Source organism: Labeo rohita, chromosome 20 (assembly GCF_022985175.1).
Source record: "Labeo rohita strain BAU-BD-2019 chromosome 20, IGBB_LRoh.1.0, whole genome shotgun sequence".
NCBI lineage: Eukaryota > Metazoa > Chordata > Actinopteri > Cypriniformes > Cyprinidae > Labeo > Labeo rohita.
Window position 1 is genome coordinate 9,319,565 of NC_066888.1, and position 72,089 is coordinate 9,391,653.

The window sequence follows — 72,089 nt, forward strand, 5'->3', positions numbered from 1 at the left end:
CCACTAGTGTTCATTTCAGCTGGAAACTGCAGTGCTGTACCAGGTGAGCTTCGGAGTAAGTTTACTATGTCAGAAAAGCCATACATATTGTGACGAGTCGACTGCCTCCCCCCCTTATTGTCAGCTGCACCCCGTCGGTAATCGCCGCCCTTCACCAGGCTCCCGACGGGAGTGGGCGTGTGGGAGGAGGAGGGGCGCTGAAACATCCAGGTCTGGCGGCGTGTGATGGGGCACACCTGATGTGAATGAAGCCTCATCACCGCCGCTGTTAAAATGCCGAGCGCGCCTCTCCTCAGGAGACCGGTCTCTTCCCCGTGCATGCACGCTGGTGTCCTCGTGGGTCCAGGAAGGGGTGAAGAGGGAACCAGCGCCGCAGGACGAGTTGCCGGACCCCGCGGGTCCGGATGAGGACCGCACCCGTAACGGCTGACGGGCCAGGATGCCGGGCCGTGTTATCCCCCAGAAGCGCCGCGTAGGTGGAGGAGGACGATGCCGCTAGAGAAGCCGCCGCCCCTCGCACCCCGGACCTGAGCGGGGAGCGCGTGCGGCCGCCGGACTCCGCCCCTTACCTGGACCCTTCCCTTTTGGAACACTACCCCTCCTTCACGGAACCCCGTCACTTCGAGGACACCAGATCCCCCTTTTGTTTTGGACACTTTTTCCCCCTTTTTTGGACACTTTGTTTTATTGTTTAATAAAAGCCTCTCCGAGGCCTGACGTCACGCCCACTGTGTCTGTCGCTTTGCTCCGCCCCCGTGACAATATGGAGCTGGTTATGTGATGCTGTCACAGAGCTGCTCTCTGTTCCCAGTGTTCCCCTGGCTTAGCCCTTGTATAAAGACATGAACACATACTTGGGTTTTTAATCTGTTTATTTACCTTGATGTGACAGCGAAGTGGAGAGATGGAAACGTCAAAATGCATTATTTTAGAAATAATGCACTAATTTTAAACTTTATAGAGTGACGAGGAATACATTGTTGCTGTTTTACTGCCAGTAGTGTTCATTTCAGCTAGAAAATGCAGTGTTGTACCAGATGAGCTTCACAGCAAGTTTACTGTGTCAGAAAAGCCATACATATGGAGCTGGTTATGTGATGCAAATGTCAAAATGTGTTAGTTTACAAATAATGCACTAATTTTAAACTTTATAGTGTGACAAGGAATAAATTGTTGGTGTTTTGCTGCCACTAGTGTTCATTTCAGCTGGAAATTGCAGTGCTGTACCAGGTGAGCTTGCGAGCAAGTTTACTATGTCAGAAAAGCCATATATGTGGAGCTGGTTATGTGATGCAAATGACAAAATGCATTCGTTTAGAAACAATGCACTAATTTGAAACTTTATAGTGTGATGAGGAATAAATTGTTGCTGTTTTACTGCCAGTGGTGTTCATTTCAGCTAGGAAATGCAGTGCTGTACCAGGTGAGCTTCAGAGCAAATTTACTATGTCAAAAAAAGCCATACATATAGAGCTGGCTGTGATGCGAACATCAAAATGTATTGCTTTACAAATAATGCACCAATTTGAAACTTTATAGTGTGACAAGAAATAAATTGTTGGTGTTTTACTGCCTCAAGTTTACTATGTCAGAAAAGCCATACATATGGAGCTGGTTATGTGATGCAAATGTCAAAATAAATTGCTTTACAATTAGTGCACTACTTTTAAACTTTATAGTGTGACAAGGAATAAATTGTTAGTTTTACTGCCACTAGTGTTAATTTCAGCTGGAAACTGCAGTGCTGTACCAGGTGAGCTTCCAAGCCAGTTTACTATATCAGAAAAGCCATACATATGGTGCTAGTTATGTGATGCAAATTTCAAAATGAGCAAGTTTAGTGTGACAAGAAATAAATTGTTGGTGTTTTGCTGCTACTAGTGTTCATTTCAGCTATAAACTGCATTGAATTACATGTATGTTTAAACAGCAGTTTTATGTAGCTAGACCTTCATACTTATGGCAGAAGGTCAGGGATCCTTGGCTGCTTTTAATGCCCAAGGACTGCCCAAAAGGCCATATGACTGACAAGTAAAGTAACCAATCACGTTTCATTTTGTGCCGCACCATATTTAGGGGCTTGGAAATGTCCCCACAATTATAGACTGTATAGACTATAAACTCTTGTACACATTTTGCTGCAAACTTTAAACACTTCACATACTTTTGAAAACCCAGCGTTTAGTTGATCCCTATAAGCGCTCATCGTCATAGTTCTGAAACATGATGGCTTTCTTTTTCCATGAGGGGGTTTGACGTCACGACATCTTTGTTTCCAGGTGGAACGTTAAAGAACGTGACACAAACATCTTGCGGAAATCCTGTAGAATTCAACCAATCAAATGACAAAACTCCTGAAGTGTTACTAATTTTGTGTGCCGCATGCATCAGACGTTCAGCCAACGTTCTGTGGACATGAGGCTGAGACTAGCGTAACAAAGGCCAACTAGTGAGGCCTGTGCAGGTAAACCTCACTCCCCTGAACCAGGTGAGCTCCCGAGCAAGTTTACTATGTCAAAAAAAAAACATACCTATGGAACTAGTTACGTGAGACAAGGAATAAATTGAATAAATTGTTGGTGTTCTACTGATCTCAAGAGGTTGGGTATATGACGCCTTTTTTTGGGGCCAAAACAGCGCATAACAATTTTGCTGGCAACTGTTTGAAATGGGCTTCAGACTAGACAGCTAACTACGATTTGGAACAGAGCTTAAGAGTGTTACTGAATGTAAGGCATGCATTCAAAATCAAAGAAAAGTTAACACTGTCGCCGACCTTGCTGTTGCGGTAACGCCCCCGCTGGTTCATGTCTATCTGTCATGTGTACACGCATCTGCTGTGTATGCTTACTACTGTTTACATCCGCTCATTCTGTGTTTGTTTACCTTTTTTTGCATCAGAAACAATCATTGCGGAGATGGGGCAAGGCATTAATTGTATGCAAATATATGAAAATTACTGTGACTCACAACTCGGTTCGTATTAGTCCTATGCAAATGATGTTTGCTAAACAGGAATCTTGGCATGGCTTGCGCTCAAACCTCATTCCCACCCCCACAAACCCTCTTTTCCGCTAACCACACAAACCATTGTCATATCCCCCATCCTCATTAAATAGAGTCTCTAAACCAAAAATGCTCCCCCATCCATTCCATTGTCTCGGTTAGGATTCGGCCATTGCGGTCGAGGGATTGAGGTTTGAGGAATGTCTAGAAAGCAGAATTCTTCACTTGCGGAGGTTCTTCTTTATTTAATTGAATGAGAAAAGAATAAGTGGGATAAAAAAAAGACTTTGATAACAGAATAAGGCACGGTCAGACGGTGGCAGGAAGAGTGTTTCCTCCACTCATTATCATTTAGAAAGATGAGGATGGCTTTGTCTCAACTCGGCCTAAATTCCCTTTCTTGGGTTTTCTCCTCTAGAAGAGATTGTAACGTCATGGGGGTAGGCATGACTTCAAAGAGGAAAGGATGTGTGGAGAGGAAGCGTGTTTGGGTGTGTGGGAGATTTTGGGGGGTTTAGGGATTGCTGCTAGGCTATATGCACTGTGCCATGCCATGGATGACAGAGATCCACATTATAAGAGGGAAGTTAGGTCAGCAGATATCTGGAGATGCATATGAGGCCATTCTTTGCTGAAAGACAAGAATATGATAGACAAGGTTACATCACTGAACAGTATTTTCATGAGGTGAATCATTCAATATTATTGAAGCTAAAAGGTCCTACTAATTATCTCAGCTTCAGACATGCCCAGTGGTCAGAAATTGTATGTTATGATTTTGAATAGTTCAATAATATAGTTAAAAAAGGGGTTGTATGTATTTATTTACATCATCTGTCTATTTATTTATTTGTTCTTTTGAATCTTCTTCTTCTTCTTCTTCTTCTTCTTCTTCTTCTTCTACACAGCTCCAGCAGTGATAAATGTTTATTAAACATTATTTTTACTTAACATATTTTTTGAAACTACACACAGTCCCTGCAAAATGTTAAGTGTTAATAATAATAATTATATATTAATATATAATATAATATTAACAATAATAATTATTATTATTATTTTCTTTTCTTTTTCTTTTCTTTTCTAACTACATGCAGTTCTGGCAAAATGTTTTTATTTATTTTTTAGGGGGGATTTTGATTTTTTGATTATTATTATTATTATTATTATTATTATTATTATTACTATTAGTAGTAGTAGTAGTAGTCATTCATTTTCATTTAATATATTTTAACTAAGTTCCTGTTAAATGTGAAGTGTTAATAATTAATAATAATGCTATTACTATTATTATTATTATTATTATTATTATTATTATTATTATTATACACAGTTCCTTCAAAATGGTGTGTTAATAATAATAATTAATAATAATGATAATGATGATGATGATGATGATGATATTAATAATAATAATAATAATATTAATTATTATTTTTATTATTTTTAGTAGTAGTAGTAGTCATTACAGTCCTTGTGGTAGATGTGTTAGTAAGTGTTAATAATAATAATAATAATAATAATAATAATAATAATATTATTATTATTATTATTATTATTATTATACACAGTTCCTGCTAAATGGTAAGTGTTAATAATAATTAATAATAATGTTATTATAATATTATTATTATCATAATTATTATTATTATTATTATTATTATTAGTGGTGGTAGTAGTAGTAGTAGCAGTAGTATTTATTAATAAGATTAGTACTTATTAATAATATTAATCATAATCATAATTATTATTATTATTAGTAGTAGTAGTAGTATTAATTATTATGATTTTCTTTCTTTTTCTCTTTCTTTCTTTCTTTCTTTCTTTCTTTCTTTCCTTTTCTTTAACTATACACAGTCCCTGCACTTTTAACCCACATTCCTGCACTGTTTGTTTGTTTGTTTGTTTATTTATTTACTGGCATTTATATGGTATTTTATTCATTTGAGAGGCACCTTTTTCCCACTTATTGAAGTTGGTTATATTTGGTAAGTTTAGTAAATATATTTTGATTGATTGATTGGTTGGTTGATTGGATGATTGATTGACTGATTGTTTTTTTAGCTAGCTAGTTTAAAAGAGTCTTTTTCAAATTAAGAAAAACACAAGATTTTCCAACAAAGCCCATGCATGGACATTTACTCTATATCCCTAAGTCTTTAAATTATAAATGTATGTTTATGCATGTGTTGAGCAGGATCTTGGGTATTTTAGAAAAACTAAATGTAGAACCCAATAAACTGTTTACCTTTGCCCTTTGGATACCCTGCTCCCTCTCCCTGGGTTTGCCGCAGGGCTTTGTGCTCGCATAACACCGGAGTATTGTTCTCAGAGACAGCGAACTGAGCTAAAAGAGCATTCCTGACTTGAGACAAAACCGTGATTTGTTAGCTCGTCTCAGACAGGTCATTTCTGCGGGGTGTATGAGACACCGGGACACTGTGTGTGCGTATAATGTGTGTATGTGTGTGACAGGCAGCTCGGAGTTTAATAGTGACACTTGCACTAAAACACAGAACTCGCCTGAAGCACAGCCTGCAGCTACATGCCACGCTAGCACCGCACACACACACACGCACGCACGCAGTCTATTCTTATCCAGCCTCACGTAGCCACTGTAAATGCGTTGAGACAGTACAGTGCATTGTCATACTCCACCTGCCCACAGCAAAAAGTGTTCAGCTATTGTTTTGTAACTGATCAGGACTGGCAAGATACAAGCCCAGGTTAGATACAGAGAGTGTGAGAGAGCAATGCTGCGCCAGAGAGTGTGTGTCTGTGCGAGTGGGTAGACGGGTAGGTGGGTGTCTGTGTGAATAATTGATGTTATGAGAATTGTGTTGTGTTGCTGTGGAGTCTCTGTCACTCATTGCTGTCAACAGCTCCGAATCAAAACAGACGCCAACCTGACAACTTCCTCTAGGGTCTCCCCTTCTGCCACACTATACACACACGAGAGAGACAGAGATACAGCAGCAATGGTAACGGAAAGAGACTGAACTCTTTCAGACATTAAGATCACTGCCTTATCTCTTCTGTCTGTTTGATTATGTACATTGGTGAGTTTATTTGCCCCGGGACCTGATATACACACTCTTTCAGCTGACGACTGCCGCTTGTGTGTGCGCAGTACAGAGAGAGTGAATGTATGTATGAGGAGTGTGCGTGTGCGGTGTGAGCAGAGCCTGAGTTGTGAAAGGGCCTCCTCACAACTTATTTGGAGAGTTTTTAGAGAAGTCGATTCTAAAGGCTTTGCCTTGGAATTGAAATTACTGTCAAATGTTTTATGATTCACAAAGATTGATTGATTGATTGATTGATTGATTGATTGACTGATACTTTTTCCCATTGTTTGGTAGTAAGCAACCAACACCTTTATAAAAAAAAGTGGAATATTGTTTCCACTATAATTCATATTTTTGTCAATGTTTAAGCTATTTCCTTCCTTCCTTCCTTCCTTCATTCATTCATTCATTCATTCATTCATTCATTCATTCATTCATTCATTCATTCATTCATCATTTATTTATTTATTTATTTATTTAGTGACAGTTAAAATAATAATAATAATAATAATAATAATAATAATAATAATAATAATAATAATTTATTGTTATTATTATTATTGTTGTTGTTGTTGCTGTTGTTCTCACAAAATTTGAAATGGCATTTTATTCAGTTATTATTATTATTATTATTGTTAGAAAATACACTTAATTTACACAAAATGTGCAATGCTGGAATTTTACCTTTTTTATTTATTATTTGTATAGGAAGCAATTTATTTATTTAGTGGTAGTTTCAATTATTGTTAATGCTGTTGTTATGAACTATACAAAATTCTTACAAAATGTGAAATGGCTTTTTATTTATTTATGTATTTATTTATTTTAGTTATTTATTATAAAATGCTCTTAATTCCCACAAAATGTTAAATGTAGGAATTTTGACTTTTTTTTATTTTATTAGAAGGCACTTTATTTATCTAGTTGTTTGTTTGGTAATTTGGAATTTGTATAATAATAATAATAATAATAATAATAATAATAATAATAATAATAATAATATTATTATTATTATTATTATCATCATCATCAGCATCAGCATCATCATCATCATTAATATTTTATTGTTATAAAATACACTCAATTCCCACAACATGTGAAATGTGAGAATTTTGACATTTTTTAAATTTGTTTACAAAGCACTTTATTTATTTATTTGGTGGTAGTTTTAATTATTATTGTTGTTGTTATTTATTTATTGTTATTATTTTATTGTTGTTGTTGTTATTATTATAAAATACACTTAATTCCCACAAATGAAATGTGAGAATTTTGACAATGTTTTATTTGTTTATAAAGTACTTTATTTATTTATTTATTTATTTAGTGGCCGTTTGAATTATTATTATTATTATTATTATTATTATTATTATTATTATTATTTTATTATTATTATTATTATTATTGCTGTTGTTGTTGTTGTTATAAAATACACTGTGAAAATGTGAAATGTGTGAATTTTGACATTTTCATTTGTTTAGAAAGCATTTATTTATATGCTTATTTATTTATTTATTTTTTTGTAGTTTGAATTACACAAAGTTCCTGCAAAATATGAAATATAGAATTTATTTATTTATTTATTTATTTATTTATTAGCACTTTTATCTGTGTGTCTCTTTTATCACTTTATCTAATAATCTATCTACCTAGCAAGCTTTTGTTGTGGCTGGTATAAGACTTCTTGGTGAGAGCCAAACTTGTGTTGTCTGGATGATCTTATTTAGATCTGTAGCTCTGAGGTGACTCTGTGAACAGGAGCCTTTGAGTATGTAGCATCACATAGCCTGACCACACACACATCAAACTCATGTTTCATTCATGAGGCGTTTCCACTGACAGTGCAGTTGTTTGATGCACAAGACCCGACAAGTCCGACACTGATATAGCAAAGACTTTATGTGGATGTGTGATTGATTGATATATGAAGGTTTGAGTGGCACTGAAAGATCACCTGCTTCACAGAGATCATCAGTTTCTTTTTTTCTTTCTCTTTCGCTTTCACACACACATGCAAAAAAACAGGTCAAATCATGTTCTAATAAAGGACTAAGACTTCAAAACACAAATGTGAGTGACTGAGATTATAGAACTAGTTTGAAATAAAAAGGGAACGTGTGTAAGAGACAGAGATCAGACAGACCGATGAATTGATCCGTCTGTCCTATGGTGTCTCTGACGCTCACCCGAGTCCAATACAATTGATCACAGAGAAGAGAGGAGAAAAAGACAAATCATTTTTGCAGGCATGCTTACACCAACTGCCTCTGCTGGGCTGATTTCTATTCCGCCGGCACAAACTCTCCAAGAATGTTATTGTGTTTCTGTCAGAGGTGCTTCAAGCTGATGGGCCGCCATGCCCGCTTGAAAAGAAAGGCAATTTCACATCTGGAGTGGGAATCTTCTCTCTTTGACAAAGACACAGCGACTCGCCCCCTCGTGCATCATGCTTCTCATCAGAATAAAATACTGGAGTCAAACCAGCGGGATCACAAAGTCTAATCAGCTATCAAGTGCCTCTGCTATCTGGCCTTATTAATCAACACAAACCATACTGACCTTTTCAAACAATGTGATGGGACTGTTGAGCTCACACACAATTACAAGCTCATCAAGAGATGAGAAAAGCCCAGCATGGCTATGACCAGTTACAGTTAAACACTAATAATATCAATGATTGAAAACAGGAAGTGGAGTGCTCTTGGCACTAAGAACGATAAAAAAAGAAAAAGACAGCAGATTCAGAGAAAAGAAAGCGAGAAAGAGAGGTTTGTGTAGAACAAGGCCTGAGAAATTATATGGTAGATCTACTGTATATTATGATTTGTGTATTAGCACAAAACTATAAAGAAGAAAAAACTGAATCTGTATCTCTCACCTTCTTCGGTTGCCATGTTTTAGCTGAGGAGCGTAAAGTCACCTCTGAGGATTCTGAATGAAATGGCAGTTAATCTGTCTGAAGTCTGTAGCTCATTCCACAGTGGACCTCAATAAGCCTGATGGATCACCGCTGAGTTTCTCTCACTACAACAGCATCCTAGAAATAGAGAGAGAGGGGCAGCTCCTGACTGCTAATTTGTTTGTTTCTAGGCTTAATCAAAAGTGGGTATCAATAACATTGACAGGCTTGTATGTTGTGAATGGCACACAGAGAAACTATGCTTCACAATCGCTTTCGATCTGTGATTATTGATACTTACTCTCAATTGAAGAGACACTTCGCGTTAAAAGTAAAATGTGTCATTTTTGTGATGCTAAGCAGACAACTCTTAGTCAGTCACATGCAGGTTGAATTTCCTGAAAGGTGTAAACGCTGTGTCTCCGTGGTTCTGTTAAAACATTGATCTGTTTGTTTGAGCGTCACAACCATCCTGACACAGCAACACTGACTCATCCAATGTTGTGAGTTTGGGACAGGACCACGTGTTTGTTCAACCAATGGCAGATCATGCTATGATGCTGGAATTGCTGATTGTGGGAGGTGGCTAGGCACTGCAATGTTAAGGTTGCAAAGGGGTAGAAAATTTCCAGTAAATTTCCAGAAACATTTCACACGTTTCTGAAACGTTTCTAAAAATTCTGTAATGTTTCTGGAGATTTTTCAGAAATATTTCTGGACTTCTGCAACCCTAGTTCCAAATAAGCAGTTGCTAGCCAATTACTAGTGTGTACTGGGGAGTGGCTAGGATGTTGCTAAAGGGTTCTGAGAGACTGCTAGACTGAAACGGCTTGCTAACCAGTTGCTAGTGTGTTCTGAGGGGTGAGAGGGTGTTGTTAAGAGTTTCTGCATGATTGTTAGACTGAAACTGCTTGATAGCCAGTTTCTAGTGTGTTCTGAGGGTGGCTAGGGTATTGGTAAGAGTTTCTAAATGATTGTTAGACTAAACGGCTTGCTAGCCAGTTGTTAGTGTGTTCTGGTAGGTGGCTAGGGTGTTGCTAAAGGGTTCTGAATGATTGCTAAAGAGAAACTGCTTACTACCCTGGTGAAAAACCAGCATATGCTGGTAGGTATGTTTTGATGCTGGATTAAGCTGGTTCTTTGCTAGTTTATGCTCATCCTTGACCAGCAACATGACCAGCACAAACCAGCTAAGGACAAGCTTAAACCAGCATCAAAACATACCTACCAGCATATGCTGTTTTTTTCACCAGGGTAGCAAGTTGCTAGTGTGTTCTTGGAGGTGGTTAGGGTGTTGCTAAACGGTTCTGAATGATTTATAGAGCTTTCTAGCAAGTTGCTAATGTGTTCTGGGGTTGGCTAGGATGTTGCTAAAAGATTCTGAGTGATTGGATGTTGTTAAGGGTTTCTGGGTGATTGCTAGGCTTAAACAGAGGCAATTGATAGTGTTTTGGGGTGGCTGGGATGTTGTCAAGGGGCTCCGAATTATCATTGGATTGAAACGGCTTGCTAGCCACTTGCTGGTGTGTTCCAGGGGGTGGTTAGGGTGTTACAAAGGGGCTCTGAATTCTTGCTAGACTGAAACGGCTTGCTAGCCAGTTGATAGTTTCTATTAGGGTGTGGCTAGGATGTTGCTAAGAGTTTCTGAATGATTGCTAGACTGAAACATCTTGCTAGCCAGATGTTGGTGTGTACTGTGGGTGACTAGGATGTTGCTAAGGGTTTCTGAGTGATTGCTAAACTGAAACAGCTTGCTAGCCAATTGCTAGTGTGTGTTAGGGTGTGGCTAGGATGTTGTGAAAGGGTTTTGAGTGATTGCTAGACTGAAATGTCTTACTAGGCAGGTGTTTGTGTGTTCTGGGGAGTGGCTAGGGTATTGCTAAAGGTTTCTGAATGATTTCTAGACTGAAACTGCTTGTTAACCAGTTGCTAGTATGTTCTGGGGTCTGGCTACCCAGGTGCAAAAACCAGCATATGCTGGTAGGTATGTTTTGATGCTGGTTTAAGCTGGTCCTTAGCTGGTTTATGCTGGTCATTATGCTGGTCAAGGACATGATCAGCATAAACCAGGGTTCTGAGTGATTGCTAGACTGAAATGTCTTGCTAGCCAGTTGTTTATGTGTTCTGGGGAGTGGCTAGTGTATTGCTAAAGGTTTCTGAATGTTTTCTAGACAGAAACTGCTTGTTAACCAGTTGCTAGTGTGTTCTGGGGTGTGGCTAGGATGTTACTAAGGTGCTCTAAGTCATTGCTAGACTGAAACGCTTTGTTAGTCAGTTGCTAGGATGTTACTGGTGGTGATGAGGGTATTGGTATGTGGTTGCTAAGGGTTCCTGTGTGATAAGCTTGCTATACAGATGCTATAGTGTTCTGAATGATTGTTACAGCATTATTATTTGGGTTTCTAAGAGGTTCTGAGTAATATGTGCTTGCTATTCAGTTGCTAGGATGTTCTGAGTGACTTATAAACACCTGCTCTGTAGTTTTTAGGGTGTTCTGGATAGTGGCTATGGTGTTGCTATGCAGTTGCTGTGGGGTCTCAAGAAAAGTCAGTCCTAATTGTGTGTATTAACACACTGTGACTGTTTCTATTGGGAACCTTAGCTTCTAAGGGGAACTGCAGAGATATGACCAATTGGTGATTGGCTGTTTTATTTAGAAGGCAGGACTTATTCGCCATAATGCATGTTGCTCTTTCTCTCATTCAAAGTAATGTGAGTGCATATATATGGTCATGTGTGTTAATAAGCAATTGCCATGCAGCTCCTAGGGTTTTCTAGGTAGGGGCTAAGGTGTTGTTACTTGGTTGCTATGGTGTTCTGGATGGTTGCTAAGTGGTTACTTACTGTCTGAATTTAAAGAGCCCACCTGCTGGGTCTGATTGCATAGAAAAGTAGTAGCAGACATCTTGACAACAAGCTGCTTTGAGGTATCAATCATGTCCGTAGCACAAATATTGCACAACGACTTACAGGGTCAAGTTTAATAGTGCCATTTTTATGCTCTTTGAAAAGTCAACTGATAAATTTAAACTGGGATGAGAGAAAGAGTGAAAAATTACACACTTCATTTTTTAGTTAACAGTGAAGTTTTCAGTGTTATGGTTCCAAAGAAGTAGATTAATATTTCTCATTTTATAATCGATTGATCTAACTCACCATGTGAAATTGCATTTTTAAAATACGGCGAAACTCACACACACGTTCGCAAACCCACACCACTTAGCTGCTTCACAGCTCTCAGACAGGAAAAGGAAATCGATGCGGGGAGAGCGAATCACTCAGCCCTCTCTGTGTCTCTCTCTCCCTAAACGAACAGCAGGACATAATAGCAAGTGACAGAAGTTAAACGTCTCCAAAATCCAACACACATACCCTGACAAAAAGTACTAGCTCAAATAGTTCTGAGCAGTTCTGAAGCATATGTCTGTCTCCGGGCCAGATCATGGGGATGAAAAGAGAGACAGACTGTATCCGAGAACGAGCGCGCGAGGGAGAGTCCAGCCGGCGGATTGCTTTTGGCGTGTTGTTCCGTGCGCACATCTCCCTCGAGTCTTCTCTAACCTCTTCTCGGCTTGTCACCAGCCAGAAGAAAAGGAGAGAACGAACGAAAAAAGACCCGAGAATAGGAACGAGAGAGAGAGATACAGAGATTGACATGAAGAAACAGCCTCCACAGCCAAAGTGGCACTAAACCAGAGCATTACAAAGAGTCATAACAAAGACACGAGTGACTGTGAGGAAAAGATGTTTCTGAAGTTGTCAACGGGAGGAACGGATAAGAGACCTTGTTTTTACAGATTCTGGGTGTTTTTCTCTCGCTTTCTGTCTTGTGAACCAAACCGAGCGACTTTTAGAGTGCCGCTGTGCTGTTTTTGGTAGTTTCAACATCTCTGAGAGTCTCTGTTGTGGCAGCGTAAGCTCTGTGTACGGATCTCTGTCAGTGTGTCAGTGTCCTGTCTCAGCTGTCTGAAGATCTCATGAATCAGTCAGACATGCCTCAAACTTGCACAATTTTGCAGAAGGATATACAATATAAACCACCGTTCAGAAGTTTGGGGTCAGTAAAATTTTAAAAATGTTTTTGAAAGTCGCTTATACTCACCAAAGCTGCATTTAATCAAAAAAGAAAAAAAAAAAAAGTTAATAAATGTAATTTATTCCTGTGATGCAAAGCTGATTTTTTTTTCTGCCTCATTACTCAAGTCTTTAGTGTCACATGATTTTTCAGAAATCATTCTCATTTGCTGCTTCAAAAAAACATACAGAGTAGCATATGGACTAGTTTAATGGTTCTTTATTGATATTTCTATCATTATTGGAACTAATATAAAATTAGTTTAATCCAGAATAAAAATTTCCTGATAATTTACTCAACCCTATGTCACCCAATTTGTTCATGTCTTACATTCTTCAGTCAAAAAGAAATTAAGGATTTTGAGGAAAACATTCCAGGATATTTCTCCATATAGTGGACTTCAATGGGCGCCAATGGGTTGAAGGTCCAAATTGCATTTTCAATGCAGCTTCAAAGGGCTCTACATGATCCCAGACACGGAATAAGGGTCTTCATACGTAATCATGTAGGAAAGGTCATGTATGACATAAGCAGAAGTACCACCGCAGTGTTTACAAAGTGAACGTTCAAAGAAAGTCAAACACCCTTTAAAAAAAAAGGTAAAACATTGATGTCAGATGAATTTAAAATTAGAGGAGAAAATAAAAAAGAACTAACCGTGTGTGACCTTTTCCAAACATAATTAAGCAATGCATGAATTTGGGCTAGTGCAAGATGAGCATTTGTGGTTAAAAAGTATATAATTTATTTATTCATTTTTTTTAAATAAAATGACTGATCATTTCACTAGATTAGACTCTTATTCCTCGATTGGGATCATGTAGAGCCCTTTAAAGCTGCACTGAAACTGCAAATTGCACCTTTAACCTGTTGATCCTCATTACAGTCCACTACATGGGAAAAAAAAATCCTGGAATGTTTCCCTCAAAAACCTTTATTTCTTTTTGACTGAAGAAAGATATGAACATTCTGGATGACATGAGGTTGAGTAAATTATCAGGAATTTTTTTTTCTGGAAGTGAGCTAATCCTTTAACAGCTTTTCAACATGAAGACATGCACAACAATTCTTCAAAATACAACATTTTGTGAAAGTTATGGGGGTTGGAACAACATGAGGGTGTGTAAAAAATTAGAGAATTTTTAGCTTTTGGGTGAACTATCCCTTTACGCAACTATGACAATACCAGCAGTTCGTCATCTTAGAATATAGGTTCTGTCTAACATTTTTGTCAAAATGTAGTTATTCACATATTCTTATTCAGTGACAAAATATTTACATTATGTGATGTTTCTTTTGTAAGCTGTGTACATTTTGGGCCTTTTTTTAAAAAACAAAAATGGTTCTATCTACAGAAGTCTATGGAACGCAAAAACTTTGAAGCTCAAGAGCTTCTTTGAATCTCAAAAGTGCTCAGAAAGCAGACGGAACCTTATAATTCCAAGGTGACGATTTATTTATCTAAGCCAAAGTGTGTCATTTTTTAAACAAAATACTTCTGTCTCAGCTTAGAGATTTCTCTAAAAACTTTATTATTATTATTAAAACAGTATCAGCAATCTCCACAAGCCTGACATAGTCAATGATGTGAGTTTGGGGGCGGGTCTATCTGTATGCCTGGCCAATGGAAGAGGTATTTGAGACACCTGTAAAAACAGCATTTTAGGCTACACACTTTAGCATCAGCTTTCAAGACAATATGACATTTGCAACTCATTTAACTTCATAATGCAATAAGTGTCAAAGTGAATCATAATATGAGAGCAGGACTTCATTTTAGACATCACGTTTTGTCTGACTGGATGAAAGTACTCAGGTGTAAACAACAGCACAGATTGCACGGTTAATGTGCTACTGAATATGTTGTTCTGCTAATTTATGCTGTCTAAACCACAAAAAAAAAAAAAAAAAATGTGGAAGCTGCTAATTCATATAGAGAAGGACTTAGTAAGCAGGAGAGAGTGCAATATTTTGAAATCTCAAGTTAATAGGTGGTAAAAATATGTAAGAGGAGTATTAATTAAGATATTAGCCTAATATTTCGCCTACCTGACTGGAAATGATAAGAACAAACACGAATGTTGTCAAGATTCTTGCCCTGGAAATCCTTGTTCAGTTTGACCAACGACAAATGTCTTTTGTTCCTCAGATGATTTTTTCCACTCTTCTCCTTGAGTTGTTATAACTTTTGGCAGTCTATAGTATTGTGTTTTCCAAAAGTTTTTACCCGGTCCGACCAATTAGTAAAGCCCAAAACATGACAATAATTGACCATTTTCAATGGCAATAATCAGCAAAATATGCAAGTTTTCGTTCGGTTCAGTGGCATTGTTTACATTCTGTGCCGCCAACATGGCCAACTGATGACGCTTTGTGAAAACACATTATAATATAAAAGTAAATTATATAATTCTGTAGTGTGTCCTCAAGAACCCACCAGAAAATCAAACTGAGAACATAAATATTTTCTAAACACTTCCTCAAACGCTGACTTTAGATTACGTCCAAGATTGCAGAAACTAGGTGAGTGCTTCTCCTCAAAGCTGCCAGCTTGCTTCTTCATACTGAGCTAGCCTTATGAATATCACTTATATAAGATGACTCTCATGAAAGTTTTATTCTCTGATGTTCTCTTGGGCAATTACTGCTGTAAGCAGCGCTATAAGCATCATATTTCATTTTGTGAAGTTGAAAAGTACACCACGTCCCCTCCCAGAACGTGGATAGTGTTTTCACGCGGTATGCGCATATGCATAATTTTACGCATCAAAACCAACCGACTTAAACACGTCTCGTCATTTACCAGCTCGCGTGACAGCCGATGCGTCTCCATTTGTCTCTGTCCGGAAAGTGCCAGGCTCACTAATAGTCATCATGGATGCTTAGTACGCTTACAGAGAAATAAAAATACAGACTTTTTGGTTCCAAATCGGACACTGGCATGGAAACACACAGTTAGATGAATGATGGATGCTCTGTCTAGACAGTATTTGACTCATTTTTTGATGTAGGGAAACTGTGTATGGGTAGTTGAATTGACATGGCATTTTCACAATCCCAATATTGTTGTTATTTCAAATGCAGTAAATGGTTAAACATTTCTTTGTCTAACATGGACCTGGTGTTAGACTGCAGTGTTATTATTATTATTATTTTTTTCTTCTTGTTTTTTTTTGTTTGAGCCAAATCTCAAAATTGTCCTATGGTGTGACTGTTTTAAGCATGGTTCAATGAATTTCAACTTTTTTAAATTAAAAGCAAACCATAAAAATGTTAATGAATACCTCTGGTGTACTTGTACAAGTGTCTATTTTAGTAAATGGCAATATTTTTTTTCATTCATATATTTCTGAAAGCGTAGGAACTTGATATATTTTGTCTCTGAGAACCATGTCCTCTGGTCTGACACCACATTCTTAATTATCCTAAATAACGGCCAATTCCAGAGAAAAAAATAATTAGTTAAAGGACCCTACTCATGATCATGTTACTGAAGCCCCCTGTCAAGTCCATTTTTGTCTCAGAATTGTTCAAATATTTAACGTTTTTGGAACCACTACAGAAGTGCTACATTTGTTGTCCTTTGGGTTGACACCCCTAAATTATATTTTTTTATTAAAAACTGTATGTTAAACTAAATAATCATGAAAAATTATCCAAATGTGTCTTGCTAACTGCTAATGACAGGTTAGCTTGGAGTAGCAAGGTCATTAATTGACACAAAAGGCTGAAACGTCCTATGGTGTAACAGATAATGTCCTCTGGTGTGACGCCTGTACGGTCACACCAGAGAACATGGTGTCTTTAAGAAGCACTTTAAATGATTAAATAAGATCTGTTTAACTCCTTTTTATTCTATTTTGATCATTTTCTGTGTTCTTAAATGCAATAATTAAACTATTTTTGATGTTTTTGCAGAAAACGTGTACTGTTATAAAGTGTCATGAAAAGAAGTATAAAATGTAAAAAATAAATAAATAAATAAATATATAAAAAGTATAAAACTCAAAAACTGAAACGGAAAGAACTGAGGGAGATAAATTAGTGGAACAGGGAGGAGACAGAAATATAGACAGAAAATTAAAAGGGATCCACCAGAAGGGAGGAGCTCTTTAGACAGTGATGCAGGGATTAAATACAATCAAAATGATGCCTTAAAAAAGTAGCCACATAGTTTAAAAAAATTCATTCAAAAAAACATGTTGATATTGTTTGTATCAAAATTAAACTTTCTTTTCTTTTGACATGTTCAAAATTAAATAGAAATACTTTAATAGCTACCATTTTTGTCCTTTAGTGTGACGCAATGTCCTATGGTGTGACACACATAAAACAACCACAGATTTGTTTTGTTTTTTATCTCAAAATATCTTTAAAAAAACAGTTGAGTATTGCATTAGGGCAGATATAAATATCACACATCTTAAAAGGCATGGGTTTCAGCAGTTTTGAATGGATGACAGCAAAGTTTGTCTTGAAATTGTCCAACAAGTCATGGGGAAAAAATGATGTTAATTATAATTTCATATTAAATAAATAACAGTATATGAAAATGAGTGTCTAACAATGAGGATAAATCTTTCTCATGCTATTCATATATTATTAAGATTTTTTTTCTCTTAATTTTTGCTGTCACACCATGGGACAAATTTAAGACCATGGGACACCATGAGACAAACTTCAGACTTCACACTACATAAGCATTTCTTCATAAATGGTCTTTTACAAAGATTTTTTACTACCTATTTGTCAACTACCCTTACACAGTGTTTATGTGATGCCTAACTACATACTATATATGCATGCATATATGCACAGATGAATTATGGGAGAAACTCTCGTTCTTCAGCCCCTCCTCCCTTGATAAGTCCATTACCTTGGCACTTGGCTGTGGCAAATTCACTAACGTGGGCCCGACTTCAAACCATTAATCAGGACTTCAACGCTTAGCACACCGTAAAAAGGTTATTTGTGTAATAGATAAAAGGGTGAAATGAATTAGCAAGCCGGAATGCAGAGTTCTCTCTTTCTCCATGGCTTTCTCGCTCGGTCTTTCTCACAAGCGTCAGCTTGAAAGCCTGACCCTGTGTCCACCACCATATAGCACTTTACTTTCACAGATGCCTGGCTGTGTCTCGCAGGAGCACTAATGATGGTCTCAAACGTAACCTTTGTGTACTCTTCTAAATTCACCTCGCTATCACTTAAAAACAAACGCTCTCGGTTTCCACGTCCTCTGTCTCTCTCCTGTTCGGCGATGAGATTTGGCCTGATTTGTACAGCAAGGAGTGAAGAATGAAAAGTTAGCATTTGATTATTTCCCGCCAGAGCATATGGGTGCCGGCGGTTGATTAGTCGAGGCTCTTTTGAATGTAAATTCAGATCAGCTGTGGTTTTGTGATTGGCAATGGCACCACATTGACTTCCTGTTTGTCACTCGTGTATGACATTTATGCTTGAAATGAGTATGTGAGTTGCATGAGTATGTGAGTTTTTTCTTAAGTCAGGAGGAAACTACTATAGATGTTAATCTGTCAAAGGGATTCTGTCATTAATTACTCACCCTCATGTTGTTCCAAACCCTTTAGACCTTTGTTCGTCTTCAGAACACAAATTAAGATATTTTTTTATAAAATCCAAGAGCTTTCTGACTCTGCATAGACAGAACTGCAACTACCACATTCAAGGCCCAGAAAAGTAGTAAGGACATCGTTAAAACAGTTCATGTGACATCAGTGGTTCAACTGTAATTTTATGAAGCTATAAGAGTAAGAGCGTAGTGTGTATTTTCTCATCAGACAGTAGGGAGTGAGAAATCCCAGAGTGGAGTCTGACTTTTATGGATTTGGAGCGACTGCAGATTACTTTGAGTGGGCAGGGAGACATGACATACTCTGACACTAAGACATTATCATTAGATCTGATATATCTGTGCTTTGTACTGTATGTGGGGAAAATGCCAAGGCTGTATGTGACTGGACATAATGAACCAATTGTCCAATCCAACTGTCAGTGGCTATAAACAACGCTCCTTTGATGTGCAGCAGTGTGGTAGAGCATCATACTTTAACTAATTATAAAAGTCTTGTTTCATAAAAATCAAAGAGACCTTGATTATCTTGATGCAATCACAGCTCGAGGAACTTGATCAGGATAGGTGTTACATGTAAATGTCTGTTTCAAAGAAAGGTATAATTAAAATGCAAAGAAAGGTATAATTAAAAGTTCATCAAGTTACTAATGACATTTTATTTTATTTTACAATTGTAATTTAATTTTATTGTATTTACTTCATTATTTTATTTTAAATTGTAATATTTTATTTTGTTTTAGATTTTATTTCAATATTTAATTTTCATTAATTATTACACTTTATTTTATTTAATATTTGATTTTATTTAATATTGTATTTTTTTTTATTTTATTTTATACATTTTGATTTTATTTAATTTTGTAGTGTATTGTATTCTATTTATTTTATTGTAGTTTATTGTATTATGTATTTTTTATTATAGGTATAGGTAATTATTATAGGTGTATTATGCATTATTTCTTTTATTTTATTATTTTATTTTAGATTTTAAGATTGTATTTTTATTTTATTTTATCTTATTAATTTAGATTTTATTTAATATTGTATTGTGTTTAGTTTATTGTAGTCTATTGTATTTTGTAGTTTACTTTTTTGATATTCTATTTTTAATTTTATTTTATTCATTTAGATTTTATTTAATATAAAATATAAATTTTGTATTGTATTTATTTTCTTTTATTGTAGTATATTGTATTTTGTAATTTACTTTTTTATTTTGATATTCTATTCTATTCTATTCTATTATTTTATTTTATTAGGTTTTATTTAATGTTTTATTTTATTTTATTTTATTTTATTTTATTTTATTTTATTTTATTTTATTTTTTGTAGATCCAAAGCTTCTTACAGTGCTTTTTCAAATGATGAAAAGGCAACAATAAAAACAGTTATCCCTGGTTATTGCTAGCCACTTGGTAAAAAAAGATGTTATTTTATTATCATTATTATTATTTTATAATGTTTTGTATTGTATTGCATTCTATTTCATTTATTTTATTGTAGTTTATTGTATTATGTAGTTTATTTATTATTCTATTTTATATTTTATTAAATATTGTATTGTATTTATTTTATTGTATTGTAGTTAATTGTATTTGTACTTGTATTTGTACTTGTATTTTATTTTATTTTATTTTATTTTATTTTATTTTATTTTATTTTATTTTATTTTATTTTATTTTATTTTATTTTCCAAAGATCCAAAGCTACTTACAGTGCAAAATTATGAAAAAGCAGCAACAAAAGCAGTTATCCCTAGTTATTGCTAGCCAATTGGTGAAACAGTTTTGAAACAAGTAATTTTAATAGGACAGTGAGAGAAACATTGAAAAACAGCAAGAAACTCATAGAGGCTTGTCTCAAAAACAACTCTATCTCCCTCTCTTCTATCAGATCTTTCGTCTAATCCCTCATTTCGGTGTCTCTGTAGCCTCCTTCAACCTTTCGGCAGTATGTGTCATCCAGCCAAACCCTGTTGAGCTGTTCATCAAAACACACATACACACAAGCCTACACATACATCTACCTGTCCACATTTCAAAGTCACTGACAAGCTGCTAAATGACACTTTCAACCAGCTCCTGCTCTGATTGACAGGTTTTCCTCCCATGGCGACATGGTCTGTACACTTCCCAGGTAGCCATGACAATAATAGCAACGCACAGACCTATGAGACTTTCTCCCCAGTCGCTTCTGTTTCAGACTTCATAAAACATGCAGCCGTTGTAGTGCTTTTTCAAGACTGAGTGTGTTGTACCTTTTGGTGTCGGCAGACCGTACTTCAAAGGCAAAGGATTGGCTTGATCATGTGGATTTGATCAGCGTTTAATCAGGTTTAGCATTTAAGAGGGGCCAAACTAGTTACAAGTCTGAAGATGAGAGATTGTTTGCTTGCTAGTAGTTTCTGAACGCTTGACAAGAGTTCACAGCAAATGGAAATTTTACTGGGCTGAATTGGAATAGTTTAGCTGTATACCTTGCCTTCTACAATGCAGAGTTGTAAGGCACAACACTGTAAAATTAGTCAAATTAAAATAATTTGTTACCCTGCTGCCTTAAAATTTTAAGTTCAGTCAACTCAAATGCATAAGTTTAGTCAACTGAAATATCTAAGTTGTACAACTTGACATTTCAAGTTGACTAAACTTATGTAAAACAAAATTGGTTTGTTAAACTTAAAAGCTGTGTTCAAATACGCAAGTTTAGTCAACCTGAAATGTTAAGTTGTACAACTTAGGTATTTGAGTTGACTAAACAAAAAAAATGGTTTATTAAACAAAAATATAAAAGCTTAAGTTCAGTCAACCTAAATACATACGTTTAGTCAACTTGAAATGTTAAGTTGTACAACTTAGGTATTTGAGTTGACTAAATAAAAAAATGGTTTATTAAACTTAAAAACATAAAAGCTTAAGTTCAGTCAACTCAAATACATACGTTTAGTCAACTTGAAATGTTAAGTTGTACAACTTGGATATTTGAGTTGACTAAAAAAAATGGTTTGTTAAACTTCAAAGCTGTGTTCAGATACGTAAGTTTAGTCAACTTGAAATGTTAAGTTGTACAACTTAGGTATTTGAGTTGACTGAACAAAAAATTGGTTTGCTAAATTAAACTGGGCTTGTTACCCAGCTGCCTTAAAATTTTAAGTTGAATCAACTCAAATATCTAAGCTGTCACTTAGTACAACTTAAAATTTCAACTTTTTTGAGTTAACTGAACTTAAATTTTTAAGACAGCTGGGTAACAAATTATTTTAATTTGACTCAACAAATTGGTTTTTACAGTCATAATAATAATAATAATAATGCTGAAATTTAACTTTGCATGAAAAAAAAAATCATTTTTAAAATATATTCACGTAGAAAACAGTTATTTTACTTTGAAATAATATTTCACAATTTTACAGTTTGTTTCTGGATTTTTGATCAAATGCAGTCTTGATGAGCATAAGAAACCTTTTTTTAAAAAAAAAAAACATTAAAAATCTTACTGATCCCAAGTTGCATTTTTTGTATATTTTTGAGTAAATTAAAAAAAAAACCTGAAGGGTTCTAGGGCTCAGCAGTCCTGTGGTTGGTTTCTGTATATGTGTGTACAGGAGTGGTAGCTCTGTCAATAGTGTGTGAAAAGCCTTCTTTCTTCTTCAAAGTACAGTTTAGAGAAAGTGTGAAAATGTGACCTGCAGATGTGGGCTGAGAGTAGACCTTCACACATCTCCCTCTCTTGTTTTTTTTTTTTTTACCACTGCTTCTCTGCTGAGAGTTTGTGCTACTTCAAACCCCAGCTCCGCAATCCTTTGACAAACAAGAAACCAGCTATTGCAACACTCTCTTCCCTTTACCTTCCCTCTCTTTGGCAAGAAATGCCTCTCCTGGTGGGAAGAAATGAGTGACAGATAGTCAGAGACGACAAATGGAAGTGAAACGGTAATGGAGAGTGAGAGAGCATAGACTGGAGACATTACAATGTGCTTTTATGTCACACAGACCTGTTGGTTTCTGCCTGTTTGCTTTAAGTGAGATTTGTCGTGACAGTAGCTGCCATTATAGTAGTTTATTATGCCGACAGCAGATGTGATTTAGCCAAGTATATGTTCCTTCATCAATGTTCTTATTGGTTCTTGAACAACATTCTTATCAGCCAATCAGATTTTATTTTGGGGGCTGTAATGGCATTCTTATCGGCCTATCATTTCATTCTGTTTAGCTTTAGGGTTTAGCTTATGCCTAGGCCTGTGTTTCTAATCTGTTTGAATGCATCAGTTGGTTTGAGGACTTTAAGACTAGAGGTTGAAGGTTGAGGTATTGGGATTAGGAATTTAAAGGGATAGCTCACCAAAAAATGAAAAATACATGGCCATTTACTCACCCTCGTGACATTCAAGCACAAAATAACAGTGTACTTTAGTGATATTTGGATGAAAAAATGGACCAAATAAAATGTTTGAATTTTTGTCCATTTTTGAGTAAACTATGCCTTTAATGTTACAATAACAAACAAACAAATACATAAATAAATAAACAAACAAACAAGTAAATAAATGTCTCTGCTAAATTCTATTTAATTGTACATAGTTCATGAAAATGTTCATATTTTCAAAATGTTCATTTGTACACCTGCTTCCTATCATGTGTAAATGGTGCGTAAACTTTTTTGAATTCTTTTTAGCAAACTGATGATGATGCACTGTCATAATAAATACAAGTTAATTTGCCCTTGCCCTCTTTTTTATTTATTATTATTATTTTTTTATAGCGGAGTTGATAACTCTAAAACACAGAGCTTGTCACTGTCACTATTACCCCGCTGTAAATAGAGGGGCGGGACAAATACATAGGTACATTTTGTGTAGCTGTAATTTATAGGCGGAGATTATGCTAATTGTGAATGACGGTGCATGTGTGCCCTATTTACAAATAATTGGAATTCATTACGCTTAACAATCAAATCGGAAGGTTACGAAGTGTTTGTGAATCCGGAGGAGAGTTTTCTGGGAGGTCTGTTTTTAAACACAAGTTACTCAGAAATTACTCATATATTTAATATATATATAATTTCATGAATGAGGTCCAATGTTTTTTTTTTTTTGTTTTTTTTTCCAGAATGATTTTTGAAAATGTATTATTTAATTTTTATATATTTATTTACCTTCAAATGACATTGTGTGCAGGCTTTTGTATGGAAACCCATTTCGGCCAATAAATAAAATATAAAAAAGGTCATTTTTTATCTCACAATTCTGACTTTTTTTCTCAGAATTGTGTGATACAAATTTGGAATTCTGACTTTTTTCTCAGAATTGTGAAATATAAACTCTGGGAATCGCGAAATAAACCAACAATTCTGACTTTTTTTTCTCAGAATTGCGAATTTATCTTGCAATTGTGTTTTTTTTTTCTCAAAATTGCTAGTTTATATCTATGCAAGTGTGATTTTATTTTTCTCAGAATTTTGAGATTATATCTCGTAATTGTGACTTTGTTTAGAATTGCGAGTTATAAAGTCAGAACTGCGAGATATAAACCAACAATTCTGACTTTTTTCTCAGAATTGCGAATTTATCTTGCAATTGTTTTGTTTTGTTTTTTTTTTGTTTTTGTTTTTTTTTTTTCCTCAAAATTGCTAGTTTATATCTATGCAAGTGTGATTTTATTTTTCTCCGAATTTTGAGTTTATATCTCATAATTGTGACTTTTTTTTAGAATTGTGAGTTATAAAGTCAGAGTTGTGAGACATAAACTCACAATTCTGGGAAATAAAGTCAGAACTGCGAGATATAAACCAACAATTGTGACTTTTTTCTCAGAATTGTGAGTTTAAATCTCACAATTGTGACTTTTTTCTCAGAAGTGTGAGTTTATATCTACGCAATTGTAATTGTTTTGCTCAGAATTGTGTGTTTATAATTGGCAATTGTGACTTTTTTCCAAGAATTGCAAGTTTATATCTTGCAATTCTGACTTTATAACACGCAATTGCGAGTTATTATGTCAGAACTGTCAGATATAAACTCACAATTCTGAGAACATATCAGTATTTTTTCCCCTCAAAACTGGACTTTATAACTCGCAACTGCTCTTATATCTGACAAATATGACTATTTCTCACAATTGTGTTTATAGCACACAAATCTGAAATAAAAGTCAGAATTTTGAGAGTTTATTTCACAGTTCTGACTTTATAACTCACAATTGTAAGTTTATATCATGTAATTCAGAGAAAAAAAGTCAGAATTGTGAGTTTGTAAAGGTCTAACTAATATCGTCACGATAGAATTCCAACAGATAGGGAACTTTATTTATTTGCTTTGATAGTACAAACCTACTTGAATTGAGTAAAACCCAATATTATAAAAAGTCCAAAAAATATTATGATTAAATCTTTTAACTAATAAATTAGCTTCTAGCTAGTGGTAGCATACATTGTACATGTTTGTATGTAGCTCCATTTTAAAGTAAACAGAGCAAGCCTCAATATTTTGTTGTAAAGTTTGTTAAATGTTAAAAAGGATGTTGATCCAACATCATGCCCTACTTGCTGTGTCGTGTCACCAATGCAGTACCATTTTGAGGCCAAGGTCTAATAAGCAAGGTGTTCTCCCATAGGCCAACAGACCTAACTCATGGTGGCTTGAAAAAAAAAAAAAACTAGTTTTATTGTAAATGCATTCCAGCAGGTTTTGCCCTTAGCTCTTGCCTCAGGTAATGTCTCCTTCACTGCATCATTATGAAGCCACAGCCACCGTACTCTCTGGATCAGACCTGTGTGCGTGACCTCTCTCAAGCTCCCGGTACAAAAAGGTCAGATCTCGTCACTGTGCGTCAGATGTGTTTAATTTAGCCCTCGTCCCTGAGGCAGGGCTGTCTGGTCCAGGCTGCCTCTGAGTCCCGGTGTCCCATCAGCTACATTCAGCCGTCTTCAGTTCCACAGAGTGTCTACTGTGAATTTGCTCTGGCTCAGATCTGCAGTCTCCTGTAACGCACCTGCAGCACTCTCTGAATTCTGAAGAATCTCTTTAGGGAGACGAAAGAGGGAAGTGATGACCATGAGAGAGACAGAAGGAGATAAAGAGCGAGAGGTCATTTTGGTGGTGTTGCTTAATTTACTGAATATCCAGTAATGAGTTTAATTATACACCACCATTCAAGTTCATATACAGGAGCTTACATTTCAGACAAAATTTGGTTGGTTAGTTTGTATCTTTTCTCTTTCGCCACAAAAATAAGAAACTAAGGCATTGATCTTTGCACATCACACAGCAGCAGAACTTTGACTGCTTTATTGTTCCTTGTTTTCAAGGCATAAAATACATTAAATACCAATCTGTCAGGGTGGACAGATCTTCAAGCCTGTGCACTTCTGTAAAAGCTAACAATCAGCAGTAATGATGTAGGAGGGGTTTCACCACATCTAATGATAGAAGGGAGGCTGAAAATCGATAAATTGCATCAAAATAATTCATCTGATTCATCGACACTAAGAGAAGACCTGTCATGCTGCTGATAAGCATAGGGATAGTAAGGGATAGTGTACCCGAAAATGAAAATTTAGTCATTAATTACTCACCCGCATGTCATTCCAAACCTGTAAGATGCTTTGTTCATCTTCAGAACACAAATATATTTTTGATGAAATCCAACCAAGAGTTTTCTAACATAGAAAGCATAGGCAGCAGCACAACTGACATGTTCAAAAAGTAGTAAGAGCATCATTAAAATAGTCCATGTGACATCAGTGGTTCAACTATAATTTTACGAAGCTACTTTTTGTGTGCAAAGAAAAGAAAAATAACTTTATTCAACAATTACCTCTATTCTGTGTCAGTCTCCAACACGTTCACGAGAGTACACAACGCATGCGTGTGGCGCTGCTAAGGCAAACAGTCTTTGAAAATATGTCTGAAGATTTCAACAGAGAGGATGACTTGCAATTTTTTTTCCCAGCCTTACTTATTTAAACCAGAATATACAGACGATGAACTAAGAGAGTTGGATGTTCTACGTCCAACCCAGGCTCATTGGTAATACGTGCCTCTACATACATTTCTGCAACACCATAATTACGTACCTTACTGCACGTTTTGCGGCAGTTTCAAAGTGAAATGTCCAGAGAGTGGTGCTTAAAGAGGTCATCGGATGCAAACTTTTTCATGTTGTTTGAACATTAATGTGTGTTGGCAGTGTATGTACAAATCTACCCTGTAATGATAAAAAATCCATGCAGTGGTTTTTAATTAATCTGTAAAAATAATATCCCCTTTTTCAAATCAAGCCATTCTCGGATGCCTGTCGTTGTGCCGTCACACCCACAGAGGCCGCTCCCACGATAGTTGATTGACATGAGCGTCTTACCTAAGATCAGCTGTAACAGTCCAGTTACTTTCCTTGTTTCGATGCTGGAGCAGGGATGTAAGTTAGACAAGAATATCTCTGATTGAGCGATTGAGGTGTTGTGTTTCTGGATGTAATAATGAACATAGTGGTCGTCATTTACTCCCGACATCTGAGCCGCTGAAGATGCAGTAGATTACGTTTGTTTGTGAAGGGAATATACCTCCTGATCTACATATATCTGTCTATGTTTGCACGAATCATTCGTGATCCAGCTTCACTTACAGCAGAAGTGTGTATAAGCCCTTTTTTTTTATGAATCTTTGCAATCACCTTTCCTTATAATGTGGTAGTTAGACTGACACAAAATAAACTGTTAAATTAAAGGAGAAGTCTACTTCCAGAACAACAATTTACAAATAATTTACTCACCCCTTTGTCATCCAAGATGTTCATGTCTTTCAATCGTAAAAAAAATTATGGTTTTTGTTGAAATCATTTCAGGATTTTTCTCCATATAATGGACTTCATTGGTTCCCCGATTTTGAACTTGCGAAACTGATGTCACATGGACTATTTTAAGAGTATGTCCTTGCTACCTTTTTGGGCCTTGAATGTGTCAGTTGCATTGCTGTTTATGCAGGATCAGAAAGCTCTCAGATTTCATCAAAAATGTCTTCATTTGCACTCTGAAGATGAACAAAGATCTTACGGGTTTGGAACAACAAGATGGTGAGTAAATAATGACAGAATTGTCTTTTTTGGGTGAACTACCTACACTTCACTCTTGAATTGGTGTTCAGCTTTTGTGAACAGTAAACCCCACCTACTTTAATTTGATTGGTCATCGCAATAATTTTGACGTTAACAAGCGCTGTTAGACTGCTGAGACAGACCAGCCTAAAAATGTGATGTGATCTGGGAAAACTTGTTTAGTGCAGAAAAATAGCGATTTATTGCAGCAAGCAGAAATGACTTTTTAGAAATGTCTTTTCCTAATGTTAAGGACGTGCTGCAGAGGTGCTTACTCTTAAACACCACAAAAACAGTTAAACTATCAAAATAAACTATGTAACATATTTAATAAAGGTGTATAAATGCACACATTACATGCAAGTCCTGTGTAAACTACAGCATGCATTTTTTTTTTTTTTTGTGAGATGGCGGTACGCAAGAGAACAACGCAGTCTGAAGTTCTGTAGCTGCTCACTTAAACGATCTTACTCTCGTGAATCTGCTTAACCGTGATGTCAGTGCCCTAAACAATGGATGATGAAGTTGCTAAAGAGGTCTGATGAGTCTGATGCACAGCGCACAAACAGTTGCGCTGCTCTCGCTTTTCTAAATGTAAACTACAAGGTACACTATTCGTGCTATCTAAACATACAAGGGGTGATCAAATTTCAGAGACTACACCAATGATAAACAACAGAAGACTGTCATCTTCAGGGTAACGTTAATCTATTTGTGTGATGATGCAGTACAGCGCTCCTGACAAAGTTAAACCCATGAAGTGAAAGCCGTTTCACTTTAAACCTGTTTTTCTCAAAATTCCATTCCTGAAAATCATAGCTATCTACCTAACAGGTAAAGATAAAATTTCACCATTTGTTGGATTTTCCTAGATCGCATCACAAATGTACCTTTTAAACCTTTTTGTCAGCCTACAGCAAACAGAGCACTGTGTAATGCAGTGCAGTAGAGGATTTTCAAATAATGGGTGGGGCAATATAGCCATTTCTGTTAATTTGGGTGGTGACGGCCCTGCTTTATAGTTTATAGTTTGAGTAAATGTTGTGATCCATCAAGCCTCAGACATCAAGGATTATTAAATTCCAAAACTTGTTCTTTGAGATCCCTCTTTGACGTGACAATATCCTCTACCTAGAACACCAGGCCTTTAATCCCAGTGCTGTATCTCATTTTTACATTTCTCTCTGATCAGCTGAGATAGTGTCTTCAGAGAACCTCCTGCTCGCTAGACAGCTTGCACCTCCGGATTTGATCAAGTGCTGATATGCCTCGCAAATGCTGAGCTCCATAGTACATGCTGCCAACTCTTGTATTTAAGTCAAATTACCCATGTCCGCTGTAGATCATACATTCCTCTTAACCGCCACTGCTTTTTGACACATGAAAAGAAAAAACTGACATTCTATTTAGGATAAAGTGAAATATTCATGTCTTCACATTTCAGTGAGAGAATATGGGATTCACGTCAAGCTCATTATGTGGAATTGTTGACATTTCTTCGGAATTGTATGTAAATTTGGCATAAAGAAAATCTTACAGAGCTCTTGTATGGTAGCCAGATAGCTACTTGTGGTCTTAAAGAGCTACAGTGCTTTTTCCGATTTTTGTTTTACTGCATTTCAATTGAGTATGCTAATGAGTAGCCTACAATACCAAGATTGTCTAGTTGATCAATTTTTCTGTGTTAATTTTTAAAGAATCAAAACCTACAACATGCGTTTACCTAAAGCTTTAACATTGTTCTTTTGCTGCCTTGAAAACATTGGTATTCCTTCTAGAAATGCAAATCTAGTTCAATTCATCACCCTGCTAAAGGCACAATTAAATCAACATCTGTATAATTTTTAGCATGGTTGATGCCAGCAAGTCTGAGACACGTGCTTTTAATATTTTAGAGCATAAACTGGGTTGGCAGAATAAATTATTCAGACACTGTTTTAGGGCAGTGAAACAATTGTAATTGACATGGAGATAAAAATAAGATTGGAGTTAGTAGACAAATTTGATTTTGGGTTCTGGTAGACAGCTACACTCTTTAAGGTCCATTGAGAACCCACTGACCCTTCATGCAGGAGATTGTTGTTCTCAGACAGGGAAAGAGAGGTAGGTGCTCTATAGTTTTGCCATAGCTGGCCAGTGACAGCCACAAGTCAATAGCTGCTAATACTGGAGGGGTTAGCCACAAATCCATCAGCAGTGTATGAGAGAAAAGAGAAGGACAGAGTCAGAGAAACAGAGAGATAGAGTAAAGAACTGCTGGTGAGAGACGCCTCTGGAGGGTTTTAAAAGAGCTTCACTGAGGGGTAGAAAACAACAGCGTGTAAAAAAAGGTTTTGGTGAGGTATAGTGTGCACTGAAAAAGTTTTTGGAGAACGCTACGTTCAGAGCTGTGTGGTCCAAATGATCAATCGATGGTGGAGCAAGCTTAACCCAGGGGAGAGAACAAATATGTGGTATTGTTCCTTTTTTTGAGTATCTAAAAACTTTCACCAAGCTAGTCAATGAATTAGACATGCCCTGTTTTACAAAACTCTGCTTTTTAAAGATAAAATCAAGAGTGTTGAAAAAGGGATACCCTGAGCATTAAAAAGTGACACCAAAGGATCCTGACCAAGTGTGAATATGTGACGAACTGGGAGTGAGAATGTGTTGTTCTAAAAGTTGAAATGAAAATTGTGAAAGTTTATTTTTTCTATTGTGACTCATATCCGAGTGAAATAGTTTCTGGAATTTAGAGTGAGATTTCACCTTTCGCAGGGACTTTGATTGACAGGTGATCTGACCAATCATAATGCAGAATCTGCCATTTTGTTCAACAAACAACCCGAACAGGAGAAGATTGACGTTAGTGGACTTTGGTGTATTGTTGTCTTTCCATGGTTGAGACAACATAACTCTAATATCCATTCATATTAATTTCATGCAATAACTAGTAGTAAAGAGGAAGAGATAATTCGTTCACGTGCTGCTTGAACTGAGGCGATTGCGATCTCACACCACGCGTCATCATTCAATGAAAAATATATCGCAAAGCAAAGAGGACACTGACAACTCACTGACAGACAAGACAGAGCAGGTTACTTTTAGTATGAAACAAAGTGTCAGCTATCAAATTCATTTTTTAAAAAAAAATTCAAACAATAAATATTTTTGGGGCTCTTTAATGTTACAGATCACTGAAGCACCTCAGTTCTAGTAGTTTAAACGTGAATCAATCTCTTTCTTCTAGTTATAGCATGAAATACATATGAATGAACATCAGATGGTATGTTGTCTCAGCAGCTGTAAGACATCAATACACCATTTTCAAGTTTGACACTACTGATGTCATTTATTAACTGTCTGGTTGTCTGTGTTATGATTGGTCAGATCGCCTGTCAATCACTTGTTAGTTTGTCGTTGAGAGGAGGATAGAAGGTTAATGTTTTTGATTTAAGATTACAATTGCAAATGATTTTTAATAAAAGTAATAATAATAATGATATGCACAAATCATGTATATCATGTATAACAAATACTTCGACTGTGTAAAAAAAAAATACATTGTCATTTTTTCTGAATAACTTCAAATGCCACACTCTCAGCTTCCTGTTTCCCATATGTGGGCTTCCCTTTGATGATTTATAGGTGGAAATATGCATTTAAAAATTGTGTTTTTCCAGTTTACAGCAGGTTTGTTAACTAAAACTGTTATTTGAAATAAAGCTGAGGTAAAATAAAATGTAAATATTACATTGAAAGTGTTGCCTTGAGGAAATAAATAAAATAAAAATAACAAAAGTACAGAAAATGATTAAAAATTAAAGTGAAAATTTAAAAAAACAGCAGATGACATGCAGACAAAAATATACTTATTATGGCCAAGAATTAGGAATTGATTCCCTAGTTTAGTTCAGTAAATCATGGACATGAATTAAGAATGTATTACCACAACCTATTAATTTGTTTCCTCAATTTAGTAAACTGTGGTCATGTTGTACAAATTTTAAAATTCACAAAATGTACAAAACTCACAATTTAGCTAAAAGGAGGGAACTAATTAATAAGTTCTTCTTAAGGCTTGTTCAAGCAGAATACATTGTTGCTTTTAACTGTACAGTTTCTTCTCATCATTGTGTCATTTTTATCCATTGATGTTGCATTGCTGTTTAATTTTTTTTTTTTAATGCATTATTTTTTTTATGCATTATGCTGTGTTTTCACATTTTTAAACACAAGAATACATTGTGAGTGAACAGCCCCTCAGGCCTTGGCTCAGACTGCTTGAAAAAGCTTTTATACCTCAAACAGGCTGTCAAATCTACAGGTTATTATATGCTGACTACTGAGTTCACTGCGCATAGTTTGATTGACTCTGTCAAGAGAATGGACGGTAAGCTGCCAAACAGGATGTATTCCCAGATCACAACAATCTTGTCCAGCAAACACAGTTCCAACCCCAACCCTGAGCATCAATTACTCCTGAATTCAGGGGGACGTGATGGGTTGATAAGCCCGCTGTTAAAGCATCAGCCCAACGCTAACCCCTTAAATCTAATTGGCTGATAAGAATGAAAAGATGTGGATCCAAGAACACGTCCTACTTGGCACAGTCAGTGAGTAGGTACACAGGCCTTGCTGTAGTTGTGTGTCCATCATTAGGACTTTAGCCAGTTCTGATGCCCTACATGGCTTTGCTCTGGAAGATCTGACATGGATGCCTTTGTACGGTTCTGGTTCATTTGTCTGCTCTGTGCTACGTTCGACCCGTAGGGTTTTCAATCATGCTTTTAGCATGAAGCTTTCCAGTAATGGGCTGTGTAAGAGCGCTGACAGTCTGACGGACGCAATTAAAGCACTCTCTCTCTCTTTCTCCGAAGCTAGCAGAGCTTATCGAAGCAGAAGAAGGCCTTCACACAAACGTCGATATAAAACAGCTAAACCCCCCACGCTGAGTTGACGCTCGGTCCTCTTTGGCCCAGCGGTCTCACCGCAATGCTGCCAACAGCCACACGTCTCCACCTTTGTGATGCCCCCGTCCCCGAAGAGCTAATCAAGACCAACATGTCAGAGACCATGTGCATGTGTGTCAGAACCTACCAGAGGGGATATTTCTCTACAAAACACAACATAAGCATGCGATCGCTCCCTCTCGCGCACTTGTCTTTGGCTCCCTGTGTATGGGAGAGATTGTTAGTTTGGCAGCAATCTGTGTGCAGTATGGTGGATTGCAGTCGGAGGTGATGCATTATGTGATGCATACTGTGAATTCTGCCAGTGGGCAATAGTTCAAAGGTCCTACAGTCAAACCGACAAGGTCAGCATACACACTGCTTGATGTATTAGATCAGTATGCAGCACGATGGGTAACACATACAAGCACACACGCACATTCAACATGGATTCCGTGATTTTGTGCCTTGCGCACTCCCTTGTGTGAATGAGAGAAGTAGGGAAACCTGCATGGATTCTGTTTAAATTAGTTAAAGTTAAAAATAAGAAATTACATTTTGAGACACAAAGTCATAATTGTTCAAATCAGTTAGATATAAAGTGGCAATTGTCGAATTTCAATTGAGACAGTATAAACTCACAATTTTAAGTCAAACAATGAGATATATTCATAATTTTAAGAACTAGTCACAATATTGAGATATAAATATGCAATTTTTATAAAAAAATTGCAATTTTGAGAGAAAATCGTAAAAGGCATCATTTTGTGATATACAAAACAATTATAACAGTCACAATTTTGATAGTCATAGTTGTGTAAGTCACAATTTCAAGATATAAAAATCTTTTGTGAGATACAAATATCTCAACAGTCATAATTTTGATAGTCACAGCTGGGAGAAAGCTGCAGTTTCAAGACATAAAATAAAAAATTGACAGTCACAATTTTGATAGTCAAAGCTGTGAGAAAGTTGCGATTTTGAGCTAAAATTAGACTGTAAGACAGAAAAATAACAATTTTAAGATGTTAATGTCATAGTTTTGATTGTCACGACTCTGAGAAAGTCTCAATTTCAAGATATGAAATCATTTTGTGAGATACAAAATAGCAGTTTTGACAGTCACCATTTTGAGATATAGTCATATTTGACAGTCTAAGATGTGAGAAAGTCACAATTTTGATATAAAATCATATTTTAACATAAAATAACAATTTTGACAGCCACAATTAATTTTGAGATAAAAAGGCATAATTGTGATACAATCATTTTGTGAGATGCAAAATAATTTTGAGTCACAATTTTTATAGTCAAAGCTGTGAGAACATCGCAATTTTAAGATAAAGTCATATACTGTAAGTTCTAAAATAATTAATTAAAGTCTCAATTACTTTTGAGATACAGATACAGGTCAAAAGTTTACATTGCCCTTTCAGAATCTGCAAAATGTTCATTATTTAACCAAAATAAGAGGGATCATACAAAATGAGTGTTATTGTTTTAGTCCTGACCTGAATAAGATATTTCACATAAAATATGTTTACATATAGTCCACAAGAAAAAAACAAAAACAATAGTTGAATTTATAAAAATGACCCTGTTCAAAAGTTTACATACACTTGGTCCTTAGTACTTTGTTGTTACCTGAAAGATCAACAGCTGTGTTTTTTTGTTTAGTGATAGTTGTTCATGAGTCCTTTGTTTGCCATGAACAGTTAAACAATGTAAGTATCTTCTGTAGCCTCTGAAGAGCAGTACTAAATAAAATAAATATATAACATTTAGGCAAAATAAGAAAAATGTACACATTTTCTTTCTGTTCAAAAGTTTTCACTTTGAACAGACTCTTTTTCCTTCTGGCGCATCAGTGACTTTAAATCTTCTGTAATAGTTGCATATGAGGTCCTCAGTGTGAAAAGATGGATCTCAAAATTAGATTTTTCTGAAGAACAGTCGGCAGTTTAACTGTTCAGAACAAACAAGGGACTCATGAACAACTATCACTAAACAAAAAAACACAGCAGTGGATCATTCAGGTAACAACAGAGTATTAAGAATCGAGTGTATGTAAACTTTTGAACGTTTCATTTTTATAAATTACTTTTTTAATAAAATTGCAATTGTAACACTACAAAGTCACATTTTTGAAACGTGACAGTATGATGTTGAAAATTTGCCATATAGTTTAATTTTTTTATTATGCTCTCAGTCAGAAATGGACTTACACAGTGAACTGCATTTTTTTGAATGGCCCCTAAACAGTGATTTCCAGTAGAACAGGATGCACTTGAATTACATCTTGAAAGCGTATCTTCAGGGATTTCTATTAATATTATCCTCATTGTTATTTCGCACTAAGAAGATAAGGACTTAAAGACTGGATGTTTTGTTTTGGACGGCATCACCGAGGTCTCTCATTTGGCTCGCGTCTCCTCTGATTGGCTGCACTTCACAGAGCTGCAGTTGGGATCTCAATTATTATTAATAACAGTTTCATTTCATCTGTGCATATGCTTTTTCTGGAGCAGGGACAGTGGAAATTTCTCTCTTTTTTTCTCTCTGTGGCGAGAGATGAATGTGTAGTGTGACTGTAATTGAAATGTAGTCCAAAATGATTTTCATACTACGAGCACTCGCCGCTTTGGAAATTAGCATATTTTTAATTAAATGCCTTGAAATTTTGAAATAATCCGAACGAACTTCCAACATTTTGGCATTAATTAATTAATGTTTGCCCTTGACTTGTCAGCACAGACTTACATGTTTATTCATTATTTTGAGACTTGTATTTTTTCCGTAACCCCTCGAGGATGAGAAGACTTCTTTGGTGAAACAGCGTGAGAGTGGGAGACTGCGAGACGAATTACTGAATGCAAATGTGATAGTATAAGCTACTTCCAGGAAGTATGTGATTTAATGACACTATCGTGAGCAAACATTAAATTGTCCTGCCTTTCTTCGGCCAATCATCATGCTGTGGATTGGTTGCCATGGCAGCCTTCTGACTGGCTGGTCTGCAGAGTTGCTGACTGAGCGGAGCGAATGCTGTGATGTGTGCTTGGCCAGCGATTGATTCTGACTGAAGTGTGTGTGGTTTGGTTTATATATCCTGGTGGGGACTTAAACCTGAATATACACATACACTCATGGGGACTCGTGTCATGGCGGGGACCTAAATAGAGGTCCCCATGGGTACAAAAGCTTATAAATCATACAGAATGAGTTTTTTGATAAAGTAAAAATGCAGAAAGTTTCCTGTGATGGGTAGGTTTAGGTGTAGGTTTGGTGTAGGGTGTTAGAAAATATGGTTTGTACAGTATAAAAACCATTACGCCTATGGCGAGTCCCTACAAGAATAGCTGACCAGACTTGTGTGTGTGTGTGTGTGTGTGTGTGTGTGTTTGCGTGTCATACAAACTAGTAGTTAATCAAAATCCTACAACTGTGGAACAAAATCTAAAGGATCACAATATAGTGAGACAATAATGTGACATTTCTCATTTCGATCAATTAATTTGGTGGGGAAAAAAAAAATTGTAAAGGACCAGTTCTCATTAATAACTAGTTAATATTGCTAGTAATATTACTAGCATATTGGCTGTTTATTAGTACGTATAAAGCACATATTAATGCCTGATTGTGCATGACCATATTTTAGACCCGTTAAAAAAGTTTACTGAGGCAAAATTGTAGTAAATAGTTAGTTAATAGTGAGAATCGGTTCCCAAACTAAAGTGTGTCTATGTATTTCATACTTGCAAAGTCAATACACCTTTCTATAATGTACATGTGCTTAATTTTTATTAAAATGTATTTTTATACTTTCTGCTTTCCTATTTATTTGAAAGTTTTAGTAATTTTGTAGTGCTTTTTGTCATTTTTGCGTTCTTGTTTTCTCAAGTTCTTCTTGATTTTAAAAATATCTATATAGTTTTTATTAATTACTATTTCAGTACTTTATTTTAGTCAAGTTAAACTAAAAAAGAAGAAATGCCACCTTAAAAAATAAAATAAAAAATTAGTTGAGTCAACTTAAAATAATTTGTTACCCTGCTGCCTTAAAATTAAGTTCAGTCAACTCAAATAAGTTTAGTCAACTTGAAATGTTAAGCTGTACTAAGTGGCAACTTAGATATTTGAGTTGACTAAACTAAAAAAATGCTTTGTTAAACTTAGCTGTGTTTGTTACCCAGCTGTCTTAAAGTTGTAAGTTGAATCAAATCAAATATCTAAGTTGTCACTTAGTACAACTTAACATTTCAGGTTGACTAAACTTTTTTTGAGTTGATTGAACTTAAAATTTCAAGGCAGCAGGTAACAAATTATTTTAAGTTAACTCAACAAATGTTCTTTTTTTTAAACTTTTTTTTTTTTTTATCTGTACTCTAACTTGTCTTAACCTCTCAACTGTCACCTGTCCCCTCAGTAGGACTTCACCATATTACAAATAAATCCTAATCTAATCACGATAAACTGTGTATCATTGGAAAGACTTCTAAATAGATATTTTACCATATTTTAGTGTTACAAATTATGTAGGAAAAGTAATAGATTAATATATATCAAGAGTGCACCTCAAAAATCTACATGATAACAGGAGTTCTGACCTTTGTCACAAAAGACTTTCTTCGTTGCCTTTTTCCCTATCACACTTTAGAAATCATAAGAAATTATATATCAGTTTAAAAAAAAAAAACTTAAAATCTCAAAATTCACTCTTTCAAAGCTATTTTAAAATCAGACATTGCATTACCATGGAGAATGTACATCAAAATCATATTACAAATGTTTTCATTTATGAATTATAAATATTTAAGTTTGGATAGTACATTTTTACATCTGTGTTCAAAAATGGGAGTGCCAGTTAAAGGGTTAAAAATATGTCATTATTTTTACCAAATGGTTACACCACATGACATCAAAATTTCTTTTTTTTTTTTTTTTTTTTTTTTTTCAAAGATGTTTTCTTATTGTGGACACGGTTATTTGTCTCTAATGCACTTCTAGAAACAGGAAGTCACAATCCTTGGATTATATTAAAGACTGTATGGGGGTGTGTGTGTGTATTCTGAAAAAAAAAAACAATACTATGTATGGTGATTCACACAACTCAAGGGCCTATTCACAATAGCTGTTTGGTTTTCCTACTTTAAATTGTTTCCCAAATGAATGTCAAAGGGAATTGTCTGACTTCCTACAGAGAGGAATACTCAGTGGTGCTCTGCATTAAGAAAGCTACAAGAACAGAGAGAGAGAGAGAGATGTAGAAGAGAAGATGGAAAGGGTCAAATTGTATCATGAGTTCCAAATGAAACCATGGCTTGAGAGTAACTGTAATTACTCAACATTATTTAATTAATTATGGGTAGTTAGTGGAAGTGTGGCCAAACGGCAAATGAATTGCGACACCCCTGTTGTGATGTCTTTCCGTGAGTGGCCACACTGAGGATGTTAATTTCCTCATCAGGTTAAAGATGAAATTGTGTTTGGCCCCGATCAGGCGCTGGGCGCTTATTAAATAACCCTCACATAAGGTGGATGTCCTTGTGATTGTTATCTCAGAGAACACGGCCGCCTGAATGGACATGAGATGGAGCCATTTGGCCTGCACTGCTATATACTCTACTTCGCTTTTTCCATTCATTATATCAGTTGTTCATCTGGTCACTTGCTCACCCATTTACTGGTTTACTCAGTCATTTATTAATTCATTTACTTGCTTAGTGGTCTGTCATGTCTGTTTACAGTAGAGATCAAAATTAGAGAACAACATATAATTTCCTAATTTTCAAGGTCACTGCTTATTCCTGTCGAGTCAAAGGACAGATCTTTAAGCATGTTATATAAATTAATTGTATTCTGAAGCACAGTATAAAAAACCTAAATGGGAACTGATCAAAATTAAACACTTACAGATACCCCCAAGTTATTGGTGTTAATCTGGCACCTGGTGCTAATTTCCTTAATTATATGACAAACTGTATTTAACTGGCAGCATTCCTTCATTGCAATATGGCAGGTCGCTCTGAAGTGACTGGAACCCTGTGATGATGACAGCCAAAAAGACATTGACCCCATTCTAAATATGTGATTTCATGAATATTGCAGGTTTACAATGACACTAATTCATTCAAGTTCCTTAACAAGGCTGACTACCCATGTAAGACAAATGCACAAGAAGACAGGATAATGCAGAGACTCTCAATGGGGAATCGGTTCAGCACTGCAGCTGGAATTGCTAGCCAGATCAGTGCTAGGATCTGTCTCAGGATGTTTAAGAGAAGTCAGGCTAAAAGCACACTCTGCAGTGACCAAGATTCTCATTAGCAGAAAAAATCAAAAGGCTAAGCTCACCTTTGCTGAGGAGCAAGTGGTCCAAAGTTCAATTTAGTGACGAGAGCAAGCTAAGGAAATGAGGACAGACTAAAGCCCAAGTGCGTAAAGAAGTCAGTGGAAAGCGAAAGAGGACGTGTCATGGTTTGAGGGATGTTTTCTGCAGCAGGAGTTGGGCCTCTTTTACAGCTACATGGCAGAGTGAATGTAAATGTTCATCAGAACCTCCTTCAGCAACAAGCAGTTCCTTCCCTGCATTCATTGCCCTATCAGCCTGCAACTTTCATGCAAGACAATGCCCCTGTCACACTGCAAAATGGATAAAGCAGTTCCTTGAAACTAAGAACACTAAAATAATGAAATGGCTGAGCCAGAGTCCTCATCCTAACCCGATTGAAAATCTCTGGAAAATTCCTGGCAACAAAGTTATGGCTAAGAAACCCACTGCAGTTACCAAACTATGGAAGAGAATAGAAGAAATTTGGAACAAGATCACACCAGCGCGGTGTAAGAAACTAGTCATGTCCTGTGGCCGCAGATGTGCTGAAGTCATTCAAAGCAAGGGCCTCTACACTTCCCACTAATTTCTGACAGCTGTAACCCTCCAAAATTTTAGTTGTAATCTTCTTTTCTGCTAGATTGGTTACTGTTCTCTAATTTTGGTCACTGTGTTTTGTTGAAATGCCTTGGTTATTTTGTCAAACATGTTAGTAGACTGCATATAAGCTGGCAGTGTGTATGGTACATTGCTAATGACTGTATCTGTTACTAATCCTCCTTAAAATAATTAATCATGATTAATCATGAGTGAATTATTCCAACGGCTAAAGAAGAATCATGTTGAGAATAAAATTCAAGAGGCCAATACATGAAACCTGGTGAAACTTCAAGTGCTCTGGGAGCTACGTTCTGCTGCGTCATGATGGAACAAAGTGATTTTGTGACATTTACTTTCTCTCATATATTATTTATCACCTGAAGATGTCACACATACAGTAACTCAGCTGGTGTTTATTATGATTACATCCACTTTTGTTCACAAAAAGCAAGAGGAGTGGTGGTTAAGCTTGTAGTGCCATTGCTAAATCTATGATAATGGAGGGGTTTGTACTATTTTTCATGCTCATTCTTGGCTTGACGTATTAAAAGTACTTTTGTGGCCTATGGTTCAGGTAAGACACTGACTGGATATTATGAATTTGATATTATGTAGTTTTGTACATCCTTACTACAGAAACAAAGGAGAGCAGAAAGAGATGTTAATGTTGCACTCCTTTGGTTTCTCCTTGAGTTAATCCACAATGCTGTTTTATTGCGTCTTCCATCATAATCAGACACATCTATCATGCAATGTCCTCTGTGTTCGGTCCCACCCTCCCAACCGCATGTATCCTTCAGCAGTGCTGTCCATGGTGCTGAAACTCATGAGCTCTATACCTCTGCCGATAAAAAGCATCCACTTTAATTCATATATACTTTTATTCACTTATTCCTCTTCATGTATATATGCTGTATGCTTTCTGTAATGTATGAGTAAAATAATGATAGTAATTTTGAAATTGTCCTTTTGTATGATCTTCTGATTTAATGAAAACCCAGCAGGCAGATATTACAGCTGATTTGCAGCATCCGTTTGTGGTATTGGAAATGTGACTGTTATTCAATTTAATAATTTCTGTTCAGGGTCATTTTATAGCCATTGTTTGAACACCCGCAGGGAGTACAAGATATAGCTAAGTTTGTTTCTTTATCGAAACTGATTTGAGGAAATTAAGCATTACATCACTTGCTCACCAGTGGATCCTCTGCAGTGAATGGGTGCCGTCAGAATGAGAGTGCAAATAGCTGATAAAAGCATCACAGTAATCCACAAGTAAATCCATAAACTGTGTGTCTATAATAATGTAATTTATCATGAAGATGTTTTAACATTGTCCTCTATGTCCTCTATCCATAATATTGCGTTCTACAGTGAAAAAGTCATCTTGTCTAAATCAGGAGAGAAATATGCACAGATCAAGCAACGTTTACAAGCTAAAAGAGTTTTTAAACAAATATGTGGTTGGATTTTGATGTGAGAAGACAACTAGGGATGGACTTTTTTCACTAGATGAAGCGTTATTATGGAGTATAGACTCATATTTTAGCCAGAAGTGAATTTGTGCCATCAGAATGAGAGTGCAAACAGCTGATAAAAACATCACAATAATCCACAAGTAATCCACAAACTGTGTGTCTTTAATAATCAAATTTATCATGAAGACATTTTAACATTAGACCATTGCTTCCATCTAAAAAAACAAAAAAGTTCTCTATCCGTAATATTGCTTTCTACAGTGAAAAAGTCATCTCGTCTGAATCAGGAGAGAAATATGCATCGATCAAGCACCGTTTACAAGCTAAAACAGTCCAAAACATATCTAAAGAAATATGTTGGTGAATTCTAATGTGAGAAGACAACTAGGAATGGATTTTTTTTTCACTAGATGAATCGTTATTATGGATTATAGACTCATATTTTAGCCAGAAGTGAATGGGTGCCGTCAGAATGAGAGTGCAAACAGCTGATAAAAACATCACAGTAATCCACATGTTATATTAGGAATCCACAAGCTGTTTGTCTATAATAATCTAATTCATCATAGAGATGTTTAAAAAAAACAAAAACAGTTCTTTATCCATAATATTGGATAAAAAATCACAATAATCCACAAGTAATCCACAAAGTGCATGTCTTTAATAATCAAATTCATCATGAAGACATTTTAACATTAGACCATTGCTTCCATCTTTAAAAAGAAAAAAAAAAGAAAAAAAGTTCTCTATACGTAATATTGCTTTCTACAGTGAAAAACTCATCATGTCTGAATCAGGAGAGAAATATGCACAGATCAAGCACCGTTCACAAGCTAAAACAGTCCAAAACAGATCTAAAGAAATATATTGGTGAATTCTACTGTGAGAAGACAACTAGGGATGGGATTTTTTCACTAGATGAAGCATTATTATGGATTATAGACTCATATTTAGCCGGAAGTGAATGGGTGCCGTCAGAATGAGAGTGCAAACAGCTGATAAAAACATCACAGTAATCCACATGTTATATTAGGAATCCACAAGCTGTTTGTGTATAATAATCTAATTCATCATAGTGACGTTTAAAAAAACAAAAACAATTCTTTATCCATAATATTGCTTTCTACAGTGAAAAAGAAATCTCGTCTGAATCAAGGGAGAAATACGCACAGATCAAGCACCGTTTACAAACTAAAATAGTCCAAAACAGTTCTAAAGAAATATGTGGGTGGATTTTGGGATGGAACTAACTGATGTACCTAAGTCATGTGGATTACTTGTGGATTATTTTGATGTTTTTAACAGCTCTCCTTCTGACGGCACCCATTCACTGCAAAGGATGCATTTGTGAGCAAGCGATGTAATGCTAAATTTCTCCAAGTATGTTCTGATGAAGAAACAAGCTCATCTACATTTTGGATGGCCTGAGGGTGAATAAATGTTCAGCAAATTTTGGGTGATCTACTTCTTGAAAGCATGTTAGCAAATTTTGTTTATAATCATTTCTCATAAGATTAAGGAATGTCATGTCATACATAATTTAAAGCATGATTTCAGGCTTTCAAATTGGACTTACAACATGAGGGTTAAGCAGTTTTAAACACTCATTTAGCTCCCGTTTTTACTCCAGTCATCTCTTTTTGGCTCAAATCCCATTAAACGGGCCGTTAGTGATGATGTATTTGCGTTTGTACGTGTGCTAGTCATCATTTGAAAAATGCAGGCTCTGTATAATACATTTTTGTATCCAATTCATCCCGTGAGTTTTTATGTGCCTCAGGTGCATCATCTGTGTATCTGTAAAAGTGGCAGTCGGTTTATCTTGTTAGCAAGTCCTAAGCAGTACTTCATTTTGTGTAATCCAAGACCAAGTGAGAATCAATTTAGAGAGTCATGCATAAAAGAAAAATGCTTCTGTCAAACAAATGTTTGGGTTAACCCAGTAAATCACCCTGATGTTCGCGCTACAGTAAAACAAAAGCATAAATAAGCCTTTATAGCGGCCGACATCTGTGGAAGTGCTGCATTCACGCTTTTAGTTTTTGCTTATACTTTCCAAATATAGCTGGTCTAATTAACAGTGTCTGAGAAGAGAGTGAAAAAGAGAAGGGTGAGGAAAAAAAAAAAAAGAGAGCTGCTCTCTTCTTGGCCAGCCTGTACCCTGTTATCTGAGAGCTGTCATTAGGGAAGGCTTTGTTTTGCTACTGTTCATTAGCATTCCCGCTGTGGCCTCTTTACCTCCGCTACGCTGTTAGGGAGTGTCGCGAGGAAAAGCACAGCCTACAGTGTAATTAGCATTAGCATGTTTGTGCACTGACTAAGTGTGATGACAGCTAGGTTTAATGTGTCTTAGCCAAACGCGTTTACTTAGCAGGGCTTTTAAATGCAGGGTGCGATCAGAGCTCTGGCAGGAGGTATGTACGCTGCATTTAATTGGGAGATAGCGGAATGCTACGCTAACCTGGCCCTCCATCCCACAGTGTCACTTTGAGCTCAGTTTTGTGTAGTGGGTTGGTTTTAAATCAATACTCAGCTGTGGTTGCAAAACTTTTTCACAAAATATTGTAGCATGTTAAAGGGATAGTTCACCCAAAAATGAAAATTCTGTCATTAATTACTTGTTCATCAAATTAAGATATTTTTGATGAACTCTGAGAGCTTTCTGACCCTGCAGAGACTGCAACGCAACTACCACATTCAAGGCCCAGGTAGTAAGGACAACTTTTTTTCAGATCTTTAACCACAACCGCCATATGCTACATTTAAGGCACTTTGTAGTGCACAGCACCCCGAAGCACTGAACTCAGTCAAAAATCACTTTGAAAGCATGGATGTGTAGTTTACCCCTGCATTAGACTGTTGGCCGTGTTGGAAAAGTCATCATAAGCCATCATGCACCTGCGAGTCGCCATAGGCATTTTCCTACACGTGTCCTCAGCTAAACGAAACGCCGGCCTGTTGGGCATAATGTGTTCTCTGAGTATGAGATATATTGAAAGTAGAGAGTGTGAATGTGGCCCATCTGTCATTACATGGACATCATGTGTTACGTGATTGGCTACATCTTGAGGCTGTCTTTATAGTGTCTCTCTGCTGGCACCTTGCAGGGCAATTTTCCATATTTCAATGCAATTTCTCTGAAGCTCTCACTCTCACCCAGGGAGCGAATCTCTGCTTCACACTTCTCTGATTCCTCTAGCTCTCCATCCCTCTTTTTCTTTTTCTCTCTGTCTGTATTACTTTTTCCTTTACTTTTCATGTTCAGTGTCTCCAGCTTTTTCAGACTGCAGCAAATAACCTGATTGGGTTTAATACGAGTGATGACCTTTTAAAAGACATAATAGTGTCTACGATAAAGAAAAAATCTTGTAAGTAGTTAAAAACACATAAGACACAGTTAGGGTTGGGTATCGAGAACCTGTTTTACTCAGATTTTACTATGATTTTAATGTTTAAAATCAAATGTTTTAGGCACAGGAAGGGAAAGAAATTGTGCACTGTTTGTGTGCAGCGCACAAATGTGAAGCGCAAGTAAATAGCGGTCCGGGTTCCAGCCTGTGTCCGTTCTCGAACCGTTCCGTGCATTTCCACCGCAGAAAAGGTCGTTCCGGGCCGGATCTGACTTCTCTTTCACATTTACCGCCCATTATGCACAAAAATATGTCAATTTATCATCATAAACACAGCTGTTTTTTGTCGAAAATTGAAAGTGAAACTAAATAGATAAGAAAGAAAATGCTTGTGTAACAGTATTTGAAGAGTTCAGATGCAAAACCAGCTAAAAGCCATCTTGGTCAAAAATGAGATAATGATACTTGAATGCTTGAATGAGTGAATGCTCCTGACACATATTATACATCCATCAAATACTTTTACTTCAAACTCGCTAAATTCTAGCCTCAGTCCAATCAGAAGTACCAGTACCATTACCATTTTTCAGTACCATTTTTCTCCATATAATGGACTGCTATGGTGCCCCAAGTTTGAACTTCCAAAATGCAGTTTAAATGCGGTTTCAAGGGATTCCAAATGTGGTTGTAAATGATTCCAGCTGAGGAATAAGGGTCTTATCTAGAGAAACGACGGTTATTTCCATTGGAAAAAATACAATTAAAATCTTTTTTAATCTCATATGCTCGTCTTGTCTTGCTCTGCCTGAATTCTGTGTATTCTGGTTCAAGAAAGTTAGGGTATGTCAAAAAACTCAGATCGTATTTTCTCCCTCAACTTCAAAAATCATTTCAAAATCATCCTACAGAGCTGCTATAAAGTCTTTACAAAGTGAACATGCAAAGAAGATCAAACACCCTAAAAAAAAAGGAAAACGATTTAGAAGTTGAGGGAGAACATGAGATGGGAGTTTTTTGACATACCCTAACTGTCAAGAACCAGAAAAAAACAGGTAAGTAAGACAAGATAAGTGTTTGACATTAAAAAGTATATAAATTGTATTATTTTTATGAAAATAATCCACAGTTCTTCGGTTAGTACATTTACCCATTTTTTATAGCTTATTAAAATTGCTACTTTTAGGTTATAAGCCAAAATGTGCTATTTTTGTGCTTGGTCCTTTAAATGAAAATGAGCTGGTGCTCTTGGAGAAGAGGGCGGAGCTTCAAGAGCTCATGTTACAGCATACCAGTGCTTAATGTTGCCAAGTCAGCAGTTTTCCCATGGAAATGGGCTACATTAACACTGTTGCTGCAGGTTGTTTTTAATGTCCGAGGGTAGTTAGTACACATCGATGATCCTTACAGAAAACATACTCGGTTTAAAAGTCAGTCATCTGATTGTACTGTGTAATAAATAAAATGAAACGTGTTTATGAATTGCACAGACGGGTGCATGGCGCGATCAAAATAATGACATAGCTGGTCCCATGGTTGTGATTATGAGCTCGACAAATTCAAGTGATTGACTTCACATTGCTTTCATATGCAATTTTTAACTACCACATTCCTATTTAAGATCATTCTGGTAGCACGTGAAGGCAGCATCAGTGAAAACAGGCGGAGAGTATGCTAGCTTGAGCAACATTAGCCTTACAGAGTGCCAAGAAGTGCTTTCAGAAAGGCAATTAGGCAATTTTTTTGGTATTGATCATTGATGTTGGTATTGATCCCTTGGTGTTGAACATATAGGGGACTTATGTTTAGGGGACTGATTTTTCCAGGACATTTCCTTAAAGAATGAAATTTAACCACAGTGTCCTCAGCGGCACAGATGGAGGAAGTTTATTGAGACTCCTATGTTCGTTGGTGCATCCCAAAACACAACACTTGTAATGCCTTTTTGGAGCTGACCTTGTATATCTCCAGTAATGGCGGACTGCTGCTTTTCACAGGGCTTTGTCTATGCTAATAGGTCAGAGATCATCAAAAACAAGTGGGACTTTTTTCCTATGATGGCTTGTATGTAGGGATAAGCTGGAATGGCTTGTTCTAAGAGACTGCTTATGATTTATTGGAATTATAAAAAAATGAGTGGGTGGATTTTTACCATTATAGTCTGGTTGTTTTCACACACCATGGCCACACAACTGTGTTTAAACACCTTATAAAAGTAATTTTTTGCATAATAGGCCCCCTTTAAAGCAGTGAAGCAGTTTATTAATATTTTTTACCAAGAAATAATAGAACAATGTTATACCAGACTGCATCACCCTGACATTTTCCCCCAAATAAAAATGCAAATTTTAAATCTGAAATCAATATATTTTTATTGTACAATCAGTGTATACAAGTCACTGAATGAATGGATTTAACAAATGAGTGTGATGTCACTGATTCAAAATAACATCACAATACAGAGCTGCACTAAGGAATGAGTGCGCGTGTGTGTGTGTGTGTGTTTAAGCAGTGCTCACGACCTGTAGCCAGATTTCGGCTGGAATAAAGGTGCAGATATGCCCTGTGTAAACAGTGAGTAGTATTGACACAGACGCAAAACTGGCACACGTTCTGAGAGAACGAGAGCAAGAGAGAAAACCTGGCAAGATGTGAGCTACTGTTTAAATTGCCCAAGCTGTTGAATAGCTTGACCGGTTTGGGCTCTCCTCCGCTCTCCTGGGTACTTCTGTTCATCTGTCTCTCTCTCTGTTCCACTCTCTCAAATGAGTGCACCCCCTCAGGGCAGCACATGGCTCTAACAGGCCAAACCCCCACCTTTCCTTCACTCTCTCTCTGTCACACAGACACACTCACACCCTGCAGTTAGGTTATAGTAATGAATTGTTCACAGGTGCTGATGATGAGCCCCTGAGCATCACCGTGGAGACGGGATGTGCCGGGCACAGGCCAAGTGGAAGAGAACAGATGCATGCTTAGAGTCCCCATACTCCCCCTCCGCACGGTTCAGTCCTTCCCTCTCATTATATCTCTCTCTTCCTTCTTCTCCCTCCTTAAAACACAGACTTGAAAATAAGGGTTCCAATTACAACCAAAAGATTTTACAATCTGATGCAATCGGAGCGACTTCTTAAGCTCCACAAAAGGTTCCTGGAGATCCACAGGGTGTTCAGGAAGCCTTAAAACTATCGTTATTTTTGCAAATTTGTTCAGTGGTGCCCAAATTACATGCTTCAGCTGTACCCAGAAACCTGACTTGAAGACCCTATGGATTCCTTTCTCCTGAACTATGGCGACTTTAGTCTGTTCTTAATAAAGCAGTGCTGGCTTCTCCAAAGTCTCAAGACATCAAGTAGCCTATACAGAGAAAATAGTTCTTGATAAGAAGAGGCTGCTTCTGCAAAGAACCACTGGAGAACACATGCTATCAGTCCGGTCTGATGATAGTCCTTACACCTGGATGGCCCTGATAGATTAAACACATGGTACACAAATAGCAAAGAAAGGAAACTGTGTCCCATCACAGAAGAACAAATGCTACAGAGGTGTAATTTCAAATTTTGAACTGCGACATGAAAGCTTGGTAGACGAAGTAACCAACATGTCAAATATAAAAATACTTATTTAAAGGTCAACTGAAGTGCTCTGAAACATGCAGCGTTATTCTATTTGTTGACATAATGCAACCACACCCCCTTTTTGAAATAGCCAATAGCGTTTCATTTATATAACAGCTTGTTATATAGTGTTCTGTGTAGAATTCAAATGGGTCTGATACGTTTTGTGGTCTGCGCCAATTCATGCATATGATTCGCTCTGTGTTGTTGTGTCTCTGGACCGGAGCAGACTGTGCATGCTGCGGCGGTTCGCTTGAAACCAGACTTCCTTCGCCTCAACGAAAAGCATATTTACACTGTCTGAATTGTTCCCTGTATATACAGCCATATCTCAAGTCTACGAGTGTGATATTGTGTTTATACAACAGTTCGACGGCACAAGTGTGTAAATAAACAAAATAACAACGGACTGTCTTTAAAAGCCCTCTTTTGTGCAGAGCTACTTCCTTCCACCACAGATTCAAATCAAAGTTTGACAGTTGAACAGTTGAGCTCAAGCCTCCATTGCTAATTCCAAAACGTCACTTTAGAACTAGTAACAAAGCAATGTTGAGTTTCTTCATTGAAAGCTTATTGTATTATTGCATTGAAACCTCACTGTATCATGAATGAGTATTATGAGAGAGAGAGAGATGGACTGAGCAAGCGTGATTAACGTACCTGCATCTGATAGAGCATTCATTATTCATATTCACGATGAAAGTGTTATATTTGTGGTAACGTTAATATCCTTTCATCTGTAAAGGGTGATTTTGCTGCTCAGTGCATTTGTTCGCTGCGTCAAGCTGTTGTTGAAGCTAAAAATAACGTCCGCTTAATACCTTTATAACCTATATTTGAGCCAGCGGTACATTCCAGAAGATCTGGCCGAGTTGAGGCTTCTCTCTGCGGCTTTATAAATGCAGAAATGTCGCTGACACCCTGAAGCCCACACGTCCGAAAATGTAGACACAAAGCACATTCTCACTTGAAAACCTCTTAAAACTACATTCCGTGACACAAAAATAGTAATATTTATAAAATGATACTGGATTTGGGCGTCCGCCATAACACTCGCTGTAAGTAGCACTGCAAACGGAGTGATACAATTACAAATGGTGAAACGGCTGTTGGAGTTCTGTTGGATTCTAATATCACACTCTTATCAGCCAGTCAGATTCGAGGACCAGAAAGAACTGTTGTATAAAATTGACTATTCCATTTAACCATTAAAATTCATAAAAAAAATTTGTTTGTTTTTTTTTTTTTTCACATTCTGGGTCAGTTCTGGAACGTATGCTTATAAAACAATAGCTTAGTATTTTTCCAACAAAAAATACATTGCATCTGATAACCTCTCATTAATGAGTTAATGTGCAAACATTTCAGTTTTGCGCAATACCATGTTATTGTTATCTTATTACCATCTTATTACCATGTTATTACTACACTTACCATTTTTATTAAATTAAGAAATCCTTTGAAATTTCAAATTAATTATACATAAATTATATTATACATATACTATACAAATTATACATAAACATGGATAAACATGGTTATGAAATTTATATATAAAAAAAGAATGTCCAATTTTAACTCAACAAAATTGATGTTTTTTGGCTTTTAGTATGAATATGTTAGTCTTAAATTTATCTATAATCTAGTGTGCTCCAAAACAATGACAAAATTTGCATTTGCAAGATATAAGCATTCAAAGCTTACAGTCTCTAACTTATGCCAGTATAGATCAATGATTTTGCTTCTCATCAAACTTTCTGTCCAATCAAACACTCTCTACAATCCAAAGCGTCCCACCCTCTACACTATAAATAGATGTTGAAGCTGTGGCTGAAATTGGTCACTTGTTCACTGAGTTAGTATTTTCTGTAAGGTGAATGGTATGTTGTGCACTATATAGGGGATAGGGAAAGATTCAGACAGTGTAATTATGCTTTCTATTGGAACAAAAGAAGTCTGGTCTCATGCTGTGTCATATATGTGAATCAGAGCAGACCACAAAACGTATCAGACCCATTTGAATTCTACACAGAATGCTATATTTTATTGCGATATGAATGAGACTGTGGCTGTCATATGCTGTCAAATGCAGCTTTACCAAGCTCAGCGGCTCTGGCCTAAGCTAATACAAATGAAACGTTATTGGCTATTTAAAAAAGCGGGCATGGCTGCTTGATATGTCCCGCCCTGTCTTCCTGTTTCAGTGGAAATTACATCAAAACATAGAATAACGTTGTGTCAAAGCACTTCATTGGAACTTTTGTGTTCTGTGTGGTTTTATGCTTACTACTTATTACTTATTGCTTATTACTTAGGCTAGGCATCACATTGTTAGCTTCGGAATACTCCTGTGTGCTTTGTTTGAGGTGCTTCTGTGAAAGGGCACATAGTTTATAGCTTTATAAATCAGTGTTTTATGTGGCTCTGTTTCGGTTAGGATGCTGCATTTGAAGACAGCTGTGTATGTAAGCAGTAGACAGCATGGCAGCTCATCGTGTTTTGGAACAGAGCCATAGAGACAGATGAGGACTGGACAGACGGTGTAGGGCTGCAGAATACACAGCCTGTGTGTACGTGAGCTTGAGATTTCTTTACAGATGTTTGGAGGAGGGATGTGTGGTAGAGCTGAGATGTTCCCTCCTGATGTCACTGTGTGTCTCTTCCCTCACTTACTAAGTGTAGTCCTAAATGGGGAAACATACACAATGTGTACGTAAGTTCTCTAATTGTATTCGGTGATATGCGCTATATTGGTACTCAGAATGTTTCTGGATGAAATTACACATGCTTCATTCATCAAGTGACCACTATTTGCACATACAATTCACAAAAATAAATAAATAAATAAATAATATATATAAATAAATTAAATCCAGAATTCTGCACAGTTATACATGTCAAAGGTTCTGCAGTTCAAAAACAATATTTATTTGTTTGTATGTTTGTTTGAAAGAAATGTTTAATTTAATTCTGCAAGAATGCATTACATTAAATATCAAAGGTTTACAGTTCAAAAACAATATTTATTTATTTATTTACTTTTCAAAAGGAATTAATATTTGTATTTTTCAAGAATGAATTAAATTGATCCAAAGTGACAGTAAAGGCATTTATACTGTTACAAAAGATTTCTATTTTAAATAAATAGTATCATTAAACAAAACAAACATAAATAAATATATATATATATATATATATATATATATATATATATATGTGTGTGTGTATACATATATATATTCTGGCAAACGATACAAAATAAACGATACAAAATAAAAGATAGAGTTTGCCTAATATATGTGTGTGTACTGTGTGTAATTGTCAGTGTTGGGGAAAGTTACTTTAAAAAGTAATGCATTACAATTTTGCGTTACCCCCTGAAAAAGTAACTAATTACATTACTTAGTTACTTTTTATGGAAAGTAATGTGCTATGTTCCTTTTGCATTACTTTTTAAATCGGGGCAGGGCTTGCTTCTTTGTTTTTAATATAAAACTATTCTAAATGAATTCACCTCAGGCTGAAAGAAAAGTACATTTATGCAGATCACTCTTCAGCTATAAAAAAAAAAATGAAGCACAAATGTTAGTTTATCTGAAGTAATTTTTGCTTATTAGTGTGGTTGAACCGCATCATCAAAGGTCAGCAGCAAAGACACTGGTTAATAAAATGGAATTAAATACATAAAGGATATTTGTTTTATTTAACATATTTAATTATTGCAGGGTTGCGTCATATTCTGAGTTTGCATTTCACTGTTTTTATTCATTTTGAGGAACACTGAATCTGTTTTTTGTGAGTGAGATGAATTAATGCATGTTCACATTTAGTCTAGAATACAGTAACATCATGTTTACTCCAAATTTCCCGACAGGAGTCTTGTCAATCAATAAATCGGGAAAAAAGTAACTGGCATTACTTATTTGAAAAAGTAACTTTATTAGAAATTCAAAAGTAATGCGTTACTTTACTAGTTACTTAAAAAAATTCATATTATTATGTAACTCACGTTACTGGTAATGCGTTACCCCTAACACTGGTAATTGTAATAACATTTCACTATAATACTGTTTTCACTGTATTTTTAATCAAATAAATGCAGCCTTGGTGAGCATAAGAGGCTTCTTTCAAAAACATTTGATCAGTAGTGTATTGTACAGTTTGCTTATTAAAAATTTAGGATAGTTTGATTATATTATGCTGCCATCTTTAAATACTCTCAGCATCATTTAAAGGTGCAATAGGAGATCTTGGAAAATGCCAACTTTAGCCTGATAGCACTGAAAGCAAATGTCTCACCCTCCCTGCAAATCACCGTCCAAAGCCACACCTCCCGACTGCATCTACATACACAGACTAGACGGCCAGAGACATTATTACTACAATACATTGTAACACTGAATTGAAATGTTCAACAGCCCAGAATAGGAAAACTGTGTGGTGCTAATAATGCACGGGAGACAAGAAACCGACACACTTGTCCACATACATGGGAATCAAGCGAGGAAAAATGTACACAAGCCTGCATCCAACTCGGGTCATAAACAGAAAGGAAATAAATAAAATAAAGAGAGCCAGATGCCGGTACAGCGAGTGATCTCTTCACCTTTCCAGAACGTACAGATACGTTATGCACATGTACAATTGTCAGTCTGCCACAAAACTACTGTAAATGCTTTAGTGGCCGTTACATCATCACATATCATTAACCATGAGAACACTTTATAGTACAGTTAGTAAAAGTATTACAATACCAGGAAGGAAGATCAGGTTGTTGATGTTTGCCTGTCATTCTCGCTCTGTCTGCAAACCGTTCCTGAACGCGCTGATGGCGTATGCTGTCTGCATGCAAATACATATGTTGACAGGCAGGTAAGACAGCCTATCGTAATGATCGGACCGAACATTTTGATTGGACAAACATTTCTTGGTCCTACGCCTTCCACAGAATATATATATATATATATATAAATACACTTAGACCACTTAACTTAATGACTGCTATCGGGAAAAATGTTTCTGAAGACAATCACCTATTGCACCTTTAAGCACATGTCAGTATTTAAATCCATTCTGCAGAATTCCACACCTTGGCCTGACGATGATTAATAGAGTTCTTTGGCGCCATATCCCTTCTCTTTCTCTGGCTTTTTCTATATCATTGTATATACCATCCTTCTTTCTTGCTTTTGCACTTGTTCCTGCATTTGCTTTTCTCTCTTTCCCTTAAGGCTTATAGATTATGTTCTAACGTGCCACTAAAGTACTCATTACTCATCTGCCATAAGGATGGATTAACACTCCGGTGTGAGGCAGCTTTATGTATAGCTGTATGGGGACACAGTGGAACAGAAACCCACTCGACGGCCCATCATTTGCGACAAGAGTTGAGCGATATCCACTCAGCGTTCACAGTTTGCTTTTGTTTTAAAGGCTGGGATGTTTTGGACCACGACACACCACCCCTCTATAGAGGTGCTCGTGATACCGCAAGGCCGACTTATGCATCCCAACGGGGCTGTTCTCCAAACGGCGACATTTAAAACCCCCAGCTTTCCCACAGCCGGGAGTCTATTCCACAAAGCAGAGCTGCTTTAAATGAGATTATTTCCCAGAGATTGGCCAGTGACCCCTTTAAAAGGCTATCCTACGGTGTGTGTGTACACACACGCTAAATTATTTACACCATGAAACAAGTGCGGTGCGCTCCATGAATAAATGAAGCCTGGAATGCCCTGCTCACCGGAGCACCCGTGGCTGTGGCTTCTAAACACACTTTAATCAACAGATAAATATTTCACCAGTTAATCAAGGATAGCGTTTAAATTAATTCAAGTTCTAATTTGAGTCGCTTTCATTTGAAGTTGTGAGCAGAGCGATATTAGTTTGATTTATTTTTCCTTTTTTTTTTAAGTTCAGATAGACATGTGCTCAGGCTTTATGTGCATTATAAATACTGTCTGGCATTAGTAATTAGCTCTGAGCAAATCACTGTAAATTGATTTTAATGCATCAGCAGTCAGGCCCTCCATTTACTACTCCTGTAAATATGGAATCCACGTCTCTTTGACCTTAGAATAGCTTTCAATCCATAAGACTCATGCTGAACTCAATTGAACGCATGGAAATGTGCATTTTAGATTAGTCAGTCATTTAATTCATGTTTTGATTAATTTAATGGAACTATACACTGCAGAAAATGGTTTTCCTAATCACATTCTGGTCTTATTTTCAAGGAAAAATATATAAACGTCTTTAAAACAAGATCAATTAAGCAAAAGAGTGTAAAATAATGAAACTTCAGAGAATATGGCTTTTAGCCACATCAAATGTTAATAGTTCAAAACTGTTTATTTATTTATTATTTACTTATAAAATAAATACATTTATAATTTTATCCTGCAAGACTGCATTCAATTTATCCGAAGTGACAGAAAAGACATTTATGTTTTTACAGAAGATTTCCTAGTCAAATTCTGGTCTTATTTTCAAGAAAAAAAGATATAAGCATCTTTAAAACAAGATCAATTAAGCAGAAGAGTGTAAAATAATGAAACGTAAGAATATATACTGGCTTTTAACCTCTTTTAGACCACTTTCTAGATAATTTAGAGGTTTGTTAGATTTATGCTTACAAAAATAAAAGTTACCCAACACTAAAGGGAAAAAAAAGTACAATGTAGGCTACTGTATTATTTTGAAGGATTCTTTTTTTTATACAGTGAATTGTGTAAAGTAAAATAAATCAATAAATAGACAAAAAAACAAGCAAATGATATCTTTTCTACAAGCGGGAATTTGTATCTTGTATTATGTTCTAATTGTAAATCAAATTAAATTAAATTAAGTGGTAACACTTTATAACAATGTCCCATTAGTTAATGCGTTAAATAACATGCAGTACATTTGTTACATTAGACCACAGCTGAGGTCAAAAGTTTACATACACCTTGCAGAATATGCAGAATGTTGATTATTGATAGTTGTTTATGAGTCCCTTGTTTGTCCTGAACAGTTGATCTGCCTGCCGTTCTTCAGAAAAATCCTTTAGGTCCACAAATTCTTTGGTTTTTCAGCCTTTTTGTGTATTTGAACCTTTTCCAACAATGACCGTATGATTTTGAGATCCATCTTTTCACACATGAGGGACTCATATGTAACTATTACAGAAGGTTCAAACACTCACTGATGCTCCAGAAAGAAAAACAATACATTAAGGGCAGGGGGGTGAAAATTTTTGAATTTGAAGATTAGGGTTAAATTGTACTTATTTTGTCTTCTGTGAAGCATGTAAGTATCTGTAGCTTCTGAAGGGCAGGATAATATGATATTTAGGCAAAATATGAAAGATCTACACAACTTCATTCTGTTCAAAAGTTAACACCCCTGGTGCTAATGCATTGCGTTTCTTTCTGGAGCTTCAGTGAGCATTTGAACCTTCTGTAATAGTTGCATATGAGTTGTGCTCAGTGCGAAAAGTTGAACCTCAAAATCATACAGTCATTGTTAAAAAAAGGAACACAAAGAATAAACAAAAATGCTGAAAAAACAAAGAATTTGTTGGCCTTTAATAATTTTTCTAAAGAACAGCAAGCGGTTTAACTGTTCAGGACAAACAATGGACTCATGAACAACTATCACTAAATAATAATAATCAATTGTTAATTGCTTGTTTATTTTAGCTCAGGTTCATTAAATAATATTCGCTTGTTAGGTCTGAAGTCAACCTCTTCCGTGTCTTCCGGGTTCAAACACTCTATCAGATGACATGAGAAAACAAGAAACGGTACTAATTATACACTTACAATGTGATATAATGCTACCAAAAAATTATAATCCTACCCTTTAATTATATACCAAAATCCCAGATAGCCATATAATGAAAATATAAATATAACAAAAATAAATATAAAAATTATTTGTGTTTGGGACGCTGTGAGTACGGAGACTGTAGTGTACACCATAAATTTGAAAATGTTTAGCTTAAATGTTTAATATGAATAAACAGTGCTCATAAACAGCTGCTGAGATAGTATTCTCGAATGAAATGAGTTGGGGTTTGGGCCCGGAAACAGCATTCATTGGTGCGTTCAGTGGATGCATTACGTCATCACTTAACAAGCCCATATAGAGGGTATGCACTGACGTCACTTTCCCGCCGGGACACGCCCCCTCAGCCTGACTTAGTGGCAAAAGAGCCCTCAGCGTGAATGGATTTAATAGGGAAGATGTGAAAACGCAGGTAAAACAAACGATAATCAGTTTAAACTAAAGGTTGCTGAACTTGATATAATGTTCCTAACAACTTCACAAATATCCAGTGGTCAATAAATATTGATTTAGCCAGGAATCGTGTTTTCTAACACTTAAATGTATCTGATTACGACGTTGGGGAATATAAATAAAGCAAATTTGCCGGTGAACTCATTTTGTAAATACAAAATAGGTTGGTCTAAACCCCGGTAAACACTTGTATCAATGTTACATATATATCGTCATATCGTCCAGCTAAAAAAACGTATATAGTTTTTGTCGGTGTTTATTTAAAACATCCAGTTATGGAAAATTAAGATGGTAAATATTTAGTTGATGTCAATACGATATACTATAATACAATATATAGGATATGACTTATTGCACAATTCAACATATTAACATGAAATGATAACTGCAAATCCGTGTTTCGCTGCCTGGAGACTATTTGTTTCTATGAATTGCAGCAATTAATTTCCTTCTCTTTTCAGAAGCTTTCAGCAGTCTGTAAAAATATACCTCAGGTTTCTTGTCAAATCTATTTATACAGTCAATCACAAAGCTTGTTCTGGGGTGCGTTTCCTGTACAACGACATAACTCGCTGATTAACCTCCATAGTACGATGCATTGTTGTGGAAACGAACTAGCTAGTCACGACTGTTTCCCGAACAAGGTCGCATTTCCATCGTTTGAACCACATTAGTTCAACAATGTAGGGCTGTTGTTAATGACGTCACCGAGTAATAATTTATACTATTAAACTTATTGGAGATCTCTAAAATGCAGCTATATTAAACATGGCATCGGGTGACTAATGTACTATTTTTTGTTCCTTGTCATTTCGCTTTATTTGATGTTTGATTCATCGTGGTCCCTCCTACGTCATACACAGGGGTTCCCGTAGGCATTTACGCACAGGCGCACTATGCAAAAATGTCGCTTGCAGAGGAAGATTAAAAATACATAGAATAAAATGCATTTATATTTAGATCGAGTGAAAGATATATATTGTACTGCATGTTAGCTTACTTATTGTGTCCAAGAGAATAATTTATTGAGCCCATAAGTCTTACTAACAAGGAACTATGCTTCTAACCACAGGTTGAGAGCTGTAGTTCCAACCACGTAAGTTTGTGACGCTGTTTGCGAATGTTCGTTTGAACTATGGTTTCGGGAAACACCGAATCGTTGAACTATGTTGGTAACGGCGGAACTTGCGACCATAGTTGGCTAACAATGCTTTTGGGAAACGCACCCCTGGTTGTTTTGTGCGTTTTGTCCTTTGCTGGTTTTTGCTGGTCATGTTGCTGGTCAAGGACCAGCATGAACCAGCAAAGGACCAGCATAAACCAGCTAAGGACCAGAATAAACCAGCAAAGGACCAGCTTAAACCAGCATCAAAACCTACCTAACCAGCATTCCAGCATCAAAACATACCTACCAGCATATGCTGTTTTTTTCACCAGGGATGTGTCCAGTACCTACTACAACCGTAGGGACAAAGAGAAGAGCTGGAGTTAAATCGCCTCTGATTTGAACTTACCCGGTGAGTGTAGAAAGCTGCTAGCGCTAGTTAGCTTATGTAAACATTCGTGAGAACGCTAGGCGCTCTCTCTGGAATGATAATCGTAAGACTCGACTATATTATAGTGTGTGATGCGCCACCAATTTAAAATCTTGCAGTGTGTGCATGTTTAAGATTTGAGGGAAGAAAGTCTACGAAGATTCTCCCTATGTGTGTGCTGCAACCAGATTTCATAATCGGTTATGATTTTAAAACTCCTGTAGTCTAAGCCTGGCTTTATTGTAAAGTGTTAGGCTACTTTGCAATAATATGTTTCTTTAAGAATGCTTTTAGACATTTTCATTGGAAAAAGACAAAATGCAGTACTCATTAAGAACTCATTCTGCGTTGAAGCTTAAATGTTTTATATGCCCTGGCAATTAGACACAATTAACCACAGTGGATCACAATAAAAGGTTTCAATTGGTTCTACTCATTTTTACTCATCAGCCTGAACAAAAGGGACCTGCAGGTCACAGCCACAGATATGCCTGACTCATATCTAGTCTCTGAGCTTTTATCAAAACTCTGTGAACTGCTGCACTGTATTTTTCTGCTGTGCTAATGGCCCGGATCAAATACGGAAGTATCAGACATTCAGAGCGAGAGAGAGAAAGAGAGAGAGAAAGAGAAAGAGAGAGAGAGTAAAAGAGAAAGCTGATAGATTTGTATTCCTAGGTTTGACTGCTCTCTATGAGAGTCACGAATTTAAAGATCAATAGTGGACCTGTAGTCTTCAGATGAATAAAAGCGTATTGTCTGCCTGCGTATACCTACAGATTGGATTTTTAGTGTTTAAGAAGGTAGATGTTCAGGCAGAAATAAACTTGTCCATTGCATATTCTTTCATTTTCTCTTTTGCTCAGGTACATCAAGTATACACAATGTTTGCTAGAGATAGTTTACCCAAAAATGAGAAACCAGTCAATTTCTAACCTTAATATACTTCTGATCTTGCATGACTTTCCTTCTTCACAAAAGCAGAGCTGTCTTTTTATTGTGTTTCAAGTTTTTTGAGACCATGCATTGTAGCCTTGTACATTTCTTACAGACAATAAACAAACAAGCAAATAATAAATACATACATACATACATAAAATAATAATAATAATAATAATAATAATAATAATAATAAAATAGTATTTTATTAATACGTTTTAGTGTATTTATATTTTATTATTTATAATATTATTTGTTTATCTACATTTTATTTATATTAAAACAATTTGCTTTTGCCAGCAAATTTCCAATAATTCCAAAAATACAATTAGCAAAAATATAATTAAATTATATATTATATTATATTATATTAATAATAAACAACATAAGCACTTAACTTAAAACTTAAATACACCTATTTAAATACATTCAAATGCACATATAGTATTTAAATGTATGAGTTTTAAGTTGTGCTTATGTTATTTATTAAAAATAATATTAATTGATTATTATTACATAAATTATATATATAAATTATATTACATTGTTTTATATATATTAGAATAAGCAACATAAGCACTTAAAACTTATATACATTTTAATATACGCACACACGTGTTAAGTGCTTATTTTGTTTATTAATAATAATACTCTAATTATTATTACTAATAATTAATAACATATTATTTTTATTATTAATAAGAATTATATAAATAATATACAATTATAGAAATATACAAATATAAATATATAATATTTATTAATAAATGTGTATTTAAATGTATATATGCTTTAAGTGTTGTTTATAATATAAAATAATATAACATAATAATTTTTTGATTTATTGGAAATTAGTTGGTAAACTATTTTTTTAAATATATAAATAAACTTTAGATTAAATAAATAATATGAATAACAAAAACATTATAGATATACAAAAAAATTACAGATACTAGATTACTAGATAGAAATGTGTATGTATGCATATATTTAATATATATTCAGTTTTTAAGCTTAATTTAAGGTTAAGTTTTAGGTTTATGAATGCTTATTATGTTAACATAAACAAATATAATATAATATAATATAATATAATATAATATAATACAATATTTTTTCTTGCATTTGCATTATTTTTTTTCATCTCTATCTCCATTAGACCACGTAGCCCTCCAACTCTCAGCCCAGCTGTTTTTGCAGCATAGTTTGGCGTGTAATTTCCTCTCTGCACCAAACATCTCTTTATCTGTCTAAAGTTACAGCAGGCACATCTGTTCATTCCTTGCTTGCAAGCTCTGGTAGAGCCAGTCTGGCAAGCATCCTTATATCTCTCTTCTTTGCATCACATTCTTCCTCCCAATGTCTCGCGCAGAAGCACGGACACACACGCTCACACGCTGCGGTCATGAGGGCACCCTCTCTACGCTGGCATGGCTCAGCTCAATTAGCCTGCAGGGAAATGGAGGGAGGGAGTGAGCGCTTGAGAAAAGGAGGGAGAGAGAGCTTCCTCGTCTGCCAAATCTCCCTCACGCTTCCGCAGGATCTCTGGAGCCCTCCGTGGGCTGTCTTTGTGCGCCGTCTGCCCAGCCGCTTTGTTTGTAAATAAGCCGTCTGGAAAATTAGCTGGGGCAGCCAGTCACTCACAGTTAGATGTCTCATCAGGCCCGCAACCACTGCACAATAGCGGAGAGGTTAATATAAGAGAAAGAGAAGAGCAGGGGATAGAAACCTGAGACAAGAGTGCTTCATTTGGTGCTCAGATGAGTAATGATTGACATGCAAGTGAAGAGTTTGTGCGAAAAGTACTGTATTAGAAGTCCTTTCACATTTGCTTGTCAGTCTACCTCTAGCAGCCCTTCTTAATCATCACACTGTTGTTTTATTTAGTTAAGAGTTGTTTTGGAAGCTGAATATTTCATTTTTAATCCACTCAAACTATAGGAAAAGATGTTGTGATGATACCACTCACAGACATTGCGTTTTGCTCTTTGTATAAGTGAGAAAATACTATGACAAACAGTGTTTTGAAGTGAGAATCTTTGCAAAATGAGACGATTTGAATGAATTGATTTGTTCATGGTGCATGCTGGGAAATTGAAGTGAAATGTGTCATTTTTGCAACACTACTGCCATTAGTGAAATTGGATGAAATTGCATCATTTGTTTGAGCAGACTGAATGAACTAAACGTAGCAACATTGACCAATTAAGGGACTTCAGGGCGGGACTATCTGTTTGTTTGGCTAGTGGCTGGAAGAGGGAGAGTCTGAAACATGTTTGAAAACAATAATTATATTTGCAGTTCAGTTTCATGTTACTAGTGGAGCAGAAAAAAAGGCAGTGGCTATTTGCCCTAAGTGAAAATAGCATATTTTCTTATCGAGCAATGCTGCTTGCACTAAATGAAAATAGCTGTATTTTCTTGGTGATCGATGCTACTTACACTAAGTGCAAATAACAGTATTTTCTTAGTGATTTGTGCTATTTACACTAAGTCCAAATAGCTGTATTGTATTGTATTTGTTTGTGAAAATACACTGACCGGGGGGGTCTGAAAACCAGTCAGTATCTGGTGATCCTTGCAACATGGGGCCATGCATTATCATGCTGCAACATGAGGTGCTGGTCGTGGATAAATGGCACAACAATGGGCCTCAGGATCTCGTCAAAGTATCTCTGTGCATTCAAAATGCTGTCAATGAAATGCACCTATGTTCGTTGTGTATAACATATGCCTGCCCATACCATAACCCCACCGCCTCCATGGGCCACTCGATCCACAATGTTGACATCAGCAAACCGCTCACCCACACGACACCATACACGCTGTCTGCCATCTGCCCTGTACAGTGAAAACCCGGATTCATCCGTGAAGAGAATACCTCTCCAAAGTGCCAGACGCCATTGAATGTAAGCATTTGCCCACTCAAGTCAGTTTACGAGGACAAACTGCAGTGAGGTCGAGACCCTGATGAGGATGACGAGCATGCAGATGAGCTTCCCTCAGACGGTTTCTGACAGTTTGTGCAGAAATTCTTTGGTTATTCAAACCGATTGTTGCAGCAGCTCTCCAGGTGGCTGGTCTCAGACAATCTTGAAGGTGAAGATGCTGGATGCTGAGGTGCTCACTAATGCAGATTTAGACAGATTTGTGAAAGAGAAATAGGCCTTTTGTGTACATAGAAAAAGAGTTAGATCTTTGAGTTCAGCTCATGAAAAATGGGGGCAAAAATGTTGTGTTAATAATTTTGGTCAGTGTAGGTGGATTTTCTTAGCAATAGATGCTACTTACACTAAGTGCAAATAGCGGTATTTTCTAAGTAAGCGATGCTATTTACACTAAGTAAAAATAGCAGTATTTTCATGCCAATCTATGCCATTCACACTAAGTGCAAATAGCAGTACTTTTTTAATAGCAATATATGCTATTTATACTAAATGCAAATAGTTACAGATTCTGTTTACACTATTTAAAAATAGCAGTATTTTCTTTGCCATAATATTAGTTAGATGCTGTTTATACTACTATGTGCAGATATTTGGACCTCGGTATTGTAGTGCATTATAAAACATTATGCAATAATAGTGTATTAAGTGTAAATTATATTATATTATTATCTTATTGGAACATTAATACCCTCCCTATACACCTATCTCTAACCCTAACCGACAAACACCTGAGACACTTTTTTCCTTTATTTTATTAAAAGTAAATGTCTTTCTGGTGTGATATGTGATGCGAAAAGGGAGAAGAACGAGTTTGGCTGAAAGTGGATTCGAACCCGGGTCGATTGCGTTAAAACTGTGACACACTTTACTGCCTACGCCACTGAAGTTGTCATTCAATAAGTGTCTTTTATAGTGTTGACTATCTGAAATAATTATAAAGAAATGGCATGTAACGCAATAAATGTATTATTTTAAAGTAGAAACAATGAAATACGTCATTAATCTTTTTATGTCAAACAGTTGATGTTCATAATCACAGAATGATGGAAGACATCATAAAAACTACAGCGGAATAAAATTAAAGTACACAGCGCATTCTAATCCCCAAATTTTGTGAGCTAAAGAACTAGGGATGTGAATTTGTGGTTAGACAGTGAATCAGTTTTATTCGATTAATTTACGTTTATGTATTTTAAAATTATGAATTTTGGCAAATGCATTTATCCAAAGTGGTTTTGAAGCATTCTCAGGGAATCAAACTCGTGACCTTAGTGTTGCTAGTGCCATGCATACTTTATGAGCTGCTTTATGTGTCCTTTTTTTTTTTTTTGCGATGTTAAATTGGTTGAAGATTAAAACAAATGATTAAGATCTCATGTTTGAAGAAAGATGAATCAGAATTTGTAATAAATCTGTCAAGAAAACAAATTATTACACTCCTACAAAACCCCCCAAAATAAACTAAAAAAGCACTGCCAGAGATCAGCCAAAAAAAAAAAAAAGCGTAACATGCGAAGCCAGAAATGGCAATTGCAAAGGCCGAGAACAGAGCGAGACATGTGGCGGCCTGTCTTACTTGATGTGTGGGGTTGAGCTGTTTTCAGAGGGCCTGTGGGAAGAGGCGGGTGTCTTGTGGCGGTGGGCCAGTAAGCCTGAGGAGCGGGAGCCAGAGGAAGCAATGCCTGCAGAGCTCATAAATTACAGCCCTGCCTGCCTGGCTTTACATTAATGGATCCACAACTCTGTGCTTCTTACTGAGACTCTTCTCACTTGCTCTCGTGCTGTGCATGCCTTCAAGGACAAGGGTAGGACGGATTGATTGCGGGCGGACGACAGTTTAGTTGCTTCCCTATGGGATCATCTTCATATACTATATTCAATAACATGTTCATTCATTCATAGGCTGTAATGATTTTGACCGCCATTAAATAACACTCATTTTTAAAGGTGAATTGTAATTTTCACAGTGTTAAAGGGCCAGTTCACCCAAATATGAAATGCGGCCGTCTTTTACTTGTGTGGGGCAGGATAAAAGATGTTTAGAAGAATGTTCAGGCTGCTCTTTTACATAAAGTGAAAATGAATGCAAACATTTATACATGATTAATTGAACGTATAAAAATTTAAGTTCTGTTAACATGACACAGTGTCTTAAAAGACCAGCATAAACCAGCAAAGGACCAGCTTAAATCAGCATCAAAACATACCTAACCAGCATCCCAGCATCAAAACATACCTACCAGCACATGCTGGTTTTTTCACCAAGGACTATCAAATTGAGTGTACTTTCAAAGGCTATGCATTTGACTGTATGCATACACTAGCGTATGCATAAAAACTGAAGTATATTTTAAGCTTTACTGTTACAAAAAAATAGCCATGCATTACTTTTCATAAAAAGTAACTAAAAAAAAAGCAATTAGTTAGTAACGCATTATTGTAATCCATTACTTTCCCTGACACTGGCGTTATTGAAACATTGCTTTTTGATGCATCCCAACATGTAAAATTCATAGCCAGTAGTGTGAATTTGCACCCGCATAGCTGAATCTAAGCTGTCGCTAGTGAATCTACATCTTTACACTAAAATAAGCCATATTTTACCCAATTTTACAGTCCAAATTGAATGTAATAAGTTGAAAACGCCATGCTACTTGATAAACAAAGCAATAAAATCAATCTTCTTGTTGAGTTTTCAGCATGCTCAAACAAATGACATTTTATCTGTCTTTTTTTTTTTGGATTGGCAAAGGACCTCAAGACAGGATTCGAACTCGGGTCGCTGCAAGCACAGTCGCGCTATATGTCGGCACGCTAACCACAAGACTATTGGTGCAAACTTTTTTTTTTTTTTTTTTTAAACACAGCACACTCTATGTAGTAAGATTCATGAAAAAAACTCTTATGAATTGGTTCTCTCATTATACGATGTATAATATGCTGGATATGTACGACTTTGCAAACCATTATTATTTTTTGCACTTCTGTTTGCTGAAGCTAGTCGCTCAGAAACAACACACTTCAGCTTTAATGCCCAATATATGCAGTACCTGCTGCAGATCAACATTAATTCTTGATGAAGTGTAACACTCAGCTGTGTTAAGTTTCAGCCAGTGTACCTTGAGCATTTGAATCGCTCGCTGAGCAGTGTTGAGTCTCACTGAAGGCCCTGATTATGCAGTTAAGCTATGCTAATAGTGCTCTGGTGGGCTTCTCTGAAGACCTCTGACTTTAAATGCATAACGGTGGACAGGTCACACATAGGTCGTTGTGCTTTCTTCTGCTTAACTAATTAAAGGGAAAAGTTTCAGGCGCTTTCTTTATCCATATGCAAATTGTGAGGCAATTAATAGACAATTGTTTAAGTTTAAATCCTCTGAAATAATAAAAAAGCAATTTGTTTGCACCTACTTAGCCCTTCTAAAACAAAATTGCTGGCTCTGTTAAATGCTATTAAATGGAGCTTGTTTGCAGAGCTATTACGAATTTAACAAAATAACTAAAAATAAAGCTTTTCTTAAAAAAGTGCAACACTCAGCTGGCTGCAGACATAATAATTTATTCTGGCAGTTAAATGGCAAATTAGTTGTTGTGTTTTATGAATCCTGGAGGTGTTGATGGTTTTATTCAGAGATGTGGCTACATCTGAAAAAGACTTTATTCGAATTCTTCCACAAAGCTACAAGGCCACGTGTCACCAGTCTCCTGCCAGTCTTTTGAGCTAATTAGCTGCAATTATTTCAATTAGATATCAAAGACGAGCACAGACAAATAATCATTACTTTGTAATCAGTTTGTGCAGTAACAGTTCTGGAAACTGCCTCACACTGTCAGGCATCATGAAAGTTTTAGTACATTTTCTCTCTCTCTCTTCATCCCTGGCCCTTTTTCCCTTGGCCGGCATCCAGTGTCAAAGCAATCCAAAGAGTTGCTGTTCTCCAAAGCATTCTAAGTAATCCCTTTAACAAACTGTATTCACGTATGTGAATGTTTTTGGCTCTGAGCAGATTTTTCAAGAGATAAGAACTCGGATAAAATCCGCCCCTGGCAAGGACCCAGGATATATGGGATTTCAAGTATGAGGGAAATATGGATAATAGAATTTCCTCTCATCTCTGTAGTTGTGTTAGCTGTGGCTGCGGTGCTTAGAACTGCTCTGACTTTATGGGTTGCTGTGGCTTTAGAGATTAAATTGCTTCTACTGGATCAGAAAAATATAGATTTTCTAATAATGGCGTGATGTTATCGATTATTAAAATCATTAGATCAATCCAGTGTGTAATCAGTGTAGTATCATTCACAAATAAGAGACTCTATTGAACTGGTTCTTTTTAATTCTGACTCTTATGATCAAGTTCTCTTTAGTGCATCAAGAACGTTCAGAGTAATCAGTGTAGTCTGTTTCATAAACAGATTAATCTGGTTATTGTTAATGGATTAAAAACTTTCAGAGCAATCAGTGAATCAGAAACATTCAGCACAACCAATGCAGTCTGATTCACAAACAAATAACTCTTGTGAACTGGTTCATCTTAATGGATCAAAAACACGTAGCGCAACCAGCAGAGTCTGATTCATGAACAAATGACTCATGTAAACCAGTTTACTTTAAGTGAATCAACAACATTCAGTGTAACCAGTGCAGTCTGTTTCATAAACAAATGACTCTTATGAACCACTTCTCTTTTAGTGAATCAACAACATTTAGTGTAACCAGCGTAGTCTGTTTCATGAACAAATGGCTCTTATTAACCAGTTTTTTTAAGTGAATCCAAAAGAATGAGTGCAACCAGTGCAGTCTGATTTACAAACAAATAACTCTTGTGAATTGGTTCGTTTTAATAGATCAAAAATATTTAGCACAACCAGCACAGTCTGATTCACAAACAAATGACTCGTACAAACTGGTTCTCTTTAGGTGAATCAACAACATTCAGTGCAACCAGTGCTGTCCTTTTCATTCACAAATGACTCTTATGAACCAGTTCTTTTTAATGAATCCAAATGATTCAGCATGACCAATGCAGTCTGATTCACAAACAAATAAATCTTATGAACTGGTTCGTTTTAATGGATCAAAAATATTTAGTGCAACCAGCACAGTCTGATTCACGAACAAATGACTCGTATGAACCGGTTCTCCGGTGCAACTAAGAAAAGATTCAGTGCAACTAATGCAGTCTAATTCACAAACAAATGATTCTTATAAACTGGTTCTCTTTAAGTGAATCAACAACATTCAGACCAACCAGTGCAGTCCCTTTCATGAACAAATGACTCTTATGAGCCATTTCTTTTTAATAAATTCAAAAGATTCAGCTCACAAATACAAACAAATAATTCTTATGAACTGGTTTGTTTTAATGGATCAAAAATATGTAGCGCAACCAGCACATGTCTGATTCATGACCAAATGATTCTTATGAACTGGTTTGTTTTAATAAATCAACAAAACAAAACAAAAATCACAACGAGCACAGTCCATTTCATAAACAAGTGACTCTTATGATCTAGTTCTTTTTATGAATCCAAAAGATTCAGTGCAACTAGCGCATTCTGATTCACAAACAAGTGACTTTTATAAACTGGTTCGTTTTAGTGATCAGAAATATTTAGCGCAACCAGCACAGTCTGATTCATGAACAAATGACTTTTATGAACCAGTTCTCAACAAATGATTCTTATGAACTGGTGCTTTTTAATGAATCCAAATGATTCAGGGCCACCATTGCAGTCTGATTCATGAACAAATAACTTTTATGAACTGGTTCGTCTAAGCTAGCTAGTGCTGTGTGTATGTTTGTGTGTATATATATAAATTGAAATCAAATTAGATTTGAATCAAATGCTTGTTAATCGGAATTGGAGCCCTGCACTTGACATGAATGCATTCTGTCCATATTTTGGCTGATGTTCACACTCTATTAACACCAGGACTTTGTTTTTATTCACATCTGTCACTAATTGAAGCTTTTAGACCCATCCATGCATCAGTGTTTGGGTGGCCTTTTTTGTCTGTATGTGAGAAAAGCATGTGTGCACACTGTATCTCATTGTGTGTGAAATGGGGACAGGTGAAGGTGAGACGAGACACAGGATGAGGTGAGAGAGCGGGCAAAGACCCCAGACTAGCCTCCATGCGTGTGTGTGTGAGAGGCCCCTGGCATGGGCCCTGTCAGCAGGAGTCTGATGTCTGTCTACTCATGTGTGGAGCACTCATCATGGGCAATTAGGGCCAAGCAGGGGGCCTAGCCTTCCCTCTCATGTCCTTGAAGAAAGAAAGTAAAGGGGGCAGGAAGAGTGATGGGGTGGAGCGTCGCAGAAAGAGTGGTGGGAGTTCTACCGGTAGTTTTTGGAGAACAGGAAGTTGAGCGATACGGCTTCAACCTGACGGTAGGAAGACAAAAGCCGGTCCAGGTTCGGTAATGTCTTTGTTTTTCTCCCCTCTGGTGCTTAAATAGATTCTCTCCACAGGGTGATAATCACCATTCATTATTCACACTTCAGATGGCCATTAAAAGTCAATCTCGAAAACCCTGGAAACTGGCCCTAACTATGGGACCACTTGGTTTCGTCTTTGATATTGTGTTCTAATTTCGCTCAAATTGATATTCCTCTTCAGCGCTGCTCGTATAAGACGAGGCTTTCGTGAAAACACGATCCCATTGGCTTGTAATTGATGATTTATTAATTTCATGTTCTGTCAGAGCTGGAATGAAGAACCTCTTAATATTTAATTTGTCATGCCTGTGCACATGCCAGGAACATGGAGAAGTGCCATGGATGTGTAAAAGATGGATTTTTGCAGTAGAAGGATGATGATGACCCTTCTCTGGAGGATGTGTTAATAATAATTAAGCATCCTGCAGAGTTTTAAATGATGATTAGTTGGTGTTTTCCTAGTTTCTATAGTGTCCTTGTTGGATGATAACAAGCCTTGCTTTTTGGGTTCAGTTTAATGCACTGTGCTATACAGATCTAGAATAGAGGGTGTTTTCGTTATTTTCTGTTTACATGCGAGAAAGTGGGATAGCAGACTCGAGACGCCGCATACTCCCCCTGGAAATAAGCGGAGACGGCTTAGTAGAATCAAAACACAACAAAAAAATTAGAATAACACATGAAAGCAAAAAAAAGTCATGTTCAAGATCAAGCTTGGGGCAATTCTCTCATGCCTAATTGAAAAACTTATTTTATGACTGTTTGGATCTTTTAACCAGCATTCAAACTGAGAGAATACATGATCTCGTGTGTATTTTTGTATACTGTTCAAAAGTAAGAAATATTTTTTTTAAAGAAATTATTTTATTCAGCAAGGATGCATTACATTATTTAAAGTGACAGGTAATACATTTATCATGTTACAAAAAATATATTGCAAATACATGCTGTTGTTGTGAACTTTCTGTTCATCAAATAATCTTCAAAAACATGTAGCAAAGTTTATGTAAAGTATATAGTAATAATATTTTACAATATTTTTTGTTTTTACTGTTGTTTTGATCAAATAATTCAAGCCTTGGTGAGCATAAGAGATGTCTTTCAAAAACAACAAAAACAAATCTTACCAAACCCAAACTTTTGTGTGTAAATGTCAAGTATCTTTTTTTCTCTTAATTCAAGTTTATGAAAATCTAACAATCAGTGATAAAATAAATATAAAATATAAAATAAAGTAAACATATAAATATAAAATAAAAATATCTTTATTTTATTTTACAACTAATATTAATGTGACAAACAGTACTTAGAACTCGATGGATATTCTTCGTATGAAAAGATTATATTATATTATATTATATTATATTATATTATATTATATTATATTATATTATATTATATTATAGGTTGGCTAATAAGAGGGTGATATTAGAGTCCAACAGAACTCCAACAGCCGTTTCACCATTTTTATCATGCCCAAATCCCCTATAATTTAAAAAATAATACTGTTTTGTGTCACAGAATGTAGTTTTAAGAGTTTTTTTTTATGCGAGAATGAACTTGTTTTGACTTCAAATATGCAGTGTGTTAACGTCTGTTTAAAAATTTGTTTCTTTGTTTTTGGAGCGGTCGCTCAACACTCATGATCCTGCTGAGAGCAGCCTTACCTTGGCAAGATGTTCTGGAATTTGCCGCTGGCTCCAATGCCTCTATAGTGGTTAAACATGAGATATAATTCATCTAGGGTAATCTAACGGGCAGTCTTGGGTCTCATTAATCTATTATTTGTTCCAGAGCAAATAGTTTTGGCTGAGGACAAAATGTTATATTTTATGTAAGTTAACTTCAATGCTATCAGAGCACTGTCTTTGGACTTTTTGAATTGCCTAGCAACTTTTATGATGCCTGTTGTTGTTGTTGTTTATTAAATATTATTATTCAATAAATAATATTTGTTTTTACAAGTCAGCAGTAAAGACTTTTATATTGAATTTGTATTTTTGTATTGTATTTTTACTTTTAACAGCAGCTTGTAAGATGCAAACAACAAATGCACTAAGCAGCTTTAGAAATCACCCTTAACAGATGAAAGGATAGTACGACAAAGAGCCTATCACTTTCCTCAGTGGACATTATTGTGAATATGAGATTGAGCTGAAGAATGAATGCTGTATCAGATGCAGGTAATCACATTCGCTTAAACCATTTCTCTCTCATAATACTCTACTACACACAATACACTGCTTCTAATACAGCAATACAGTAAGCTTTTAATGAAGCAACTCAATGTTCCTTCGTCACTATAGTTCTAAATTGACGTTTTGGAATTAGTAACGGAGGCTGGGCTCAGCTGTTCAACTGCCAAATTAGATGTGAATCAGTGGCTGAAGGAAGTAGTTCTCCACAAGAGATGGTTTTTAAAGACACTTCGTTATTGTTTTTTATGTATTTACACACTCGCTTTTGAACTGTTGTATAAATGCAATATCACACGAGTAGTCGTGAGATATAGCTGTATTACCTATGGCTGAATCACAGCAGTGCTGATATACAGCCATATCTCACAAGTACTTGTGTGATATTGCTCATATATTATATTATTATATTATATATTATAGGCTACTATATTACATTGTATTGAATATGAGCAATATCACACTCGTAGCCGTGCAATATGGCTGTATATCGGCACAGCTGTAATTCGCCATAGAGCTCACATCTGAAAACATTGAAGCAAATGTTCAAATAGACGTTATTTTAATTAACAAACCACATATTTGAAGTCTAAACAAGTACATTCACCCAAAAAACTCTTAAAACTACATTCTTAAAACACACAAAAACAGCAGTATTGTTTCTAAAATTATAGTGGATTTGGGCATCCGCCATGACACTCGCTGTGAGAAATACCGCAAACGGAGTTATACAAACAGTGAAACGGCAGGAGTTCCGATATCACTAGAATATCACACTCAGCCAATCAGATTCGAGGACCAGAAAAAACTGTTGTATATTACATTATATTATACTACATTATGTTATGTTATATAATACTGTTATAAGGAATTGAACTGTTCCTTGCATAGAAAATGAAAAGTGCAATTAACTAACCTGTCAAACCTATATAGGACTACTAAGTAAAAAACATCAACAAACTGGTACAGGGCACCCATTCTTGTAACCCACATTATAAGTAACTGCTTCAAATCCAAGTGAGGTATCATGTTTTTTTTTTTCCACGTAATATCACACGTGCTGTCTAGTGCCATTTGGAGCAGGAGCCTCCTGCTGCCTGTAGGTTTCAGCCAGCTGATGGATGTAGCCCAGGGAGATTAACCTATATCTGTTAGCACTAACCCTCATGCGCCTCATTGTTGCAATTGTATTTACTCATTAGACGTCATAGAAACAATGCTGAAGAGTTAATTAGAGAGTGAGCAGCTTGCATTCTGCCTTCTCTGACCCAGTTCTCTTCCCTTCTCTCTCCTCCTCCTCCTTCCTCCCTCCCTCTTTTTCTTCCTCTTCCTTGTCTCTCTCTTCACTCTGATGGTTAATGAGCGTACTTCATGCTATGAAATGGTTGCATGATTATTTTCACATGATTCTGACTGTGTCGTGATGAAAAGGCAATTTCTTCCTTTTGTGTGCTCGTTCATTCTTTAAACGTCACAACTCGGTTTTGATTTCTAGTTTTTTCATCTAGAGAAATGTGAGAATGCGTTTATAATAAGGCTTTGCTGGAAGAAATGGAGGTCATAATGCGGTCAGAACAATAACAGTGGTTGACCAAGGTCATAACTTTCTCTTTAGATGGCCTTGCTGTGATCTGTCACAAAGAATTTGGCAGACCAATGAGGTAACGTCCACACCTGCCTATTCCTCCTTAATGACTGTTCTACTTTACCATACCCTCCT